At 43.8% G+C, this 72,089-nt stretch overlaps 1 protein-coding gene across 1 annotated transcript; it reads right to left on the reverse strand.

Annotated features, from left to right (window-relative positions):
• Nucleotides 1–8,511: 8,511 nt before the first annotated feature.
• WSCD1 (WSC domain containing 1) lies at nt 8,512–51,651 on the reverse strand. The gene is made up of 9 exons (XM_081890429.1): nt 51,142–51,651; nt 36,552–37,252; nt 32,395–32,509; nt 31,074–31,261; nt 23,076–23,197; nt 17,250–17,427; nt 13,309–13,473; nt 12,303–12,503; nt 8,512–10,458 (listed from the first exon to the last, which is right to left on the reverse strand). Exons 2-9 carry the CDS (start codon nt 36,976–36,978, stop codon nt 10,106–10,108), a joined length of 1,749 nt encoding a protein of 582 aa, XP_081746555.1. The 5' UTR covers nt 36,979–37,252; nt 51,142–51,651; the 3' UTR covers nt 8,512–10,105.
• Nucleotides 51,652–72,089: the final 20,438 nt, after the last annotated feature.

Raw genomic sequence — 72,089 nt, forward strand, 5'->3', positions numbered from 1 at the left:
CAGAAGTCACTGAAACTCAGTTCTGGCACCTCTCAGAACTAGAGATATTTGACTGGATCTGAGACCTTCTTCATGCAAAGGATATGCTCTACCACTAATCCACTGACCTTCCCTATGGAAAACCAACATGTACAGCCTTTACTGAGAGTGTGTTAACACACATTGTAAACTACTGTAAATGTTCAAAAGACTACTCATGATGCTGAACCACTCACCTAGACGCCAACCACCTGAGCAATGGAACTCTTCAAAAGGAGGCATTTGAACTTGAGACCTACTTTTTCTTGCAATTGTTCCAAGCCTTCATATTTAAATCTAGGACCGTTCTGTACCGCTTTATTAATTTTCCATTAAATTCGTTTCCATCGGAATCTATTAGTCACTGTTAAGTCCGAGCTACTGCACTCCTATAGGCACATTAACCTCCACAAAATAATTAAGGGCTGGATTTTCAGCTGGAGACCTTCTGTGTCACCTCTCAGGAACCTAATATGTCTTTCAATGGCATGGAATATAATGAGATGTTCAAATATAGAAAATTGAGTTACTGCTTGTTTCAGTTATGACATTTATCCAGTCAGTGCCGTCCAACTTCTTGACTGCATTACTTATAATTTACTTTTGACCTTGGGTAGCCAAGATCAATCTTTAAGGGAGCTATCCTTTTAATCTGCTTTATTTTATTAGTCTTTAATGACTGCAGCACATTTTCAGATGTGCAAATTATATATTAGGTTTGTAATCCCCCCAATTTTTTTTTTGTCCTTCTCTGTGAAGTTACAAAGGAGGAGAATATGTTTGAAACAGAGCTCAAATGAATTTGCTTCAAACGGACAAAGAAAACCTCTTGTACAACCTTTCAGGGGAATATTCTCCAAACAAGTAGAGCCTCACCAGTGGGCAAAAGTAGTGGTCTCAGACAGCAGATGCTGAAGGAACATAAGAGCGCAACTGGATTAGTCTAGTGACCCAGCTAACCCAACATCCTGCTCTCACAGTGGACAATGAGATGCCTGTGGGAATAGGGGCTGGGCCCTTTTAGAGCCCTCCTATATTTTGGGGGGAGGCCCCCAATGTCCCAAATGCATGGAGCCAAAGCACGGAGACTAGCGTGGCATGGCTCTGGTGGCTGGTTCCTTCTCCTCCTGGAGAAGGAGGGGGAAGGAGGGCCAAAGCAGTCTCCTGCTGGTGGCAGCTTCAAGAGGAGGAGCTGCAGGCCATTGGGTCACATGGCCGCCACATTTGGCTCCACCCTGAGGCTCTTCCCAACGTCCTAATGTCATGTGCATCATGTTGGGACATCATGTGCAGGATGTCCTGACATGTGTTTGATGCCCTTGCAAGCTGGTGCCTCTTTTGGGGAAAACTACAAGCAGGACCTGAGTACAACAGCACTCGCCCCTCCTGTGCTTCTCTGACTGCGGAGGTAGAACATGGCCATCTGGGTTAGTAGCCTTATCCTCCATGAATTTAGGTAATGCTTTTCTGAGGAGAGTTGGTGGCCATCACTGCCTCTTGTGGAAGCAAATGTCATAGTTTAACTATGCACTGTTCAAAGAAGTGCTTTCTTTGGAATCTTCCAACATTCAGCTTCCGACATTCAGTTCTAGTGTTATAAGAGGAGACTAATAGAGGAGTGTTATAAGAGGAAACTTCCCTCCACCTGCTTTCTCCACACCGCACATAGGAAATGGGGTGGCAGGTCCCACTTCCTGGGTTGTTTCCTTCTGTATGCACCATGTGGCCTGTCCTGTGCCTCCTAAACTAGCCTGCTGTTGTCACATGCAACGATGCTGTCCAGTCATCATTGTTGAAGAAAGATTCAGCAACCAGACCAGCTGAATTCTCCACATGGAATGGGGCGTGCTGCCAACTTGCCCTTTGAGTTAGGTAACAAAATGGCCTGGGCCATTCCTTTCTCCAGCTGTGATTGAAATTCAAGAATATTTGTTGGATATAACATATATTATTTCATATTCCCAATGTAGGCCCCAAAGCAGCTCACTGCATAAATTGAAACAAATACAACTAATGGCACACAATAAATATGAATCTTTTAAAAATGGCACTGAAATATCATTGAAAACGCTCAAAAGGACATACAAAAAGCCTTACCACGTCAGTCAGTTAGTGTTCAAAGACCTGTTGGAATAAAATTATTTGCCTGCTGGTGAGAGGAAAGCCAGAAGGGGACCACTTGGACCACCCATGGAAGGGAGTTCCACAATCTAGGAGCAGCCACCAGGAAGGTCTTCTGCCATGACCTCACCCAATGTCCCTGTGAAGGTCCAAGAGAAAGGCTCCTCAGAAGATTTCAAAGCCCAGTCCAGCTCACGTAAGGAGATACAGTTCTTCCGATAGCCTGGACCCAAGCTGTATAGGCCTTTGTAGGTCATAACCAATGCTTTGAATTGTGCCCTGTAATTTCCCTGTTACATATATATAGTGGATATGCAAGGAGGTGGTCATTTTTCCTTCCCTTCCCATTTTGGAGGGCTACAATTAGTACTTTAGTCTGAGGTTGCCCACTACTTTTCTAAGGGTTATGTCCAAACACCTCTGTTTAAGATTAGATAACCTTTTTACTGTCTGTACTTGTTTGCAGATGTGATGATTCTACCGTAACTAAGATGAAGTTTGGTGCTAATGTAAATCTGATCCCATTTTGCTAATCAAGCAGATTTCACTATACATCTGTTGGAAAGCAAGAGAATCACATTAGGAATTATTTCATTTCCAGTCATGCTTCTTAATGGGTGCTTAGTTTTGGCCAAGTCCTATTACATCTATCCTAATGAGAGGGAATGCTAAACTCCTGCACATAAATGATGTCAAGCGATCACTGTAACAATATATACAATGAAAGTGCATTATTAAAATGAAATGTTTTATGCAACACATAAAGGCTCTGTTACAGATCCAAGATGTTTAGGTTTTGTGGGGCTGGGGTTTTTTATAGCATACATTCAGCACTTCTGTGTACTGCTATGAGTTTGTGTGGGCCAGACCTTTTTAACCCCTGGACCCAGCAAATGTTAAAATATAAGCCAGGCTAGCTCTCTGATAAGGTAACTGCCTGGGGTGATGGACCATTAAAAGATGGGACTCTATGCCAGACAGCAGATGGGTGGGGCCCCTCCGCCAACTCTCAAATACAGTCATACCTTGGTTTGTGAACAGCTTAGTTGTCAAACAAATCAGCTCCTGAATGCTGAAAACCCAGAAGCAAGTGTTCCAATTTCCAAACTTTTTTAGAAGCCAAACATTCGACGTGGCTTCTGTTTGAGTGCAGGAAGTTCCTGCAGCCAATCAGAAGCCGTACCTTGGTTTTTGAATGTTTTGGGAGTCAAGCAGACTCCTGGAATGAATTAAGTTTGAGAACCAAGGTACCACTGAACATAGAAAGATAAAGCCTGAGTTTGAAGTGTGGAATTTTGTGAGCTAGAAGCAAAACAGCAAGGAGAGGGTCAGAGAGCAATGTTTGATATCTGCTTGAATTCAAGCCTGGGCTATGGGAGAAGCAAGACCCCTCCATCGTAGGCTCAGGTTGTATATATGTATAAAGAAACCATATATCATAAAGATACCACACAAACACGGACACTGGGTAAGTGCCTGGAACCCCTGTAATCTCACACTACTCAAAGATTGGATCATGAATAACATGGATCATAAATAAAATGGATTTACGTAGCAAAGAGTGAGATGGTGAGTTGCTACAAATTAATGTACAGGCTACCCACATTTACACTGACTGGGCCAATAGCTTCAACCCTTCCAATGGTAGTGCCAGGAAGAGATGGAGAGTGGAGTCTTTGCTGTATGTGGAGTGTGTGGGTGCTAGGGAAGCAGAAGGGCTACAATGGAAACCTAGATGTACTAAGGAGAAGTTTGAATGGAAATGGCATTGTGAGGATACAAAGACAGTGAGACTGGGGAAATAGAAAAGGTAGACATTGTGGTGAGTGATCAGACAGTAGCTGCCTGTCCTGAGGAAAGCAGAATAGAAGGAAATGGTTCTCTGAGTTTCCCTATGAAATTGAAATACTTTATTGTCACTTGTACAACTTGTATACAGTGAGATTACACGAGCACCCCCACTCAGCTCTCTTAGTTTTAATTCCCCCTCGTTTACTGATGCACACCCACCAAACCCGAAAGTCAGTTGCCCTGTTGTTATCTTTATTCAGCAGCCTAACAGCCCACAGATAGAAGCTGTTCTTTACCCTGTTGGTGCGACTAATCATGCTACTATATCTTCTGCCTGAGGGCAGGAGATCAAGAAAGTGCCAGCCAGGGTGTGAATCATCCCTGAGAATTTTCCACACTCTCCTGAGGCAACGTTCTTCCTCTATTTCATCCAGCGGATTCACGGGACAGCCCATAATATCTTGTGCTGTATTCACCACCCTCTGTAGGCACTTCCTATCAGTTGATGTCAAACCAGCATACCACACCGTGATGCAGTATGAAAGTATGAACTGCAAGGGCAAGGTAGCAGGTGTTTGGTGGGACTTTGATGACTGGTCTGTTCCATGGCAGAGAGGCTTCCAACAAGCTTGCATTCTGTTAGCCAATCTGTTTCCTTGAAAAGAAGAAAAAAAATGCTTGCTTGTGGCTTCCTACAAGGGTCATGACTTCCTGACTAACCCAAAACAAAATAACAAACATGGCTGAGAGACAGGGAGATGAGACAAGGAGAAGAGATCTAGGGAAGAGTAGAGGAGATGCATTGAATTTTTTAGCTTTCAAAAATGAGGGGTTCTAAAACGTTGCAACATGACTTGAGAATTCAAAATACTTCACCTGCTAAAATGACATGCCCTAATGTAGCAGCCTCCTGGGGTATCCATAAAAGCTGGATTTTTTTTTTTGAGTCTGAGGGATGTCCATTTGCAGTGGTTCTCAAACTGTGGGTCCCCAGATGTTGTTGGACTACACCTCCCATCATCCCTGACCAGTGGTCATGGTGTCTAGGAATGATGGGATTTGTAGTCCAACAACATCTGGGAACCCACAGGTTGAGAAACACTGATTTATAGGAAAGAGAGTTCACAATGTGTGGTGTGCCATATGCAAAAGGTGATTATATTTAGGAGTTTATTGGACAGAGAGGAGATTAAATAGTAATTAACTCAAGTACTGGATCAAGACTATGCAGAACAATATAGGTTTCCCACTGCGGAGTTTACAGGATAGTCATGACAGGTCTTTGGCCAATCAAAGGCAACAACCAATTCACAAAGGTGTCCCTCTTGGGGAAAGGCAATGGTCCTTTCCCAGGGAATGCAAATTAAGATTCCATCTAATTACTTTGCTTGCTGAAAGGAAACCTTCAGGATATATTAATGGCAAAAAATGGAGATGCGCCTTCATTAGATATGGAGAAGTTTCTGGGAACAAATTAGGTTTCTGCATATTTTGTCACCAAAGCTATTGCTCAAACTAGCCTAGAGACATCAGCCAGCTTAAGCCAGTGTTTGCTGTCTCTATTCCTTTGCAATGGCACCACACTCCTTCCACAGAGAAAAGCCAAATCGCCAGCTGATCTGAGCTTCCCAGTAATAAATAGGCTTTTGGTCTAATCCAACAGGGCTCTTCTCACATTCTTAGTCTTAGTCATATGTCTCACAGCTTATCAGGTGTATAACTGGTTCCATCCATCATATCTGAATAGCATTTGGTATAATCCAATCCTTCCTTTGCAGCCTATATCCGAAAAGTTCACAGCACATTCCTTCTTTCTCAGAGCATTATTCCTCTCCTAGAAATCACCTGTTTCTCACCTTGCTTGTCTCGTTGGTTCTTCGTAGCAAATTGCAAAAGCTATCTTAATTGGTGCTGCCAATAAAAGCAGAGCCATAAGATGTTTTCCAGAAACTTCATATGAGTCTCTGTTGTGTCTGAAATGCAACTCAGCTTCCTCATCACCTTGGCTGTTCTGTCACCTATCTCTAATTTTCCACAAATATATGAATTTGTTGGTTTTTGTTTAATCACTTGACAAGTATTATCAGTAATCAACTAAATTCTGCATCAGAAATAAATATGGGTGAACATAACATTGAAATGTATGGATTTACAAACCCCTATACGGGACTGTAAAGAGAACGTACTAGAGGAAATGTACAACCTAGCAGTCAGTTTCTTAATGGAATCGATGTGTACATACCTGTTCATATTTTGGGTTAATTAATGATACTCTTCTCAACATTCTTCAGTAAAGTGGGGGAGGACTAATTCTGTGCCGACTTTTTCAAAACAATGCTTATAGTTCCACCACACCACCAGTCAGTATAATGAATAAAGCATACATTTAGGATCTAAGGTTGCTTTCAAAGTCAGAACCTGGATGTAAAACATGACAGAAATGACAGGCGAAGCTGTTCCTCTCTGCTGTTCTCTCTGGGTTGCAGAAAATGATTTCAGATGTTATGTGCTATTGATATTTCTTTTCGAAATCCAGAACTTAATTTAGGAGAGATAGGAATGAAAAAGAACCATAAAACAGGCACAGTGGAACCCATTTAAATGAATGGGAAGGGAAGGAAATGTCTAAGGAAACAAATGCTCTCCACAGCAGACTGTTAAGGCAGCGGGGACTTAACTGTCTCTAAAATGTAAGTGACATTATCATTTATTCCGATCTTTATAGAACAAAGAATTCTGAAGAATAGACTTGCACAATATTCCAGCTAGAGTGGAAAGAATTGTACTTTACAAAGGAACACACCAGTTGTAATCCTATCAAATCATTCACCGGTTTGATTGTATGGACTGAACAGTTTTACTGTAGTGTCATTGTGATGAAGACCTGTGAGTCTACTGTGTTACTGTTACATTAATGGGTGAAAAGGAGAAGGAGGTTTTATTGTACAGTACAAGTTTTCAAGGATTCTAGCATTATAAACACAATGTAGCTGAAATCCAGAAGTCTCCCCCATTATCAGAGCATAGAGACCTTCTGTACTTGTTGACTCCCCAGAAAAGGTGTCAGAGAATGAAAACAAAAACAGGAGGAGAAATTGCCAGTGCTTATTCATTCATATCTGAAACTGAAATCAATTCAGTGAATGTGATTGGTTTCAGTCTGCAAATGATAGCTAATTGATTATGCCCCCCCACACACATCACATTGCAACAAACAGTGTGGAATTATGTAATGGCAATAACATTACACCAGAGTGTTACAAATAATGTAGTTTTGGGGACAGGCAGACTGCAGCAGCATGGAAACAGTGCTGCATGTGATGGATAGAAAACAGTGCCTTCTTACATCCCTGCTCTCCGGGCATCTTTGAAGGATTGTGCTAATGCAAAGTTATGCTGGCCAAAGACACCTCATACCTTTCATTGGGAGGAACGCATGCTATCATGAGCCAATGTATGACGAAGTAAGCTTACATAAGCCATTTTCTAACTGGGGTATGTTCTGGTTAGGATGTTAGGAGAATACAATGAACATGTGTTAAGTGTTGGTTTCTCCAGGATTATGAGGACTTTGATACTGCAGCCATTTGCTCAAGTTCTGAAGACCTTGTTCATTATCTCACTGGCATTGGCAGCTATGTGCAGATTCTATGGCCACATTCACACCATACCACTTCTTGTTACACCTTTGCCTTCTGTCTCTCTCAGAAGATGGCTGCCAGGACCATACAATTAAAGCACTCATACCACTTGGACAGTCATGGCTTTCCCCAAAACATAATGGGAACGGTAGTGCTGAGAGTTGTTAGGGGACCCAATATTCCCTTCACAGAGCTGAAGTTTCAAGAGTTCCCTGAAAAGAGGGGTTAGTTATTAAACCTCTCTGGGAATTGTAGGTCTGAGAGGGAAACAAGGGACTCCCAACAACTCCCTGCCTCTTCAAATCTTTGGGATAATGGTGGAATTGAGTGTGGAAGTGCCTCAAAGAAAGCCCTGTTTGGATGTAGTATTCTCATTGACCATGGGACGCTGACTGATTGTTGTGGAAGAAGATGGAAATGGGTTACAAAGGGGAATAGATAGGCTATCCTGGCCAGGACCCTGTGCAGGAGCACTCCGCATTGCAATTTTCTTTGCAAGCTGTAGGTCCCACTTATAACATTCTGCTATGCAACATCTCCTGGCTGTGACATGCCTACTAGCAATGATGGTCAATTAATGGGAAACTTCAGAACTGAACATCACTTCAGACTAATTTGGATGATTTGTCATCCAGAATAAGTCATGCACACCCAAGCGTGTTTGTGTACAAAGTGTGGGTGTGCACAAAGTGAAAATGGTGCGCTTATTTGGACAGAGGTCAAGCCAAGCTTCTGGCCCTCCTGGGGGGGGGGCTTCCTGGAGGCATCTGAGCAACAGGATTTCCAAATTGATGGACCCTTGAGAGTCTGCTGACATGAGAGATGTGTCCCTGGGTAACAAACCTGCCAAATTACAGACAAGTAGGATCATATGAATTTTCAATAATGCTCTTATTAATCGGATGTGGGTGAGACAAAAAGGCATCCATATTCCTCCATGTGGTTTTTGCTTATATTTATTTATCCCTCCTCCAAACCACTGTGGTTGAAAGTTAGACATGTCGGTCTCCCACTCACCCCCACATTACCCTCATGTATTTTATGTTTCACTTGTGATGGAAAACATCATGCTGGCATTTCCCTCTTGGTTAGCAAGTAAGACAATATTGGATGCACTTTAAGCAGTGTCACAAGGCACACTGTGTGGTCCCTGATCTGTCCTGTCATAGGAGCTCCATTTCACTCTTTTGATGCCCCACCCCCCATCACTGGATGTACAGTGGCATAACAATGTTGTTGCTGTTGCAATCATAGTGTGGGAAGGAACCTAAAAGATAATGCAGTCTAAACTCTCTGCCAATCCAGGGAATCCGTTGCACTAGTTACCTAGATGGGCAGCCACCCAATCTCTGCTTTAAAACCTTTGGTTGAATGAGAGTCCACCCTTTTCTGATTGCATAGTTGCCTCTTGTTTCATGCCAGAGCTCATCAAAGGCATGCTGGTAAGAGATTGTCAGGGCTGGAGCAAGCTGGAGCTATAGTAAAGATTTCCACAAATCTGACGAAACTGAATTTAGTTTTGGATTTTCCCATTTCTCTTTAGAAATTAAAATTTGAGAGACACTCCACCCAAGTTAAAAAATTAATGCAACATGACCACTGTCAAATTCTAGAATTCTACACCTTTCCTCTCTAAAATCCTTAACCCAACAAGATGCATAATTTGAAATTCAAATGAATCCTAGTTTAAAGAATATGGGTTGCATCCAATGACTGAGTCTTATTCCAAGTAGACCCATTGATTATTATTTTTTAATGACTTTGGCCCATTAACATCAATGGGTTTCCTCTGAGTAGAATTTTGTTGGAGATAGATATCTATTCAGCCATCTCCAGTGGGAAAGCAAGAGGAATAATTGCTCCCAATTTAATTTCATTGGAAATCTTCATTAGAAATCTTGAGGGGGGGAATGTCCCCATTTGAGACTGCCTAGATTACAACCTTCTAGACATGTCCTTTTCATGGAGGATAAAGACCCAGTTTTTAAAATTCATAAATAAAGGAAGAAGGCAGAGAAAACAATTCTCCCCCCCCCCCGAACTACTTAGCTAAAAATATTTATCAGGGTGAGTTTAAAACATAGAAAGCAAGGTGGTAACCTGCACATTTGAATTGCCAAAATTGTTATAAAAGTTATAGTTACTCTTGAGAAATACTGATAGTAGGCTGTTAGGGGGGTACAAAGGAACTGTCTGCCTCCCCCACCCCACCCCACCCCACCTCACACACATTTCCCATAATTAGCAGTGCACACAAGTGTTAAAATTTGTAGCCATTTATAGAGAAAAGGACACACAGAGGCAGAGACGCTAATGTCTTTTGCCTTGGTTTATAACCCAATTTCCATCCTTCATTGCTCGCCTTTCGTAGCACTTAGTACCCCTGAAGAGCGTCCAAGTCTCAAGAATTTGCATTCATCAGCAGACCCTGTGCAAATCTTGCCTTTTTACTGCTATAAAATTCTGGCCTTTTTAAAAAATTCATTATTAGGATTTCTCTCTTTTTTTTAATGTAGCTAGCTGGTCATATGACATCATCTGGGCAAATACTCTTTTGGAAGCCCGATAAAGTTTCTCTCTCTCAGGGCTTTGTCCACCATCATAATGTATTTATTGATCATGTTTTTCATCTCCTCTGTGAATGGGTCAAATCCCTTCTGCCTGGCTCCTGACCGCTTGAAGTTCCCATCTCGGTTGTTCTCAACACAGAGCAAGCGGTCCTCCGTCACTGTGATGTTCAGGAATCTGACCATTTCTTTCAGATTAGGGAGCAGGGCCTGTTTCAAGTCTTCGTAGTGGATGACGAGGAGACGCTTGCCATATTTGAGCCAGTCCAACACATGGGAAGCCCACCAGGAAGCATAGCTGTTTACAAAATCGGGCCACTCTGCAAAGTGAAAGACAAAATAAAGGATATTGACTTATCTGTTTTCAAACCCAAATAGAAAAAGGATGGCAAAGGAAGGCTGCTTTAAAATGATATCAGAAGCAGATACCCCCTTTCTGTTAGTGCTATTTGTGTTTGGCAAAATTGAGGGGAAGGTTGCTTTGAAATTATTGAGGGAGAGGAGGCGAAGAGTCTTTTTTTCTTGGAAAGCTCTCTTCTGAAAAGTATTAGTTCACTTAGGCCTAATCTGCACATTTAATGCTTAATACATTATACCACTGGGACATGAGTGGCGCTGTGGGTTGAACCACAGAGCCTAGGGCTTGCCAATCAGAAGGTCAGCGGTTCGAATCCCTGTGATGGGGTGAGCTCCCGTTGCTCGGTCCCTCCTCCTGCCCACCTAGCAGTTCAAAAGCATGTCAAAGTGCAAGTAGATAAATAGGTACCGCTCCGGCGGGAAGGTAAACGGCGTTTCCATGCGCTGCTCTGGTTTTCCAGAAGCGGCTTCATCATGCTGGCCACATGACCTGGAAGCTGTACACCGGCTCCCTCAGCCAATCAAGTGAGATGAGCGCTGCAACCCCAGAGTCGGTCACGACTGGACCTAATGGTCAGGGGTTCCTTTACCTTTATCTTTACATTATACCACTATCACACCACTTTAAACGGTCATGGCTTCCCCCAAAGAATGTTGGGAATTGTAGTTCATTAAGCTCTGCCCTTCACAGAACTACAATTCCTAGTGTTTCCTGGCAAGAAGGATTGGTTAAACCATTTGGGGAATTGCAGCTCTGTCTCCTAACAACTCTCAGCAGTTCCAAAGGATTCTTTGGGGGAAGCCGTGACTCTTAGAGGGATATTGTAACACTTTAGGTGTATGGCATAGCTGTCAACTTTTCCCTTTTCTTGCGAGGAATCCTATACAGAATAAGGGAATTTCCCTTTAAAAAAGGGAAATGTTGACAGCTATGGTGTATGGTTCAGATGTAGCCCTGATCCTTACAAGTGGTGATGCCAGAGACAGAACAAGAAACTTTTCTGCTTGAAAAAAACAGTGGTAGATGTTCCTCCAACATGATTAAATGTTCATTTGGGACCACGGTATCTAAAGAACCACTTCACCCCATGTATCATTGCCCAGCAACTATACCTCTCACTACTGAGCATCCCACATGTGCTGAGCTTGTACTAGAAACTGAGCTTTTAGTGCAGCAGCTCCAACTCTATGGAATCAATTGCTAGCTGAAATGAAACACGCACCTGAAATCATGGTGTTTAGATACCTACTGAAGATGCTTTGGTTTAAGAATTCTTTCCCTGAGAAACCTAGTCATTTATGACAAAAAAAAAAATCCTTCCAGTAGCACCTTAAAGACCAACTAAGTTAGTTCTTGGTATGAGCTTTCGTGTGCATGCACACTTCTTCAGATACTTCGTGTGCATGCACACGAAAGCTCATACCAAGAACTAACTTAGTTGGTCTTTAAGGTGCTACTGGAAGGAATTTTTTTTGTTTTGACTATGGCAGACCAACACGGCTACCTATCTGTAACTAGTCATTTATGGAGCATCAGTTATATACCTACATAAACTGTTTTATTGTTTTTTTTAGAATTAGTGTCCTTGAAATGATGTTCCTTCCAACTCTGTACAATTCACTGACTATGTTACTGTTTGTTTGTTTTAGAACTGGGTGTTTTTTCTCTCTTATATGCTACTTTGATGGCTTTATGCTTTGAAACAGTCTATTATTTTGACAAATAAAGAAAAGAGGAGTGCAGCATGTTTCCTTAAATCTCTCTCTGACATGAAGTCAGAAAGTAATGACTTAAGAGTTCACTTACCTTTGCTTTTCCAGTTGCGATCTGTGGCATACCCAAGATGGCCGGCACACTTCCGGTTGAATTCTGCCACCAGCGACTTGTATGGATTCCGTATCAATAAGATGGCCGAATCAAACATTTCAATTTCTTTTTGGCCACTCTCGTGAGTTTTGACACAAATAGTTCTCCTGCTTCTCCAGTGATCCTTTTCCCCTTTAAAACCTGTGTGTATGTATATAAAGTGTGTGTTTGTGTGGATAGATAAATAGATAGATAGAAACATATAGATAGATATGATCTAAACACAATAATATATATCTTAAACACTGTAAGCAGGCCAACCATTACAGTTTTGTCATGGTCCTACCAGCAATTCCCTCTTTGGTACACTTCCACTATTTCCTTGTTTGGGACCCTTCTCTCCCCAACTTGCTCATGAGCTCCTGTCTGTCTTTTTGTATCCTTGGTACACTCCCCTTTTCCCTCCCCCCCTTCTCCCTCACCTTCTGGTAACCTCTACACACAGAGCCAGTGTGGTGTAGTGGTTAAGAGCAGTAGACTCATAATCTGGTGAACCGAGTTCGCTTCCCCACTCCTCCACATGCAGCTGCTGGGTGACCTTGGGCTAGTCACACTTCTCTGAAGTCTCTCAGCCCCACTCAGCTCACAGAGTGTTTGTTGTGGGGGAGGAAGGGAAAGGAGAACACTAGCTGCTTTGAGACTCCTTCGGGTAGTGATAAAGCGGGATACCAAATCCAAACTACTACTACTACTACTACTATTCTTCTTCTTCTTCTTCTTCTTCTTCTTCTTCTTCTTCTTCTTCTTCTTCTTCTTCTTCTTCTTCTTCTTCCTACCCACCCCTATCATGAATCCTACTACTACATTGCTCTGATCTAACCCTTTCCTCCCCCTGTTCAGTGAACCCACTTTTAGACAAAAACACTCAGGGCCCAAAGCTGGCAGTGTGCTTGTTCTTAAAAACAAACAAACAAACAAACAAGACAGGCACAGCTCAATAGCCTACCTTTATTATATAGGGTTCCATCAAAATAGTAGCTCCCAGTGTAGAATCCTGTAGCGTGTTCTATCAAATGACGAGCCCAGGTGTTGCCAGCTCCAGGGAAGCTTGACAATGCCACAAAAGCTTTGGATTTGGTGGGGAGAAACATCCGGTCAGTGCAGCGGGTGTCTACAACCAGATACAGATGGTATTTCATTGTTAGCAAAGTAATCTCCCCCCACCCAACAAATACACACACAAAATGACAACAATTGACAACAATTATTTTTCACATGGTTGCACTTTGATAAATTCAATATTTAAATTCTAAAAAAGCAAGCTATATATTCTAAGATAAACTCTTGTGTGGCCATTAATATCTCATACCTGACCCCTCTTTTGTTTGATTCTTGCAGATGCAGATGCCAATTTAAGTATGCATATCAGCAACAATAACTTACCCTGAAGAAGCCACAATCCCCCCCCCCGTGGGTGGGAAATCAATTAATTGCCCCATAAGTTGAGCATAATAGCAATAACCAAGCACAGCCACATGCTTTAGTTCCCTAAACACACACACACAGAGAGAGAGAAGGCTAGATAATATTTCAGTTTTTACATTCTACTGCTACATCCTTGAAATTTTAGAGTAAAGCTGGCAAAAATAAAAATGAACATCTGTAAATTAGAGACACCTTCCAATAAACATGGACCCCTTTCTTTAACTATGTTGATGGCCCAAATCAGGACCTTGTTACATCAACAACTCAATATTCTCAGTGGAGGGGTTACATCAAGTAATATGTTTGAATGTTGAAAGTATGTGTATGTCTAGCGACAGTACACTTATCTGTACTGTTGGATAAGTGTTTTATAGTTGCATTTGTATTTGTTTAAAAAACAATAAAAACTGTGGGGGGGCGTACATGTGTGTGTGTGTAATGCAAGACTCATAGTCAAAGAGAAGTGATGAGTCACTAAGGAAAAACACACAAAGAGACATAAGGCCAGGAAGGTAGGCATATCACTCCCTCCATGCTTTGATAGCTGCATTCAACTCCTGGTATTTTACAGCAAAACACAAATAAAAACCAGTTAAGCTTGATAAACAACAGACACACTAAGCCATGGGTAGGCAAACTAAGGCCCAGGGGCCAGATCTGGTCCAATTGCCTTCTAAATCTGGCCCATGGAGAGTCTGGGAATCAGCGTGTTTTTACATGAGTAGTACGTGTCCTTTTATTTAAAATGCATCTCTGGGTTATTTGTGGGGCATAGGAATTTGTTCATTTCCCCCCTGAAAAAATATAGTCCAGCCCCCCACAAGGTCTGAGGGAAAGTAGACCAGCCCCCTGCTGAAAATGTTTCCTGCCCCCTGCCCCAAACAAATGCAGTTTCACAGAAGCAGGAATAGAAGTTGCACTAAAGGAGAGGGGAGAACAGCAGCTATTTAGGACCAAAAGGATTCTTATCACCCAGCATCCAAAGAAATCATTTTTTAATTACAGTTCTGACTTCACTCATTGGCTAAAGACAATGAAAGGTTGGAGTAGCAGAGTAGTAGGTTGGTTTCATCTCTGAAAGTTGCATAGGACATTTGGCTTCATATCTTTTCTTCTAGGAAGACTAGAAACTTGCTCGTTTTTGAAAAAGAGAGAGAGAGAGAGAGAGAGAGAGAGAGAGAGAGAGAGAGAGAGAGAGAGAGAGAGAGATTTCAGAGTACCTTTTGTACTCATCTCTTGACATTCCTGGTCAGATTGGCTTGTCACTTTCTTAGTTTTACCTTCCACTACAGTAGATAACTATTGAATTAACATATTTGCCCTGCAAGCCTTTTTAAAAAAACAACCACAACAATATATGTGGCTTGGCTCTTTTGCATTAAGTCTTTTCTCTGTGAGTTTATTTTATTTTATTTAGCAAAGGATCAACTATCTGCTTGGGGTGTGTTGTGGTTAAGACTGCACAGCTTGATCTATTGAGGCTGGTGGTCTTGCTTTTGGAACAGGGGGTTGGATGGCATAATAATTTCATCCCCTCCAGCCCTAGAATTCCAGCTAAGCTTTTCTATCACCATAAAACAAAGGATTTTCTGCCTACCAGCAAGATAGATTTGGACACGCTTAATGTTTGTCTCTTAATTATCTACTTAAGACTTGTCTGTGCTAGCGGTTTCTCCAGGAAAAGATCCAAATCAGACATGTTTGAATATATACTCCCTGACTCTTATTTCTCAATGCTGGTCTTGCCTATCTGTATTGCATTTTTTTTCTCCCTTAAGGGAAGATCAATATTGCAAGTGCAGTGGATATATTCTGCATTACCACAAGATGAGAGAGAAAGAGAGAGATGGATTTCCCTGTGCCATATCATCCCAGTCAAAATCAATGTCAGTTCATTGTGAATAGTTAAGGGAAGTGTAGAACAGCTTTAATACATTTCAGTAGTCTTATTGACTCTCTTTTGGTCTCCCTTGAAATTTTTCCAATATTTCTCCTCAGGATGAGCCCCTAAGGTTTATCTACACATACGTCTCCTGATTTCTGGACATGGTTTAAAAGTACAGGCCTCCTCAGAGGATGATCCATGGATTTTGAGGTCCTGGCTCCCGAACCAGCCCCCAGAACACCTCACTGTTCCAGAACCTCTGGAACAGCAACAGCCAGCACTTTCTGGCCTGAGGAGGTTGCCTCCAGCTCTAAGGACTCCAGCCCAGAAGATCTAGTAGAACCAGCCTCCCCCATGCTGTTGTTGAAGCAGACAATGAGCCCAGGTTGTATGCAATGCTAGTCCTCCTCAGGGTAGAACCATTGAAATGAATACACATGACTCACTTAGATCCATGACTTTAATGGATCTAAGCTCAATACAACCCCCTGTAAAGAGGCTTCTCCTCTCTTGAAGGGAGACTGCTAAGGTCCAGTCTGGGCTTATTGTTGTTTAATACACACTTTACATCAGTTTGTGCATTTTTTAAAGAGTCATTTTTTATTGGTTTTGTATATATAGAAAAACAGATACAAACAAAAAGACCACTAGTCAGAAAACACACACAAAAACAAAGGGACGTTGGCAATTTCGGTGTGCAGAAGAGGAAATGTAATAATACAGATGAGCCTGTGTGTGTGTGTGTGGTTTCATTCACAAGTTCCATACAGAAAGAAAGGCAGTAAGTAAGTGCTGCTACAAGTAGTTTTAATTAATACTGGATATAAGATCCTACCATATTGCCTCGGATTTGTCTGTCTTTGATACACCATTGATGACTGTGGCCTTCCCTGTAAATTTCTCTAATATAACAATTTTCCAGATGTCAGTCCAGCATGAGGCAAGCTGAGCCTTTGGTAATAATTTTGAATTTGGTCTCTGCATTTTTGTATACATTACTTAGTTGGAGAATGGCATTGAAAAATCTGGAGAAGAGTAAATTTCAAAAAGATGAGTGCATTTCAGAGAGTTTGCCATTTCAGAAAATAAGAATTGGGTAGGTTTACCTTTAAATGCAAATTGAATTGAATTTCTTCCCCATTCTTAAAAGCTAGATGGAATCTACACACATATAAAAAAAATGCTGTGAAAATGATTTTTTTTAAAAAAAAGTTTTGAAAAATACATTGAATTTTGCATAGCTCACTGTCGCCATCTAGTGTCCTATTTGCATATTGCACTTTACAGCGCATTTAAAACATTTTATTTGGAGCTGCTTAGCTGAGTCCGTAGACTCAGGACACTGTCAGACACACCATCCTAGGCAATGGTGGCCGTTTGTAAGTCTGCTCACCCTCATCCAATGTCCTGGAACAGCTTGCAGTGTTCACTGCTGATTTCTCCTGTTATGCATTCATAAAATTGTGGCACTACTTAACCCAACAGCAAGTGTCTTGTCTCATTGCTTGGGGTGTAAGATGCACAGCACCTCCCTGCACATAGTTATTGATATTATATATATTCGACCTCTCTCTTACCTTGGACAGGAGTTTGATAGACAAAGAGATAGTCCCCCCTCTTTGACTCTTCAGCCGTGCTGCTGCCATTTTGCAACCTGCTACAGAATAAGCTGTCTGAGCTGTTGCGTAACGGGAAATGAATTGTTGGGAAGCCGCAGCGGCAGTGGGGTCCTCTGATGGCTGCCAAAGGGAATTCCTAGAAAATAAAATAAAAGGCTGGAATTTAAAAAAAGGCTAGCAAACATTAGAAAGCATCACCTGGAACTGAAACGAATGTGAAGGGAAATCCTAAAGTTCAATTTTCCTCTTCTGAATTGCCCTGTCTCAGATAAATATTTTCCTTTTCCAAACCATTTTTTCTTCACATTTCCTATTGTGGATGCTGTCAGAATTTAGAGGGTTGATCAGGCTGACTACTTAGCCAATGAATTGTGTGAGTTAGACTGGATTGATCAGTGCATACATTGCACAGTAAGAAAACAGTGAGTTGTGTTCAAGTAGGCTCTATTCCAAATAGACCCACTGAAGGGAAGGAATCTAAGTGTGTCAGGTCTATTAACTTCAGTGGGTCTACTCTGAGTAGAACTAGCATTGGAGTTCCCAACACAAATCAATTCTGGCCAGATATGGTTTGGGTTGGCATGGGTTGGCACAGGTCAGCCCAGGAGTGGGGGCCCAGAACAGATTTAGGGAGATGTTTTCGACAGCTCTTTAAATAGCCTCAGATTCCACCCCTCCTCATAGCATCATCATAGTCTCCATTCTCTGCACGGTCACAAAAGCGCTGCATCCTAGCCACTTTGTGCAACGTGACAGAGTAGGCAATACAGTCAATGAAATGAAATAAACAATGCTTTTCAACATGAATCCCAGCTCTGTCTGATTCTGCAAAAGGTGACAAAATGCCTTCTCTCAAATTCTGATCATGCTCAAAGGCCAGACCACAATCAGGACCATGTGCCTGTTCAAGCCTAGGTAAAGGAAACCCCACCAGCAAAAGAGATGCAAACTCTGCACATGGAACAATGAGGCCCAATTAAACCATGTTACATAACTCTTGATAAAACTAAAGATGTTCATGGGCACGCACACACACCTCCATTAAACCTGTTCATCTTTACAGTGGGGGTGGGATAATTGTGGTAGGTCTTTCCCCAAGCAATGCACAAAAAGTGTCTGATCAAAGCAGCAGGACACCTAGATGTGTCCTACGCAAAATTTCCCTGTGTTGTTCTCATGCAGCGAACACAGGCTCTGTTGGACAAATGTAATGATCCACTCCTAATGAGGTAATTTATGGAGAGTCCCTAAGGCTCTCTTCCAGTGTTCTGGCGGCATGACGAGGCATTAAATAGTTGTCAACATAATTGGGTTCAAACCATCCCATTCTGACTTCCCCTTTAGGTTAAATGTGGCAGGGAGAAAAAATGGTGGCTCTTTTAAACTATTTTTGTGGATGCTACAAGGAGATTCAGTTTGTTTGGATTTAAAAATCTCTTTTCAAAAAAAGAAAAATAAAAAGCAAGGAACAGGTGGTGATCGAAATCGTAGACACATTTACCAGGGAGGAAGAACCATTGCTCACAGTGGGGCTTCCTTCCGAGTAAATTTGTAGGGGATAGGCTGTGAGTCATTCTCTAAAAAATAGAACTTGTTACAGGTGTGTGGTGTAGAGGGAGACTTTGTGTCATGTTCCCATATAGGGTACAAACTGGTAGGGGACTATGAACCTTGGGGTCATGGTGGATAGCTTGATGAAGGTGCTGACTCAGTGTGTGGCAGCTCTGAAAATAATAATTAAAAAAGATGAATTCTGTTTCAGGGTTCATTAGAACAGGGATTGAAAAGAAAACTGCCAATATCATAATGCAGCTTTACAAATCTATGTTGACACAGCTCTTGAAATATTGTGCGAGATTCTGGTCACCTCAACTCAAAAATAATGCTGCAGAGCTGTGAAAGCTTCAGAAAAGGGCAGCCAAAATGATCAAGGAGTTTGGGAGCTCCTGTCTGAAGAAAGTTCCACCATTTGGAGCCTTTTTTAGTTTAGAAAAGAAAAGGCAAATAAGAACGGACAGGATATAGGTTGGAACAGATAAACCTCAGGTCCCTCCCAACTCAGGTCCCTCCCAACAATCATAATTCTATGGTTCTATGAGGAAGTGGATAGAGAGAGGTGTGGGTTTTTTTCTCGCTTTCACATAACACTAGAAGTTGGGCTCATCCAAAGAAGGAGAGTGTTGGAAGATTCAGGACAGACAGAAGAAAGCCTTCTTCATGCAACACAGAGTTAAACTTGGGGATTTCGTCCTACAAGAGGGAATGGTGACCATTAGCTTGGATATGCCGCCTTGAGTCCTTGTCAGGGGAAAAGGTGGGGTAGAAGTAATGGTGGTTGTGGTAGTAGCTTTTTTTCCAGTAGGAACTTACTGGAACTCAGTCCCAGCACCTCTCAGGTGTGTGTCATTGCCATTATAAGAGAGCAAGGGAGGCATTCATTTTCTTAGAAAATTAGCACTGAGTATGGAGGTTGTTCCCTGGTACTCTAGGGGCACTGGCAGTCCAGTATCCAGTGTGTAGAGAAGTGAGAAGTTTGGATTTGATATCCCGCTTTATCACTACCCGAAGGAGTCTCAAAGCGGCTAACATTCTCCTTTACCTTCCTCCCCAACAAACACTCTGTGAGGCGAGTGGGGCTGAGAGACTTCAGAGAAGTGTGACTGACCCAAGGTCACCCAGCAGCTGCATGTGGAGGAGCGGAGATGCGAACCCGGTTCCCCAGATTACGAGTCTATCGCTCTTAACCACTACACGGCACTGGCTCTCAGGAAGGTGTTCATGCTGGATTCTGGCACTTCATTTTCTAGAAAAATAGCACTGGACGAAGCACTCAACATCTGTACCAGGAGTGGGGAATCAGTGGCTCTCCTTGGCAGCTATTGCCTGTTGTTGTTGTTTTTAAAAAAAGGGGAGCACCTTAAACAATTTGTTGTGGGTGTGTATTCTGAAGATAACCATATTTCAATTTGCATTTGAATCCAGGAGGTGTAGCTCAGGCATGTTCAAGCATTCCTAGCTGTGGCTGGTCCACAATGAGGCACTGCTACAGAAAAGGCCTTGATCCCTAGAAGGCACTATCACCTAGAGAAGAGCCTCTGAAGATGCAAAAAGACTAGGCAGGTCCATAGGGCATTAGGGCATTTATTAGATAGGTGCTTTATACTTATAGCCCAGGTCATAAGCGTAAAAAGTTGTAGTGGTCAACAGAGCACCTTGAATGGTGGAAGTCAAGCGTCATGCCCCCTGTATCCTAGTATGCTCCTGAGGAGGATTCAGTTTAGGGTGAATCACAGGACACTTCACTCAGGCAGAAACCTACAGCAATCCCTTCTACCCCTTGGCAGCCTGGGGATGCAACTCATACATGAGAGCTTAACCTGCTCCACAGCCACAGAGAAACATGTGACTACAGAACCAGATGCAGGTCATTTAAGGATTGTAGACAGGGATGCAGGCCACCTTTTGAAGATTCAGGTGAGACTTCCTTTGCTGAGACAACATATTTCTGTAGCTCAGCTAGCAGAGCCCACTTGGAGCTAACCATGGTCCTGATTGCTGCACACCAGCACTGCCATGAACTGAACTGAATTCCCTTAACAATAATTGTCCTATCTGGACTTATTTTGAGTGGATCTGACTTACTTCCACCTGAATTAGGCAGTTAGGCCGTCACGGCATTTAAATGCAAGGGAAAATAAATCCAAATGAGTATACAGATTGAGATTTCAGTCACCAAATTAGAGAATAAAACATCTCAGACACCAATTTAGAGAATGAAACATAACAAAAGCATACTTTCTCTGCCTGGAATGTCGTTGACTTTAATTTGTTGGCATTTGCAATAATCAAAAGAAGCTTGCTCACTCAACTTACTGTAATGTTTTCTTTCTTTAAGCATATTAAACTGTCACATCTCTGCACATTTTACCCAATGATTTGAGAATTTTTGATGATAATGCTGCTTTATTTACAATATTATGATTTGAGCAGCCTGGCTTTGCTTTGGAAAATGCAGAGCAATTTTCAGCTCCGGAAAGGATTTCTAACAGCTCATTTCCACAAAACAAATAACACCAAGCATCTTCTTCTGATTTATAAGTAAAGGCATTGAAGGAGAATGTTGGAGAAATTATGATCAAATGGGAACATTTGTGGGAACTAGGATAACATCTGAAGCATACCATGTTGGCTATCTTTGCTCTATTTTATTGGCTGTCAGAATACAGCCCTCTGTTCAAAGGATTCCTCTAGTTGAAGGGCTCTCCTGCCCACATCTGAATTAAATAGGAGTCTCAAGAAAGGATAAAAGAGGGGCAGGGCTTGAAAACTAAAACTCTGGATGACCCCACTCATTGGTTTCATCAACATGAGGGACGAAACTGCGCCCTGAGGAACCCTGCATTGAAGGCTCCATGGGGCCGAAGAACACTCTCCAAGCATTACCCTTTGGAAACGGCCTTCCAAGTAGGACCAGAACTACTGCAAAGTGGTGTCACCCACCCCTAATTCAGAGAGCCACTCCAGAAGGATACCACAGTTGATGATACTGAAAGCCACTGAGAGGTCAGGGGAAATTAACAAGGACACTTTTCCCCTTCTCTCTTCCAACAGAAGTCATCAGACAGGGGAACCAAAACATTTTCAGTGCCAGGCCTAAACCTTGATTTAAATGGATCTACAAAATCAGTTTCCTCCGAAAGTGCCTGGCTCTGGTACTGCAACCACCTGCTCAATAAACTTGCCCAAGAAGGGAAGATTAGCAACTGGCTGGTAGTTGCATAGATTTTCCAAATATTGGGAGGGTTTCTTGAGGAGTGGTTTCAACACTGCCTCCTTCAAGCAGGCAGCGACCACTGTCTCTCGCAGGGAGGTATTAATCACCTCCCTGGCCCAGCCAGCTGTCCCCTCCCTGTTAGTTTTTAGCAGCCAAGGGGGGCAAGGGTCCAGAGCACAAGTGGTCACTCTGACCAATCTAAGAACTTTGTCCACTTCCTCGAGCCTTACTAACTGAAGCACATCAAACACAACTGGACTAGGCAGCGCTCTGGAAACCTCTGTAACCGTGGAGTCAATGTCCCCGGCAGATGCAAGTGATTTCTTTCCCTCAAAATGCTTTGAAAACTATTGGCTAGCCATGTCAAAGATTGAAAATTGTGTTTCCAAAATGGGTAAACACTCAACAGAGTTCCATCTATAGCAGCATTTTCCATTTTTACCCACGGTGCGCACTCATTTTCTACAATGAGAGAAACCATCTGCCCAAGCTGGCAAGCATCATAATAGTATTCAAGGCTTGGGATTCCCCCCTCCCACATTCTCCAATAAGCATCTATACAATACCCCCCCCCCCCAAGCACTGGACAGGTTGATATAAAAATGGAACAGCTCAGCTTCCATTGCCAAAGAGCTAGGTGGCCTGCGGGAATGCAATGGTTGGGAAAGATCCATCATTTTCAGCCCCTTCTCTGCACTCACAAGGTCTAGAAACTTGTACTGAAAATATAAGCTGAAATACCTCTGGATGCTGAAACTTTTGAAAGCTGCCAGAATTCAAAGTTGTTAGGTGTCACTGAGGAAAAGCAGCACAGAAATCTGATTTGCTTTGAAATGTGCATCATCAGCTATGGTTCTAAAATGCAATTATACATGCATTTCCCACCCCAGAACCTCGGAGCGCTCTCTCTCCCTCTCTCTTTTCCTAGTATCAGGCTCCAGAGGCGCTAGGAAACTGATCAAAATCAGATGAAGGGATGGGGAGAAGAAAAGAAAGGGAACTGTCCTTACTTTCTTGGAGCAAAATTCGGAGCACATCTCCACTGTCAAATTGGCGTGTATCAAAGAGACCGGCAAGGTGTTTGTTAAATTCTCTGGTGCTCTGAAACACCCTCGATAGATAATACTCTGCCCTGCAGGGATAAGAAATAGTTATCTCTCAAGAAACAACAACCGTAGCAGCCTCTTCCTATCACTGGGAAGAATATTAGTTTCAGAATATATATTCTCATTCACTATTTGGATGCAATAATTGGCATTGAGATGGAAAGTGAGAAAATTTGCTCTGCTGAAATGAACACACAGCTTCTAGTGGAGTCCTGGCTGTTAAAGTGTGCCTTCGCACAGAAGAGTTGAAATTAAATCCCCCCTCCCCCAAGGAGGCCTCTGCTATTGTTTTCATGCCTTGGTTTTCTTTTGAAGATTCCCTCCCACCCCTCCTGACTTTCCCCTGCAAGGCTTTGAAAGCTCTGATAAAAATCTACAAAGCTTTTCATGAGCTGCACCAGGAACAAAATGGAATTTCAATGAGTTGTTGAAACACCTTCAGGGAGCCCCATTCCGGGGTTGTGCGGGTGTGTTTGGTTACTACTCCATCCACAGCACCTTCTCATATTCATTCTTTTCCAAGACAGAGAGATTATATGCAACCTTCAGGAGCTAAAATAGATTTCTGCTGCGGCAGCCAAAGAGACAGGAACATGTGGGCCGAATCGTGGATTCATGGGGTTGTAAAGAACTGGAAGCAACTCAGAGGTCATCTGACCAAAGCAACGCTGCCTTTTAAATTTAAATGTCACATTCGTATAGTTTGCATGGTTATGTTATATTAATTTTGCTATTCATGAACGGCAGCCTCAGAGCCAAAATAAACTCAGAAATAACATAAATAATAATGAGGTCCCTCACAGAGCAACTGTATATTCCTCTAAGGGATGTAATAAGGCGTAACTTAGCATTCATAGATCATAGAACTGTAGAGCTGGAAGGGACCACAAGGGTCATCTAGTCCAGCCCCCTACATTGAAGAATCTTTTGCCCAACATGGGGTTCAAACCCCTGACCCTGAGATTAAGAGTCTCATACTCTACCAACTGAGGTATCAGATGACCATAATCCCACACTGTGTTTGTCGCATGCAGCATTGCTTCCAGTCTGCTACAGCTCCTATTCTGCCCAAAACTATGTTATTTGCCTGGCTGCCCACTGTAGCAAATTTATGTAATTGATGCAGTTTGCAAAAGTAATTATGTAACTTACATAAATTGCATGGTCAATACATCATTCGACCCCATTCATTTCAATGCAAAGGAAACACAGTGATAATCAGTCACATATTGTATGAAGACCGAAAGCAACAGCAACCAAGAATACTGATCATATTTGTTAGATGGACTATGCACAGCACATAGTTTAACTACGGGACTCTCTCCCACAGGAGGCAGTGATGGTCACTGGCATTGGTGGCTTTAAAAGAGGATTAAAGAAACTCATGGATGAGAGAGATATCAATGGCTACTAGCTCAAAATGGATATGTTCTGTCTCCACAGCAATGCTTCTGAATACAAGTTGCTGGAAACCACAGGAGGGGAGAGTGTTCTTGTGCTTGAATCCTGCTTGCTGGTTTCCTACAGGCAATTGTTCAGCTACTGTGATGGCAAGATGGTCCATTGATCTGATCCAGAGGGCAGTGGTGTAGCGTGGGTTGCTAGCACCTGGGGCCACACAGAGAGGGTGGGAGGAAGACAGGGGGGGAGGAAGGAAAGAAAATGGAGAATGCATGCGCATTCAGCTGCCTAATGGTGTCCAGGTGATCCAGGAGATCGTAGCTGCAGAGATCAAAAAGAAGAGTCGTTCCATTGCCTGGAGAGGTCACTTCCTGGTTTGCATGGAGAAATCGTTTTCAATGGAGCCCAACGACAGAAGCACGCAGCTGTACTAAGACAGCACCAGGTGTTGAAATTTTGCACCCCCTAAACAATGTTGCATCCAGGGCAACCTCACCTGTACCCCCCCTGCTACACCACTGCCAGAGGGCTCTTCTTGTGTTCTTATGGATAGATTTGTGTTTCTGGCATGGTCCCAAGCCAGGTCCCAAGATATATGGGCTTTATATGCAGTGCTTTCAGGACCACTGGCACATGCTTCCATCAGGCTGCCCCATTTATCAGCCTATCAGTTGCATTTTGGGACATCTTCAAGGGCAGCCCCATATTACAGTAGTCCAAAGGAGAAGTTGCCAGAACATGGACAACTTAGCCTTGGGCAGTTAAAATGGATTAAGCAGTGCTGTCACCCTAGCACAACAAATTAGCTTCTTCTTTTTTAAAAAGAAATCGTCTTTTGTGGTTAGGAAAATAATGGGGCAATTCATTGGGATTAACAAATGAGTAACAGGGAAATGTGGAAACACCCTGAAAGCAAATAGGGATGACTACTGGACACATAACAAATCACACAAACAAATCAGAATGAATGCTCCATAAAGGCTGGATGCAATTTTATCTCCCATGTCAGCTTTGGGCAAATAGAAAAGGATGAATGTTCAATAAACAAACCATATGGAGTCTCACAGATCTGATGTCTGAGGCCCTGACCACATTCTGAACCATGCCTCGACCCCCCCAATTCTCCACCCTTGTCTCTGGACCTCAAGAACAAAGGTGGTTGCTGAGCACCCCCAAACTGATATGCATTGGGTCACCAGAGAGCTTTATTTCTGGGGGTTTTCATGGGAGAAAAGGTACAGCCTTCCTTCCACCTCTCCTCCCTCAGGAGGAGGAATAAATCAGATGAGGCTCAGCCATGATCCAGCAAGTGACTAGGTAAAGAAGAGGATGACAGTGAGGATTGAAATCTCAATCCATCCTGGGCGCTTGCTCGGATAATCATTGGCAGCGCCTTGGTCAAAATCTCCATCTCTTAACTGAAACAGTTAAAAAGATTTGGTTTCAGAGGAGAAAGTGGGGGAGTTCTAGTCCACAATTAAAGAAATCTTAGTCAAGCGATTGTATGCATTTAAATTGATTAATTCAATTAAGTTGTTGATTAGATCTGCATAGGAGTGAAACAGTTGTCCAGATGGGGGAGGGAAGAAGCAGTGGCATAGCGTGGGTTGTCAGCACCCGGGGCAAGGCAAGTAATTTGTGCCCCCTAATCCGTGGATTTGCGCCCCCTAACCCCCCAGATGTTGCGGCCGGTGTGGCCGGCCCCCCGTGCACCCCCACGCTATGCCACTGGGCATGATTTGCTTGTTCTTAGGTGATGTCTGCATGTGCACAGTAAATACTATCCTGGAAAAGGGGTTCCCTGCTGTACAAGAGAGAAAGAATAATAGAATCAAAGAATTGTAGAGCTGGAAGGGACCTGGAGGGTCATCTAGTCTAACCCCTGTAATGTAGGAATCTCAATTAAAGCATCTATGACAGATGGCAATCCAACCTCTGCTTAAAAGCTTCCAGTGAAGGAGAGTCTACCATCTTCCAAGTAAGTCCATTCCACAGCCATACAGCTCTTATCATCAGAAAGCTCTTCTTGATGTTTAGTCGGGATCTCCTTGATTGTAACCTGAATCAGGTCCTACCATCCAGAGCAGCAGAATACAAGCTTGCTCCATCTTCCATGTGACAGTCCTTGAGATATATGAAGATGGCTGTCATATCTCCTCCCAATCTCCTCTTTTCCAGGCTAAATATACCCAACTTCCTCAACCATTTCTCATAAGGCTTGGTTTCCAGACCCTTCATCATACTGATCACCCTTCTCTCAACAACATTCTAGCTTCTCAACATTCTTCTTAAATTGTGGCATGCAGAACTGGACACAGTTCTGGTCTTACCAAGGCAGAACAGAATGAGACTATGACTTCCCTTGACATGTACACTGTACTTCTGTTACAGTCTAGAATTGCATGAGCTATTTGGCTGGGTGGGGGGCTGCTGCATCACACCATTGATTCATGTTAAGCTTGTGGCCTACTAAGACCCCTAGATCCCTTTTCACATGTACTACTGGCAGGCCAGCTATGCCCCATTTTAAATTCGTGCAGCTGGTCATTCCTGCCAAAGGGAGGGGAGGGGCTTATCAAGGGTGGGCATTCAGAGGTAGTATTGTCATCTTCCAATGTGAGAAGAAAAGAGAGTTTTGAATTATGGTTTCACTCTGAGTGAGAATTCCAAGAGATAATATGCCAGCCTCTGAAGCGCGGTGAATTTTGATATGTTGATATTTTGTTATTTATCTTCTATTGTCATCACTTGCGGCTGATGCTTCTGCTGCCTGATGGAATATATGGTTATATTAAGCACCTGCTGAATGCACATTGTACATTGCAGTTGAAATATTGATTGGGTGGTTTAGCTGGCTAGGGTATTACAATATGTATCATTGCTGCTCCTTGAGCTGGTGGATTTACTGGGTTTTGCCAGCCAGGTATTGGGCCTCCTTTTCCTTGCCTGCAGAAGGGGAGTGGAATACAGGCACCCCTATAATAGGGATAATGGAGAGAGAAGTCTATGGTGGTAAAGGTAGGGTGAGCTAGGTAAGAGGAAGTGGTGAGATTTCTTATATCTATTCCATCTTCTCATCTCAACAATTTCTAGATAGTGCTTGTCACCAGCCACCCAGCATGGTGGCATTTATTTTTAAATCCATCTTGGTCCATAAGAAGACAACACTCATTCATAGAACAATACTCCCCCCGCAAAAAATATATATATACTTGAAATGGTTTATTTAAATATTTAACCAGATAGCACTGAGTTCAGCAATGACGCAAATTCCAAGATTTGTGTGAGTCTCTGCAGAGTGCATAATAGTATTTTTTTAAAACAATAATAATAATAAACAACCTGTTTTTTAAAAGCAATGAAACACCATCTTTGGTGGTAGGAGTTAAAATTCTAATGTTCCTTTCCAACAGATAGCATCCATGGGGAGTTGTAAGTTTGAGAAGAGTCTATATGACTCAGTGGCTGAGATGTGCTGTATAAATCGAAGGCGTTTTTATTCCCAATTGCATCTCACATGAAGTCTGAAGGAATGTAAGAAAAGAGATGAAAGGAACCTTTCAAAAATTGGTTGAATTCTAAGTTCTCATCCAAGAAGCAATGTCCGTGCTGGGTGGCAGCAGGGACAGGAGAACCAGTCATAGTCAGGATGAGATCCATTCTAGTCTGGAAGCTTCTCAGGATGTGCCAATGACCAATTCGAGCTGGAAGACTTACTTGGAATGCTTAACCACCCAGACAAAACGATCCCATACGGATTGTGAAGCTAGGGTTGGGGAAGAAGTTAAATTCAGTTCACATTTAAAGGTGAGTTTATCTAATTTGCACTTTCCAGTGTAGCTCAATTGGCAGAGCATGTGGCATTTAAGCCCATGGTTGTGGGTTTAAGCCCCAAGTTGAGCTGCATTGCCAAATTTGGAGGAGTGCAGATTATGAAGGACAGGGGTGTGAGAGGTGTGGGATGATTTGAGAAGTGCAAATCAGGTGGTTTCACATTAAAATGCAAGCAAGGTTGATTTTCTCCCCAAACCCTTTGGAATTCCTTTGTCCTATTTGGTGATGGTATCCATATAATCAAAGGCAAAGGACATGTAAAAAGTTAAAAGTATTGGGAAATGATTTATAATGAATTGGAAAAAAAAATGTTTAAAACTACTTTCCCCCTCAAAAAACCCAGAGTCGTTTTTTGTTGGGAATAACACATACTGAGATCCCTAGGTGTCAGAAAAGGTTATTTATGTATGCAACAACTGCAGCCCCTGTTTTGTTAGCCCCCAAATGGAAAGTGAGTGAGGCCCCAACTAAAGAGGATTGGCAACTTAAATTGACAGAATATGCAGAACTTGCAGATTTAACACATAGAATAAGAGAACAAGAAGAACATACATTGAAAGAAGATTGGAAAACATTTATTGAATATATGGAAAATAACTGTATACACAGCTGAAAATGCTGGCAGCACTAAGATAAATTGAACAAATAATTTTTGATGGATGTAAAAATGGAAAACTGATTTGAACAGTTATAGCAAAATATGGTTATGATATGTACAATGAACCATGGAAGGAGGAGAAGGGAAGTCACTGGATATATCTAAGTTTGTAAAATGTTTATTTGGAAATGTAAAATTGAAAACTTAGTGAAATTATTCTTTAAAAAAGAAGATGGAGAGTGTCATGAGAACTAGGGATGGCTTCTGACCCCCTCAATGTGAATCAGCACCCCCCATTGTTCCCTCTACCCCCATTATGGTCTTTCCATTCAGCTCCACTGATTTGCTTTGCTTCACTCTTGCTGCTTATAAAGAGTCCCTGTAACCATGGGAACCAAAGAAATGAAGCGCTGGATTACTGACACTCCAGCAAGATTTCGATCTACAAACAAAGTCCACCTCTTGCATTTGAGGCAGAGGCAGGAATACGAGAATGAAAGCTCACAAGAAGGCATGCCAGCTCCTGCTTTGATCTTAAGCTGAGAACCAATTCCTTCACCAGTGGGAAGAGGTGGAAAAATATAGAGGTGCCCAAAAAAATCACCATGAACTTATCATGAACCGGTTTTGCAAGGGCAGTGACACTTTGCAAATGAGCGGTCAGTAAGATTGCAGTTCCACATCTCCTGGAATTCTTTTCAAATGCATATGAGCTGGGGCCTCTACATTCAGAAAGAACGTCCCTTTTGTTACCAAAGGCAAAGGACTGGGGCCAGCAGCAGAGAGTGCCTGTTTCTATCTCAGCATCCAACTGTGATTTTGAGGATGCTCATTTCTGCCCATCGTATCATCGTACTTTAAGGGCAAGTCATAGACTATGGACACAGGCCTAGTTCTCAGACAGAACTGCATAGGTGTCAACTGTTGCTTTTGAACCAGAGACTAGAAATGTTTTCTGGTCTGTCCCAGGTAGATTGTTGTCCTGATTCACTATCCTAACATTGTCCCTGTTTTTGTTTTTCCATGATATCATCTTAAAAAGATAGTTTGAAATCTTAATACTATTCCTAAGAATCAGCTGGATCAAGCCAATGGTGCATCGTCCAGCACTGGGTTCTCATGATGGCCAACCTGGTTCGTGTTGGAAACCCACAAGCAGGACCTGAGCACAAGAGCACTCTCTGCTCTGCAGGTAGAACATAGCCATCATGGATGGTAGCCAATGATAGCCTTATTTTCCTCCATGATTTTGTCTAATCCTCTTTTAAAGCCACCCAAACACCAAGTCCCTCTGAACTTGGGGCATTCTACCACAGTTAAAGCAAAGGGGATTCTCTGCAGAGCAACTATCTGGCCCCACTTGGCTCTGCCAGTGGAGAATTTGCTCATATAGGTACACAGCACACAGATAGCAAAACAACCCTGGGGAAGAAAACAGTTGTATCTCCCCTTTCATATCACTGCTTGTGTGCTCAGAGAGGGTAGGAAAATGAGCAGCAATGGTAGGAGATGCAAACACAGGGCCAGGGGTTTCCAGAGACTGGCTGTGGACGTGTAAGAGTGTGGATCTTGAACAGCACTGAATTCTTCCTTCCTCTAATGCTGGACCGGCCACCAGACTCATGAAAAATGTCAGCTCTCTGGTGGAAGGAGGCCTGTGGAGCATGGAACAAATATAATGGGAATCTCTCCCATGTGTGGAGGCTGATTCATTATGGCAAGTGGGGCAATGCCTTAGCCAGCCTCCACCTGCCTGCCTTTTTACTTGCAGCCAGACCAGCGGTTGGCAGTGGCTGTCACCCTCCTCCTCCTTCTTGTAGGACTTGGCAGGGAGGAGGATGGAGCTAAACTAGAATTTCTCAGCTCTGCCTGTCATTGGATCTGTCTCCCCCTGCTGTTGGTCTCCCTGCCTTCTGGGCACCAGTCACTACTGCCTGCGATGGAAGGAGAATCCCCATGTCATCCCTGATCCATGCTGTCATTGTAATGGAAGACACGAGGGGAGCAGGCATTCTGCTGCCCACCCCTGCTGGTAGCAAATACTCACTTAGGAGCCTTACATCACTTACGTCGTTTTGGTCCAGCCCATGGCTGCTCCTCCACACGATAAACAGATAGCCTGTTGATGCCTCCACAGATGGTTCCTTTCTCTCCTTTGCATTCATTGTTGCACTCCTCCTGCTTTGCCAAAGTCGTGGGCAACTTGTTTCCACAATAGCATTCGGCTCCATACTCCAAGCCAGCATAGGTGTAAGCCCTAGATGGGACAAAACGAACCCCCTCACTGTAAAATCCAGCAGTTTTGTAGCAAACTTCGACTCAGCACATCATGGCATTTAATTTATATCAGAGCTGTACATAGTGTATGCAGTGCTGTCCTTAAAGACGAGGTGCTCTGGATAGCTCGGTTGGTTAGAACTTGGTGCTGATAACACCAAGGTTGCAGGTTTGATCCTTGTGTGGGACAGCTGCATATTCCTGAATTTCAGGGAGGGGATTGGGCTAGATGTTCCTCGGGGCACTTTCCAACTCTACAATTCTATGATTTTATGGTTTGGAAGCTTCAACTGGCACAGAATGTGGCTGAAAATGTCCTGATTGGTTCAGCCAGCTGGAACTTTGTAGCATTTGTTTCGAAGAGTCTGCATGCTATGGAGGATAGTTCAGTGTTATAGTGATGACCTCTAAAGCCCTACAAGACTTAAGACCCAGTTATCTAAATGAATACCTCTACCAGGATTGTCCTGCTGAGGCTTGAAGACAAAATATGAGCTCTGCTCATCAGACCAGTGGGCTCATCTAGTGCAGCATTCTGTTCTCAGTCACCAACCAGAGAAGTCCGTGAGCACAACAATGCTCTCCCCACCTGCTTTTCAGAGGCACATTGGCTAGCACCCATCTCTGAGTGATGCTCATGGCTGAAAAACTCAAGAAAGAGTCTTGGTTACAGCAGAAGCAGCACCACCACCCCTTCCACCTCCCAGTTGCAGAAAGCCTTTCTCTTTAGGACATGGCTTAGTTTTGGTGCCAGCTAAAAACTTGCCATTTCCTCCAGGCTACTGACAGAGAGGGGTGTTGATTTTGGAGGCCAGGAGTGTCAATATTGAGAAGGAAATTTTATCCTCTTTTAATATTTTGTTGATCTATTCTTGTGTTTTGATGTTTGATTTTGTGGTACTGCATAACCTGCCCTGGGATCACTTGTCCATGAAAGGTGGGAGGAACAACAATGAAACAAAGCAACAGATGAATAAACAAAATAATATATGTATCGTAAGTTCCTTTCTTAAGCGAATGGAATTTGAAGTTCCCTTCAATTCTGGTAAATAGATGTAAACGCACCAAAGACACAAATATATTTACATAAAGAAAGATGTACATATATTTTACCTCTCAGAGCATGCTTCCTGGCAGTGAGAAATAGTCATTTTTCTCAAGTCATAAAACACAGCACCTTTCAGAGTCCTCTCCCTGGAATCATCACCGAAGCATCCAATGTAAGTGCCTTGAGTAGATGAAAATAGCACAGTGTTTGAAATAATATTGTAGACTGGAACATTTGATTGCAAATGCAAGGGTTTCCCCCACCCTCACTGCCAGATATGTATATCCTGTCCCAGCTCCTGTGGTCTTAGTTCCCCGAGAAGATGGAATGACTTTTAGACCACTCCATGGTGCTGGAATCTAATCCACTGCTCTGTTTTCACAGATGTTGACCAGATGCCCAAATGGGACACCTACAAGCAGAACCTGAGTATGACCAGGACCTGTGAATCCCAGTAACTAGGATTCAAGGGCATATGGCATCTGACAGTGGTGGTAGAACATAGCAGTCATGGCTACTGGCCATTTAATTGGTCTAATTCAGTGGTTCTCAACCTGTGGGTCCCCAGATGTTGTTGGACTACAACTCCCATCATCTCTGAGCTCTGGCCTTGCTAGCTAGGAGTGATGGGAGTTGTAGTCCAACAACATCTGGGAACCCACAGGTTGGGAAAGGCTGGTCTAATCCCTTCTAAAATTGGTCTAATCCCCTTTAAATGCCATCTAAGTTGGTGGCCATCATCACATCTTGTTGTAGCTAATTACATAGTGCTTCGTGAAGTCTTTTTGTCTGTGCTGAATTGGATGTCCACTAACATTATGAGAGAGGGGGAAAGAACTCTTCAATCCACTTTCTCCACATCGTGCCTGTCAGGACTGCCTCTCGGTCCCAGCTCACAGAGGACCGACGCCCATTGGATGTTATATACAAAAGTCTTTATTGAAGTTTAGTTTCCATTTCCAAGCTTTGGGCGCGCAGACCCATGTCTTGACGCTAGATCGGCTAAGTCCCCTCTGACTCACTGCTGACCCCACACCAGTTTAAGATTCTAGCCCGGCTCCACCTCCTGCGCTGCTCTTTCCTTCGCTGGGTCCTTCTGCCCTCTGGTGTTACTTCCTTCCTGGATTCCTCTGACGCTGACCCCCCTGAATCTCGCCCTTCCTTCCGGCGGGCTTTAGGACCTGGCTCCTTGTCAGGACTCCCTGCTGTGCCGCTCGCCTCTACATTTGAACTTGGCGCGCGCGCCCAGCTGGTAACCTTCCTTCTGACCGTTTCCCCGCTTCCTGATGTGGGCGTTGCCAAACCTGACTTCTCTCCTCCCGCTGGTGGTGAGAGCATTGGTCCCGACTCCTGGGACTCCCCCTCCCCACTGCGCTCTGGTGGGGAAGCTGGTCCTGATCTCCAACTGCTGCTCAGGGACTCCCCGCTGGCCCCTCCCTCCTGGGGCTTCCCCCCTGGAACCCCCCTCGCTCTGGCCATGGGCGCTCCCTTCTGTGAGTCCTCCGATTCGCTAGAGAGACTTGTGGAGTGACTCTGGCCGCTGTCACTGCCTGCTCCCCCTTCGTACTACTCCTCCTCACTCTCCATTTGCTCCCCCTCCTGTGTCTCTCTTTCTGAACCCCTGACAGTGCCTAATTTTTATGCACCTTTGTCTCCTCTTGCTCATCTTTGTCTTTAAACTTTTTAAAAGGGGGGTGGTGGTGCTGGAGCCATGAAGCTAAGAGTAATTGAAGGGTTGGGTTGAGGAGTAGTAACTTTTGTCCTGTTCAGACAACATATTCCTGATGACTGAATGTGTTATTTGGGATGGCGTAAACCATTCTTTTCTTCTTCTTTTTTGCTCCCTAGCCAAATGTGCTCATTCACATTCTAAGCAGGATCTACTCACTAATAAATAGCACAAAGATAGGCTCTCTCCTTATGGTTGGGGGACCAGATTTGCACAGGTGTCCCAAGTATACAATTCAGTAAATATATTGAATGATGGTGTTCCACAGATTGATTCAGAATAAGCAGATAATTGTATGGTTCCAGGTTTGTGCGCACACATGCGCGAACATGCACGCACGCACACACACATTATATATATACGGGGAAAAAGCAGAGCTCTGGAAATAAGATGTTGAGACAAGGAGCAATTTGCAAATGTGCAATTAGGAAGTTCGTACACCGCGAACAGACGCCCACAATAACCCAGTTAGAAGGTGCAGGCAGGAGGAAGCTATAGACAGCTTGTCTATGTTTCTCTGGGTTGTGTTTCACAGGACTAATTTTTCCCCTTTCAGATAAACTGAGCCTCCCCTGGTATCCCCCTCAAGGAGCTACAATTCCCAGAGTTCTCTGGGATGAGGGATTGCAGCCCTGTAAAGGAAACAGGGACGCGGGTGGCGCTGTGGGTTAAACCTCAGCGCCTAGGACTTGCCGATCACATGGTCGGCAGTTCAAATCCCCATGGCGGGGTACGCTCCAGTCGCTCGGTCCCAGCACCTGCCAACCTAGCAGTTCGAAAGCACCCCCGGGTGCAAGTAGATAAATAGGGACCGCTTACCAGTGGGAAGGTAAGCGGTGTGCTGCGCTGGCTCGCCAGATGCAGCTTGTCACGCTGGCCACGTGACCCGGACAGCGGACAGCGCGGACAGCGGACAGCGCTGGCTCCCGGCCTATAGAGTGAGATGAGCGCACAACCCTAGAGTCTGGCAAGACTGGCCCGTATGGGCAAGGGTACCTTTACCTTTACTTTAAAGGAAACAAAGGTCACCTGACAACTTTCAGCACCTTTAACAAGCTACGCTTCCTAGAATGATCTCAGGGGGAGCCATGACTGTTCCAAGTGGTACGATACTGCTTTAAATGTATACAGCTGTTGGGGCCTGAGACTGTGGAGGAAAGGCACCAACTTGCACCAAAGATTGAGGGGGCCTGGTCATGTATGCGATTTCACACCTGTTACACAGGCTGGGCATGCTTTGTAATGTCATACATGCGTCACACGATGTTACATGTTGTTTTGGGAGGAGCCAGGGGACAGAGTCATAAGCACAGGGCACAGCGGCTCCTTCTCCTCTCTCTCTCGGCAGCCTTTAATGACAGGAAGAGGAGGAGTCTGCCATGGAAGCCATGCTCAGCTCTGCGCTTGGCCTCCTCCACCCCCTGATGGTAGGAAACATTGTGAGGGCCTGCCCCCCAAAAAAAACATTATTGGAGGGGCAAAAACACTCAGCCCCACTAGATTTGACACCTCTGCAGCAGTCTCATCTGATATGAAAGGAGGCTGGTCCGTTAGGGTGAATGAGGCATTGCCCACCAATCTCAGTCTGCCCCACACCTGCCTGGCAGTTTTAATAGCAACCAGTCACAAGGTGGCTCTGCTTGGCGATTGACCATGCTGGCTAGGGTTGATGGGAGTTGGAGTTCTAGCAGGGCAAAAGGATCACCACTGATGATTTAGATCAGGCATAGGCAAACTTGGCCCTCCAGATGTTTTGGGACTACAGCTCCCATCATCCAAAGCTAATAGGACCAGTGGTCAGGGATGATGGGAATTGTAGTCCCAAAATATCTGGAGGGCTGAGTTTGCCTATGCCTGATTTAGATCATGCATTTCCCAATTTCCACTTCTCTATTATTCACTGCTGGTTAGTCAGTTACTGCATTCACTAACCTCTGCTTGTCCTAAGCCAATCTCCACCTTCCTACCTTCTTACTTGCAAACATGACAAGGGATAGCACTGCCCTCCAGCCTCCTCTTCCTCAATCCCAGTGTTGCCTTCATAGAACTCAGCAGGGAGGAGGCTGGGGGCAAAACTGGAGTTAGAGGTCTCTGCCTGTCATTGGCTTTTGCTTCACCTCTTATTAGTGGCATAGCGTAGGTTGCCAGTGGCTGGGGCCATGCGGAGGCAGGGTTGGAGGGAAAGAAACAGACAGAGTACACATGCACATTCAACTGCCTAACATTGTCTGTGTTAACCAGGAGATTGCAGCCGCAGAAATAAGAAGAGCCATTCAGCTGTCTGGAGAGGTCACTTGCTGGTTTGCATGGAGAAACCATTTTCAATAGAGCCCAGCAACAGAAGCACGCAGCTGTACTAAGGCAGCACCAGGTGTGGAAATTTTGTACCCCCTAACAACCACCCTTCTATCTCCTATTTGGGTGCCCTGACTTTTGCCCCCACCACTCCAAATGAGCATCAGCCACCACTGACATGTTTAGAAAGCCACTTACCTTTGCTTTCGGATGTGTGTTTCAGCCTCTTCATTCCCACAGACTGCATTGGTTCTTGCTCGTTTACAAACCGGAGAAACCATCTCCTTCGTAATTGCCTCAGTTCAGAGTTTCTAGACATCAGCCACCGTGGCCCATACTTCTGGTCCGGTGTTGGTCCATGGAATGTATCCATGTTCACTAGAAGTTTAGGAGTCAAATGAGTGTTTTGCACAGGTCTCGTATCTGCGCTCCCAGCACCTACCAAAGAGTCCACAACTGGCAGGGCCTGGTTCCCAGAGGCCCCACGGAAACCTTGCTGGAGTACAAAGCGGGATCGCTGCAGTAGCAGGAGGCTACCAGCCATCAGATAAGCTGCAGTGAGGAAGAAAAGCAGAAACTGGGTCCTCCGAAGAAACTTCTGTGGTCTGAAAAAAGGTTTGGCCATACCCTTGCTGTGAACCTGGGCTCCTCACGCCTTTAGCACACCGCTAGGCTTCTCACTCATTCCTCCCACAGGTCCATCTCATTATCTTGGAACCTTTCCTCTCTCAAAAATGTTTTCTTCCACTATCACGGTTGGATGGAGATCCATATTCCTCTGTATTCAGGATGCTTTGATGCTTTAAGGATCCTTGAACTACTGTTGCTGACCATCACAAGCAACACGTCACATTTCACAGCCCTTGTTGCAGCGCTTCACATTTCAGAGTCCCCCAGATCTGCAATATTAAAGCAAAATCTGTTCAGTTCCGAAGCGCAGTGATTTGTTCTCATGGCGTGCGCCCTTCCTCTGAGTGAAACACTCCCCCATCTGTTGTTTATCATTCTACACTTTAAAGACAATAATCCCGCAAGAATGGCTGATTGGGGGTTGCAAAGCAGCCGAACACAGATCTTCAGGTGCATCAACACACTGTTTCTCTTTTGCTTCAAATTAAAAGGGAGGTTCTAATTTGGAAAGTTTGGGGAATAGACGAAATGTACACTCCTAGAAACACACCTGGGACTCTTTAATTGCAGTTGCCAGGGATCAACCCAAGGCCCTGAAGCAGATGTAGCCAGTGGGGTGCCCTCCAGGTGTTGAACTTCAACTCCTACCAGTCCCAGAAAGCATGGCTAATGGCCAGGAATGAGGGGAACAGCTACTTCTCAAGGGCACCATATTGGCTATCCCCGCTGTAAACATGTGAAAGCATGTTCTCTACCATTGGCAAACTAGTCCAGTTCCCTGCCTGTTGCAGGATGCAGCAACACACTGTGATTAAATACGTCTAGCAAAGGAGAACCCACTGCGGGCTGGTGTGGAGGACTCCCTGGTCCTGAATGGGGTAACTGTGCCCCTGAAGGACCAGGTGCGCAGCCTGGGAGTCATTTTGGACTCACAGCTATCCATGGAGGCGCAGTCAATTCTGTATCCAGGGCAGCTGTCTACCAACTCCACCTGGTACGCAGGCTGAGACCCTACCTGCCCGCGGACTGTCTCGCCAGAGTGATGCATGCTTTAGTTATCTCCCGCTTGGACTACTGCAATGTGCTCTACGTGGGGCTACCTTTGAAGGTGACCCGGAAACTACAACTAATCCAGAATGCAGCAGCTAGACTGGTGACTGGGGGCGGCCGCTGGGACCACATAACACCGGTCTTGAAAGACCTACATTGGCTCCCAGTACATTTCTGAGCACAATTCAAAGTGATGGTGTTGACCTTTAAAGCCCTAAACGGCCTCGGCCCAGTATACCTGAAGGAGCATCTCCACCCCCATCGTTCTGCCCGGACGCTGAGATCCAGCTCCGAGGGCCTTCTGGCAGTTCTCTCATTGCAAGAAGCAAAGCTACAGGAAACCAGGCAGAGGGCCTTCTCGGGAGCGGCGCCTGCCCTGTGGAATGCCCTCCCATCAGATGTCAAAGCGATAAACAACTACCTGACATTCAGAAGACATCTTAAGGCAGCCCTGTTCAGGGAAGTTTTTAATGTGTGATTTTAGTGTATTTTTGGTTTCTGTGGAAGCCGCCCAGAGGGGCTGGGGTAACCCAGCCAGATGGGCGGGGTACAAATAATAAATTATTATTATTATTATTCTGAGGCTGTCAGCTCCACTGACACTCAAGTTTTACCACTGGAGGCTTCTCCTAATATTTAGCCAAAATCTGCTTACCTCCTATTTCTATCCAAAGTTCTTAGGTCCTACATTGGTAAGGCCACAAAGGGCATATGCTGGTAATGGTTTGAGGCTGGACCAGGGAAGGCTTGGATCTGAAGGATGCAATGCCTTCTCAGACCTCAAACATGCCTGCAAACCAGGCAGGGAAACATGCCAGCTCTGGAGCTGGCATAGTTCCATCCCATTAATTTCTCTCCCACTGGGAATAATGGGAAGAAACTGTAAAAGTAAAAAAAAAAAAAAAGGAGGGAGGGAGGAAGGCTCACTTCCACCCTGTTGGTGCAAGCAGATTGGAGGAGGCAGTTTAATCATCATTAATCCCCTCACACACACAAATGCGCATCCTCAGGGCTGCATCCTAAATCTCCCTTCCAAAATAGCTGAGAAGACAGCACTGAAGTGAATTAATGTAAATGGCGGACCGAGCGCTACATGGTACCTTAGTGGTCATGTGCATGCATTTCTACTAGGGATGGCATAGAATTCCAGTAAAAATGCAAAAAGGAGTAGAAATTGAAGCAGTTTGTGTGCTCAGGAACGGAAACCAGTCAAGCGAATATGATTACTATTCACTGGCAACGTTGCTTTGAAGTCTGCAAACAATGCATGATTACTGACTGTTTTTTACATTGTTTTGACATTTCCTTTACATTGAATTGTATGCAAGTTACATAAGTTGCTTGAGTAGCTACATTAAGTTGGGAGACTTAGCTTAAATAGTGGGCAGCAAAATTAATAACGTAGCATTTGGCAGAAACTGAACTCCAGTGAAACAGAAAACAGGACTGGTTGCGATGAATACAGGTAGGAATGGAAATCACAAGCTTCTTACACCCCCAATTTCTATGCATGCACATTGGAGGGAAGATGAACTTGCTTCTACCTGCAAGTTGCCTGATGTGTCGGGGATGAGTTCATTGACATTGTGGAGACGAGAGAAAGCTGAACCCTGAAAAATGACAATGCTAGCATCTTACGCTAGCAGCAGTTGAATATGTCATTTTCAAATAGCAAGGGGAAAAGTGGGGGGGGTCAAAATCTGGGCAGTAATTTCCCGAAGACAGGAAATCAACGAAAACAGCTGGAGAATATGTAGACTTAATAAGCACATTTTAGAGCAGGTGGGGGGAATCTGGAGGACCAAGGGTTCCCCACATCTTATCTTTTATCTTTTTTAGGAGGGACGGTGTAATGTTTTGTCCTTAAGCCTAAGAGCAGCTCTGCTTGGTCAGTTGATGATGGAAAAGTGGGTGATAAGAGGAAAACATCACTACTTAAACCAGGGGTGGCTAATCTGTTGCCCCCCCTGATGTTGGTGATCTTTGATTCCCATCAGTCCTAGGCAGCATGGCCAGTGGTCAGGGATGAGGGGACCTTCAATCCAACAACATCAGGAGGGTCAGAGGTCAGCCCCTAAAGGAAAATGGAAGGCTTGCTATTCTAGGATACTGCTTGAGGTTTGAGCAAATAGCTCTTTGCATATATTTGAGCAGGTGGAAATTTTTTAACAGGCATCCACGCAGTGTAATTAAAAACATGCCACCCCCACCCCCAAGCCTGAGGTTTGTCAGACATCTCTAGTCAGCACTAAGACCTCACTGGGCTCTTTGTTATTGTGAGTCACATAGTGGCAGGATTGTTCTTGAAAGAGAAAAACACTTTTTGTGCTCCTGGTAACCTTTAACCTCTTCTATAACAAACGAAAGCTGTCTCCTGGCCAAGCGTCTGCTCTGGTGTTTCCAAGGAGCACTGCTTGTGCAAAAGCAGAGCAAAGCAAAGAGAAAACCAGACTGTTCTTGTTTCATTTGCATAATGGTCATTTCCTTGGCTGGACAAGTTGCTTTGGAGACTGAGTTTCTTCAGTTGCTGTCCAGCCTTGACCACCCCAGCAATTGCTGTCTCTAAGTACTTTGCCTGAAGACATGGGGCAAGGGGGTCCTTGCTGCTGGAACCGTAGAGCTGTAGAGTTGGAAGGGACCCCAAGTGTCATCTAGTCCAACCCCCTGCAACGCAGAAGTGGAGTTTCCACTTCTCTTGGTGTGGGCTCATCCTTGACACATCAGGCAACTTGCAGGCAGCAGCAGCTGCTGCAAAGACCAAAATCTCCAATGAAGTAACAGACAGGTCTGCTTCACCAGCTGTTTTTGGGCTACAGTTCCCAGTATCCCTGACCACTGGTCCTGCTAGCTAGGGATAATGGGAGTTGTAGTTCAAAAACAGATGGAGCCCCAAGTATGGGAAACCCTGATATAATGCATGTTATCTTTCACCTTTGGTGGACGTGCCCAAGGATTAAGGCTTTCTGGGAAATGATATATAATTAAATGAAAAAGGTATTTAAATAAACCTTCCTGAAGAAACCAGAGGCCTTTCTCCTGGGCATGGTCGGCCAATTGGTGCCAAAGAAGGACAGAACATTCTTTATGTATGCTACAACAGCAGCAAGAATACTCATTGCAAAGTATTGGAAGACACAAGATCTACCCACTCTGGAAGAATGGCAGATGAAGGTGATAGATTATATGGGACTGGCAGAAATGACTGGCAGAATCCGAGACCAGGGAAGAGAGACGGCAGAAGAAGATTGGAAGAAAATTAAGGACTATCTTGGGAAATATTGTAAAATCAATGAATGTTAGAATGATGTTGGTTTAGAAATTAAGTGGTTTTCAGCTGTAATGATTAAGAAAATTGGAGGGGGGAAAAGAAAGAAAGGTTGAAAATTAAATGAAAATCAGGGGTGAGGATTTGCTGAATCAATAATTAGGATTGGAATAAAAAAAAGGGAGGTATGAGGAGGTCTGGGAAGTAAGTTATAAGAAAATAAGTGAATGAAATTTTATTTGTTTTTAAATTGTTTTCAGTTTTGTATTTTTCTATTTTTGTTATTTTTCTGTTTGTGTTTTGTTTTTATTATTCTTTTTTGTATAACCTTTGAAATGTTAATAAATATATTTTTTAATATATATATATAATGCATGTTATAAAATAGATGTGGGGAACCACTAGCTCTCCACATATTGCCAAACTACAACTCCTATCAGCCCAGAAAGCTTGACTGGTGGACAGTGGTGCTTTTTTCTGATAATACTCACCATTATGCACTACCGGCACCTCCCTGCCTAGCAGAGGATCTATTGCATGGACCCAGAATATCTCCTAAAATGGTAATCTTTGTCATTAAAATAAATGAAAACCTTTAGGCTAATATCTTAAAACATTATCAACAATTTATTTGGGAGAGAGGGGTGTAACAACCCTGTGGACCCATTTAATTTTGCTTTTCTACTTTGTCAGCTCTCTTTGAGAACAAATGTATTCAAGCTTGGAAATAATTTCAGGACCTAACCAAAATAGATTTTGGCTTCCAGCCTGCCTTCTGGATATAGACATCCATTTTTCCCCTGCAGCTTTATTAGGGGAGGAAAGTCAGTATTAATATAATAACTTGTACATGCAGATCACTCAGCGTGAAGCCAAAGCAAACTGGGGAAAACATGCTCACATACAAATCCGAGCATTTTGTTTGTTTATCTAGATGCTTTGGCTTACCCTTTCTTCAGAAGGATGTGCAGCCGTCACAACATGATAAAGCTATGATTGCTTAGCTGTGGCTCCTGCACTGCCGGGGGTGTGATCCCTCCCACCATTACAATTCTGTGATTCTATGATCATCACCATAATTGTGAAGGACCACCAGGGACAGTCCCACTTCCCTCTGTACATCCCTCCATATGGATGCAGGATTAGAGCCCTGGCTAGCAGGTCTTCCTGGTGGATAAATGCTGAGAGGGAAGCTTGCAGCCAGACAAGACCTGCCATTTCTCCTTCCTGCAGTGGGGCCTGATAAAACAGATGAGAAACTGCAGGGCAGAGACACAGCAGTTGGCAGTGAAGCTTCAGAGTTTCTTATACCTGAGGAGGAAGGGAAGCAAAGCAAAGAGGCATTGAAAGCCTGGCTGGAGTTCTATCTGAGATGAAGCCCAGAAGGTGGCAGGGAATGGGAAGGCTTCACCCTTCCTGAACCAATAGAGAGCCACTACCAGCCAGAGGAGACAGTGCTTGACTTGATGGACAACTGCCAATGTTAAAATGATATCAGGTGGAAAGACAGGAAATTACAAGGGTGCAATAACGCCTGCTTTCCCTGACCTTTTGCCTTCTTGGCTAGAAAACAGGGTTTTCACCCTGACCTTTTGACCTTTCGCAATTTGTTTGCTAGACATATTGCTTTGCTGGAGCATGGCGGGGAACACAGACGTAATCAAGTATTGGGGGGAGACATTCGAGGGAAGCACCTGGTGACACGTGTATTTGCTAATGCTGGAAATGTGCTTAGATGGAAATAGGTTAAGTTCAGGGTGGTTTCACTACTGTTTCCAATTGTTGACTTCTGCTAATAAAAGGAGCCTCTGTAGAGCTAGCCGGCAGCTTGCTTGGAGCATGCTTGCCAGCTTGCTCCTGCACAGCTCACCTGCATTACCAACTCCTGTCTCATGCCTTCACTTCAGTGTGTGTGTGTGTTTACATTTCTGAGTTGAAGCACTATAGGAACAAGGCATCCTGAGTCAGAGAGGCAATGCTGTATCCCAAAAGTCTCAGATCCCAGGCTATTGCCTAGGGCCTCCCAAAAAAGAGGTAGGAGAAAAACTGCTGCAGACATCCTTTGTTCTAAAAGTGAAACCAAACTGACTACAGTGATACCTTGGTTTATGAACTTAATTCGTTCTTGAGGTCTGTTCTTAAACTGAAGCCGTTCTTAAACCGAAGTGCTTTCCCAAAGAGGCCTCCTGCTGCCGGTGCTCTTCCTCAATTTGGTCTCCATTCATAGACCGAGATAAAGTTAGCTAACTGGAACACTACTTCCAGTTTTGCGGAGTTCTTATGCCAAACAGTTCATAAATGGGGCTGTTCTTAAACCGAGGTACCACTGTATAAGGGGAACACTCTGGAGTAGCTTATGGGAAATGTGAGGAAGGCAGAGTTTGCTTTGAAGAGCAGGCCTAGCTTTTAAGAATTTACCTGGGCTTCCCAATCACGGTGCTTTGGGTGAGGACTGTTGAGTGAAATAGTTTTTGTCTCATGCAATTGTTGCTCCATTGCAAATTCTGTCTCTCTGGAACAGGGTGGTTCTTTCCTCCTACCTCTCACCCTTTCCAATAATTTCCTGTTTATATTAAGCACCCAATCCTATTTCAAACAACAAGAAGAAAACAAAAGAATTAAAGACTCTCTATTTGTCTGTGCTTTGGCAGATTTCTGACCCAGGGGCACCTCTCTCATGTCAGCAGTTTTCATACTGACTGCCCACCAAACAATGGGAGAGGCCAAGTGATCTGCCCTGGAAGGGTCAAGTCTATAGCCTTGTTGAAGAAAGCATTGCAATTGTCATTCTGGAAGTTGGCAGGCTCCATCCCTCAGAAGCGTCAACCATGCATGCAAATTGCATCCAGTTCCGATAGAAAATGGGAAAGTTTAGACTTTTTAAAAAATGTATAAAAATAAAAGTTCAAGGTGCCTGCACACTCACACAAAACCCTGAAAGCTATCAGCCAGTAATTTTGGCATGTTCCATCCATTCTGGAGGAGCTCCTGTGCCTGCAAATTTCACCCACTTCTGTCAAGAGGAAACCAAGGTAGATGTTTTTAGATTCCCCCTCATAGTGAACGGTGGGATTACAGATATTTGTTTTTCACTAAGGTGATTTTGGACCTGACTCATGAGTCAAGTCAGACAGATCACAGATTTGGAACAAATCAGTCTGCTTCTCAAAAGCTATGGCTACAGATCTAAACCCAATCTTTAGGGTGGTGTGTACTGCTGCTTTAACAAAAAAAAAACCCTCTGCCTGAGACTGTGGAGATTTTCTGCTAGTTGGAATAAGATCAAGGGTAGCCAGAAGTTTAACCATAATCCACTAATAGATTTCTGGGGGATTTGTAGTAGATCATCAATATTTCCTGACTCCCAATTGTCTAATAATAGGAATATCTAAAAAGACAGGGTTGTATCCAATGTTCTTAGGCCTAATTTCATGTGGGTGACAAGGAGGGCACATGTTCACACAAAGTGTCATCATTATTGCCATGCTGCAAAGAGGTATTGTAGGGTACCTGAACATCGTGAGGACAATCTGAGAAAAAGACATGATTATACTTAGGTGTTAGAAGAAGAAGAAGAAGAGTAGTAGTAGTAGTAGTAGTAGTAGTAGTAGTTTGGATTTGATATCCCGCCTTTCACTCCCTTTAAGGAGTCTCAAAGCGGCTAACATTCTCCTTTCCCTTCCTCCCCCACAACAAACACTCTGTGAGGTGAGTGGGGCTGAGAGACTTCAAAGAAGTGTGACTGGCCCAAGGTCACCCAGAAGCTGCATGTGGAGGAGCGGAGACGCGAACCTGGTTACCCAGATTACGAGACTACCGCTCTTAACCACTACACCACACTGGCTCTCTCACAAGAGCCCTGCTGGATCAAAGGCCCACCTAGCACAGCATCCTGTTCTCACCATGGCCAACCAGAAACCCCTATGGGAAGCCCACAAGTAGGACCTATGTGCAACAGCAATTCTCCCCACTTGTGATTCCCAGCAACTAGAACATAGAACATACACGTCATGCTAGTAACCACTGATAGCCTCCTCCTCCTTCATTAATTAGTCTACAATTCTTTTAATGCCATGAATTATTCTAATGCTCTTCTAATGCCATCAGTGTTGGTGGGCATTACTATATCTTGTGGGCATTACTAACCCTTTGTTCTCCTGGTGGAAATACTACACATAACCCTATCAGAGTTTCCCATCAAGTCTGTTTGGGTCTTCAAATCTACAGCAGCAAAGAGATGTCTTCCAACATTTCAGATACTACAAAAGTCCATGTGTGACTGTATGCATGCGTTTATTAAAGTCTAATTATATATTTATCTTGCCTGTTCACAATGAAGGCACTTAAGGTGGACAATGTCAACATACGTTAAAAAGAGAGGAAGAGAGTGCAGTGTTATCACATAAGGAGCTGCTGCCTGATCCTGATGGCAAGCTGTGCGCAAGTTGATGCCTTGGTTCGCATTTCTATGGATGCACACTAGTCTACTGCCAAGCTACATTCGCCTCCCGCTTAGAGATGGAACATGAAAATGGCAATGTTTACATTCCTTTGAGTCCATTTGTAGGCAGAACATCCACTTTGCACACAGAAGCTCTTGGGTCCAATTCATGGCATCTCCAGGAGAGACTCCCTATCTGAAACCTTGGGAAGTCACTGCCAGTCAATGTGGATAATACTGAGACAGATGGACCAATGGTCTAGCTCAGTATAAGGAAGCTTCCTGTGTATCTCAAATAAACTATTGTAGCACTGGTGCAGAAGGTGCAGAAAGGGCAACCAAAGCAAGTGTCCCCCCCAAAATTGTACATTTCTTGCCCTGCCCAATTTTTCCTGCAGCCCCACCCACCAATGGCAAAAGGGAATGTGGCCCTTGGACAAATAGGGAGGTTCTCCACCTCTGTCCTATTCCATTCCCCCAACCGAAATTCGTCGCCACTCCAGCAAAAAGTGTTATTAGACCTACATAGGAGAAAAAGACAAGAGTCTTGATTTTGGGTTGTTTTCCCCCACTTTTCCAGGTCTAATAACAGAGTGGGAGGAAAGATCCCAGAGTAATATACTTTTCCTCACTGCTCTGATCAAAACTGGAGCCTCCTGTGGTGCCTTCAAAGTTGAAAGAAAGGACCAGAGTTCTCATCATGGATAGAATCATAGCATTGGAAGAGATTTTAGAAAACATTTAGTCAAACCCCTTTCCTCAGTGCAAGTTCCATAATGCAGGTTGCATCTATGACACCCCTGATAGGTTGCCATGCACCCAGTGAAGGGAAACCCACTACCCCTTGGGGCATTCTATTCCAGTGTTGAGCTGAAAAAGAAAGCTACTTTGAAGAATTCCCTTTGACTATTCCCCACTATTTCTTTTCTCTGCGGCAGCTGTCATTTGCCCCCAACTATGACTTGGAGCAAGGCTAAAGGTCTGGGACACTGCAGACAGTACAAAATATTGGCTAGGTTGCTGGTACAGAAGTTGCTACTGCTTGGAGTGGTCACCAAAAGTGTATTTGGGGAGACTTGGGGTACTCAAAAGAACCTTTGCTACTTCTGCCTTTGGTACTGGTGACCCCCTTCCCCTCAGCTCCAAACAAACTGTTAGAAAATTTTCTCCTCCACCTGGAGAAATTTGGGACACGGTGTCCTTCAGTTCCTCTGTCCACAGATCATATGGAAAATATCAAAAGGCCAGCTGTATATGGCTTAGGTCTGTTCTATTGTTCTTGTTCTGGGAAACTTTTCTTCTGTTTCAACTTTTAAATGCATGCTGAAAACTTTCCTCTTTCACTAGGGCTTATGCAGGCAATTAAAAACACATCTTTCTGCAATAGTCTGTTTCAAGTTTTTAAATATGATTTTTACAGTATGGTTTTATGTCTTTTTTGTTGTAAACAGCTTTGATTTTATGAAATAGCAGTCTATAAATAAATAGCATTTTGCTGAAATTTGCAATTTCCACAAATTATCGTCTTATTAATTTTGTTTCTTGCTTACTACATGAAATACCTCAATGTGACTTACAGCTGTAAAAATATATCCATGCAAATACTCAAAGAAAACACCAGTAAGAATAAAACAATGCTACTTCTTAAAAGTTATTATCCTGCCATATTATAAGAAGGATAAATCCCAAACCCATCGAGATTTTTCCCCCCACATGATGTTTATCTACCAACATGCAAAAACAGTACTTGGATTACGTTAAAAAGAATCACCATTCAAAAGTAATATAGAGACTATCCTAAGCACAGTGAAATCAAAATGATTTGTTGTTGTTTTATTCATGAGTAGGGATGGGGGATAAATTCAATTCAGTTTGCATTTTAAAGCCAAATCTATCAAATTTCCACCTTCTGAAACAGTATGAAAACCGAAACATAGCCATCCTTTGAGATTCACACTTTTCTGAATGCTGTGATGCAGTTTTCCAATCTAACAATGTTTACAAAAATGCATATCTTAGGGGGGAAGGATACTAGTAAAAATAGCATACATGAATTCATATTAAGGAAAACTGCTTGCGAAAATGTGTACATTAATCAAAACTGCACACCCAAAAAAGTGTGTGTTAGAAGAAATTCACACTATAATGCTAAAAAAAAATAATCATGAGGATTTAAACAAGCAAAAAGATCACAAATTGCTGCAGAAATGTGGGGAACTGACTTTCAGATTGGAAAAATGATAGAAGTGAAACTGACGGATCCTTTTATCCCTTACAGATCAACAGTGTAGAGCATGGAATTGGAGAGCCAGTGAAAGACACAAAAGCGAATCTGAACACACTGTTGCCAACATTCCGCATTAGCACTGCTCAGATAGACTGCTCCTATGAAAGCTTGCATGTAAAAGTTGTTTGCCGCTGCCCAGTGTCATATTACCAATAGGAAGATGGGGAGCTGCCTTCTACCAAGTCAGACTATTGGTCCACCTAGCTGTGTGTTGTCTACACTGACTGACAGTGGCTCTCCAGAGTTTCAGGTAGGACCTGCTGGATTAGATGAAAGGCCTGTTATGTACTGAGGACTCCAGGTATATTTCACCTGTCTAGCCCAGCAACTTATTTCCCTCTGTGGTCAATCACATGCTTCTGGGAAGGCTTTGAACAGGGTATAAAGGAAAAGGACTCTCCTTTTTATTTGTTCCTCAGAATCTGGTGCTCTTAAGGTACACAGCCCCTGAATATGGGAGTTCTATTCTTAACTGTCAGGGTTAATCAGAACTGAGCTCTGTTAGGTGATGTAAACAGTTCGTCTAGTCCACCTTGAGGTCCATGGTGGTCTACCAAATGCTTTCTGGAAGCCCTCCAGTCCTGTTGCCTATTAGTTGCGAAGGCTATGCGGAATGTCTATATCCTGAAGTGATATGCCACTGAATACCATTTGACGGTGGGTATCAGCACTGTTCTGAATTTGCTCCTTGTGGCATCCAGTGCTGAAGTTAGTAATCGTAGCTACCAACTTCCTCCCTGATCTCGGACAAGGTTTCACAAGCTTCTCAGCTCACTGACTCCCTTTATGAGCTTGTAAAGTGGTAATTGACCACAGCCCAAATTCTTAGGAATGTAAATTGAATAAAGCCAAGTAATATCACCAGTCACTACCACCAGGAAGGAAAATAAGGAATGCTGTTGTATTTTGGAATCACCTTATTAAATACAGAAGTTCCTCATGGGCAAGGGAGAGACACTCTGTACATGCCTGTGCCTTTTATATCCTACTTCTAGTTCCTACATTTTTCACACCATATCTCATAAGCTTCATTTCCACTCTGGGCCCTTTTCCAACCTCTTTCAGTACTTAGGACTTTTATTTACACACACTTCTGAACAATCTAGTCAGCCCCCAAGAGGTCAGTACCAACCACTTTGAGAAACCCTGATCTAAGAACATAAATAAGAGCCTTCTGAATCAGGCCAATGGCCCATCTAGTCCTTCTAGTCCTATTCTCACAGTGGCCAACCACATGTCTCTACTGGGAAGCCCCCAAGCAAGACCCAGCCGCAAGGACACTCTTGTCTCCTGTGGTTTCAAGTAACTAATATTCAGAAGCACACAGCCTCCCACTGTGGAGGCACATCGTAGTCTTTATGGCTAGTAGATCTAGAGAACCTGTTTCGCTGTGCTCCAGAACAGGTGTTTCTTCCAATCTGCCCTATACAAAGCAGATCTGGCCATTTCTGGTAACTGTTGTGCTAAGTCCTGGCCTGGGGGGATTGCAACTGCAGCAAGGCCCACAACAGACAACAAGGTGGCAAAAGGCTATCAGGTCTTAGTCATTCTGAGCAAGATGCTTGAAGCAGCAGTGCAGGAGAACTGGAAGGAACACTGGGGGTGAGGGAGAGTGCCTGGGTGCCTATGGAGGTGGCAGAGGGCAGGAGATGGATCATGGTGCCTTCAGAGACTGGAATGTTCATAGGAGGCTGTAGACAGCTTCAGGGAGAAATAGGGCAACAAGTTCTTTTTCCACCCAGATACTTAAGCCTTTTAAAAGCTCCATGTTCAAGGACCAGTCAAACCATCTTTCCCAGCAGGGAGAGCAGTTCTAATGACAGGAGAGCACTTCGGCTCAGGTATCAAAACGAACTAAGGGTGTCCATGGTCTGCTTACTAAATCTGAGGTTAAACATCCGTTTGCTAGGCTCTTCTGGGAAAGCCAAAGTTTAATTGCAAAGATCATTTTGAGGAAGGAAACACAATCCTCTTTCCAGACCAATGTTGCTACTCAGGGGAAATAAGGATGTCTGAAATCGAGAGGGGGGAGCGAATCCCTTTGAGTTGAAGAAACTGGAGACTTAAAAACTGCTTCCTTCCTTTTTTAGCGGAATGAACTGAGATGAAATGATATGCCTGTTTTCATGAACCTTGCCATCAACACTTTTTTTCTAGGTCAGTGGCAAAACTGCCAAATTATAGGGTAAAATGAAAACACACTGTTATGAGAGAGAGAGAGCCACAGGGGAGAGGAGTTGTGCTATGGCAAATGTATACATACAGTGCAAAAGGATTATGGCTTCTGTCTTTATTTTATTTTTAAGGGAGGTTAAGGGAAGGGTGAGAAAGAGGAAATCCGATAAAACTTAAGATCTTGAAAAATCCAAGGGGAAGAAATCCTATTTGCAACCATGTTCCTCACTTTGATCTCCCAGAACTGTAGGTCAAGCTGCTTTCTTTGTCATCATTTCTGCAAACCAATATGGTTCTGGCATGACAGCCAGAAGTAAGTTTTTCTCTAAGGGGCAACGTGTGAGATGACGCTCTGCATAATGGTAGTTTCAGAAAGGCTTCTTCTTTCGGCAAGGAATAATATCATCCCAAATGTATATTTTGAGAGGCCCTATGGCTGAGGGTTTGGGAGACACTACAGAGCTGCAATAGCAACCAAGCAAAAATGGAGATAGATGTTATTTATAAAGTGCTGCAAAAATGTATGTGCTTGCATTTGGGGTAGGGGGTTTTCAGAGAAACACTGGCCTCTACTTGTGATCTTCAGAACACAGGGGTAACAGTCTCTCTTGCATATATGATCTCCCTTTTCAAGTATACCAAATCCAGGCTTCACAGTGCCTCAGCCTCCTAGCACAATCTTCACAACAGAATCCTGCTACACACACACACACACACACACACACACACACACACCCCACATGCTTGAGATAGCACGGATCATTTTCATCAACCCCACAGATACCTGCCTCCGTAATGCATGTAATTGCTAATGGCTCAAGAACAATGGTGGAAGAAGGAAAAGAAAGAAAGAAAGTTGTTCATTTCTGACTTAGGCAGTGATGGATGGATATTTGCAAACACTTTCCAACGTGCCAATAAGAAGGGAAGGAAAACTCACCTCACATACATAGTTGCACATGTAATCAGAACTCCAATTTGAGAGAGGCAAAGTCCTCCGCAAATCCAGCGAAATATTACCAGAAAACTGTATTGCAGCTCTATGAAGCAGATCAATCCGTCTCCCAGCGCCCTGCTCCGTTAATCCTCCTTCTACCACCCAGATTTCAGTATACAGAAGCTGTAATCCTCCTGCATCCTCCTTCTCGCAGCTCTGCTCGTCTCTAAGCTCAGCACTTGAATACCTCCAGCTGTTTATATCAGTAACTAACTGAGCCCTAAGAGAGCAGACCCACTTCGCACATGCTCACTGCGGACCGGGCTTCGCCACTGCACAAGCCGGAGCTCTCCAGGGTCCTAAGTGACTCACCCAGCCACTGTTCAGTACAGCAGCACAGGATGCAAAATATCACTTGTGTTGACTTTGGTACTCGGGGAAATAAGAGAGCTGCCTTGTCTGTTTTCATTGCAAGCTACAGGAAAGAGAAGGACACACACACGGTAGGAAATGGCATCCATATCAGCAGCTTGGATCTGTGTGATGGCATATAAAGGTTTTCCCCCTCCCCAAACATCCCCAGGAAGCTGTTAACATTTCTACTGCTTATGACCGCAATTTCTCCACAATCGTTCTGCCTCTCTTCGTGGGTTTTTGCAAAGCTGCTGAAGATGACAGTTGCATAAGCAATGCCTTAATGCTATTACTATGCTGAATGTAAATCAAATCATATAAATCTGCATGAATTTTATTTGTTGTTGTTGTTATTATTTTTATCATTGTAATACAGCTTCATCTGATTCAACAGCTACAGCCATATCTAGATTGGAATGAGTTGGCCACTATATTCCATACTTTGGTAACCTTCAGACTGGATTGCTGCAATGTGCTCTGTGAGGGGCTGCCCTTGGTCCAGGTCTTGAAGTTTGAGCTGGTGCTGAATGCTGCTGAGGAGAGCAGTGGCTGGCAGAATGTGACAACTCTGCTAAAAACTCTGCAATGACTGTCCATAGTCTCCTGGGTTCAGGTTCAAAGGCTGGAATGACTTGGGCCCAGGATACCTTAAGGATCACCTGAACTCTTATATCCCAGCTTGATCATTTATACTATCTGGAGGAGCACTGCTTGGTGTCCCCTGTGTTACCAAGGCCCCAAAGACCTCAACTAGGAGTCAAGCATTTAGTGTCACTGGTCCCACTGGTCACTGTGGAAAACCCTTCCAGCAGAAGTTCAGCAGGCAACCTCCTCTTTGACATCCAGGTGTCTCTTGAAGACCTTTTCTGCAGACATTTGTCGCAGTTTAACTTTTGATCAACTAGTCATCTCAATGATTATCTTTTTTTCAAAATGATTGGGGGGAGGGTAGTCAGTGTATAACACCATGATATCTTAGTGATAGAGCAGTATGGAAATGCATTTTTAATAAATAAAATAAATATACATTGTGTAATGAATAAATGCAAATACACACACACACACACGTGTGTGTGCATAAATAAATATACATAGTTTATATTTATTACTTGCAAAATAGTTATGTACATAAAAACTGTTAAAACAATTGCACACATAAAAACAATTTCAAAAAGCCAAATATATAAATAAATATATATCCAATTTTTTAGACTGTTTTTATGTATGTTGTTGTTTGGTATATGGTAATATTGTAGATCACCTCAGCATGCCTCATGGGAAATGAGTCATAAATGAAATAAAAGCTAATAATTTAGTCTTAGCTATCTGTGTGTTCTTGCAAACACCTGCTTCCACCATTTGGTCTAAGATTGTAAACAACTGCTTAGAAAATTTACCAAGAGACATGGAGAGATTTTGGATGTGATAGCAAGTCTCGCTCAACAGAGATGCAGTATAATGATGCAATCGGGATGTTATTTTCTTTTTTAAAGTAAAATAAAATGGTGCTGATTTTTCTTTAATCAGTTTCTTTTAACTGACTATATATAATTTTAAAAGAAGAGTTAAAAATGTAACAGTTCATTCATGATGTCTATACTCTGCCTCCCAGGTTGAAGGCAGTGATGCTTTAGAAAACCGCTTGCTGGAAACTGCAGTAGAAGAGAGTGCTCTCTTCTGCTCATGTTCTGCTTTGGGGCTTCTCATGGGGTCATCTTGTTGGCCTTCACCAGAACAGTCTGCTGGACTGTATGAGCCATTGACTTGATCCAGCAGACTCTTCTTATGCAAATATGGTGCCTCTGGACACGAGTGTACCTGGCAGAACCTCCTATTGTGCCCACAAAAGGTCTCAGAAAATAACTCCTCAAAACCCCACAAGACATGAGAGACTTTGTTCTCCTTGCTCAGTTCCTCTTTGCACTGTCTTGACCTCTCCTACGTTAAACATGTCCTGCTTAAAACATGTCCACATTGCAGTGGATGCCAGATTTGGGAATCCACCCTCCCACCCATTTTGGACAGTTCTGTGAGCAAGTGTGGGGTCTCCCTCACATCCCGTTCATAGGGTGGACTGATGATGGGCACCCTCATACTATTCTGTGGCCCTATATCTTATTCTGCTCTTTTGCATGTGGAAGCCATTTGCATCATTTCACACACAGATCATAGCTGTCAACGTTTCCCTTTTTTTTAAGGGAAATTCCCTTATTCCGAATAGGATTCCTCACAAGAAAAGGGAAAAGTTGACAATTATGACACAGATGCACCACGGCAGCCATTTTGTATTGTCCCACACCCCTACAGCAGCCATTTTAAGTTATGCCATACAGCCACATTTCGTTACTGACACCCATGGTGCTTTCTCAAATCTCCAGATGTGTCTATTTGCCACAAAAGTTTGGTGACCTCTAGTTTACAGGGTCCCAGGCAGTTTTCCATCCAGGTTAAGAATCAAATCCAGCCCTGCTTAGCTTCAACATGGTGGGGGTACCATGCACCCTCAGACTTTGCCCTATTATCTTTAAGGTGCATGTAGAAAGTTTATACCGAGCCAGACCAATGGGCCATTTTTCTCAAGAGCTCAGTACTGTTTACATTGATTGGTAACAGCTCTTTGGAGTTTCAGACATGGGCCATTTGCAGCCCACATGGAAATACAAAGGGTTGTGCTTTCTCTCTCTCTCCATATTTTAAAACATCCTGCTCATATTCTATCCCTAACAGCATCTAATGTAGGTGTGGTAGTAACTTGAGAGAGAACCTCCACAGTGGCTGCACCCAGATTTTGGCACTCCCTGTGTTGAAAGGCAGGAGGATAAAATGACGGTGACTTTTAAAATCCACTAATCCCTGCCAAAATGACCTGGCTTCTCTGTTTCAGAGCAGCTGTTCCAACCATGTCTCTCAAGCATCTTTCAGATGAATAAGCAGCTAAGATATCCCATGACGGATTCTTGTCTACTAGGGTTAGAGACTTCTGCCAGTTTACACCTTCTCCTTCTACAGATGGGGGAGGGGGGAGTGTTAATAGTCATTCTCCACAGGTGTGCCTTGCCTACATGTTGAGTACATCAAACCTACCACAGTCACACTAGATCAGTGTATTCTCTTACATTCCCACAGCGCCCCCTTTAATTTTATTTTGCAGGGATAAAAAAAGACGCCTTACGAATTTTGACATCAATTTATCAGCAGCTAAGGAGTATGTTTCTAAGCAGCTAAGGGACGCGGGTGGCGCTGTGGGTTAAAGCCTCAGCGCCTAGGGCTTGCCGATCGAAAGGTTGGCGGTTCGAATCCCTGCTGCGGGGTGCGCTCCCGCTGCTCGGTCCCAGCGCCTGCCAACCTAGCAGTTCGAAAGCACCCTCGGGTGCAAGTAGATAAATAGGGACCGCTTTCTAGCGGGAAGGTAAACGGCGTTTCCGTGTGCAGCTCTGGCTCGCCAGAGCAGCGATGTCACGCTGGCCACGTGACCCGGAAGTGTCTTCGGACAGCGCTGGCCCCTGGCCTCTTGAGTGAGATGGGCGCACAACCCCAGAGTCTGGCAAGACTGGCCCGTACGGGCAGGGGTATACCTTTACCTTTAAGGAGTATGTTTCAGTGCGATTTTTCTAGAAAAAGTGGTGCCGGAACTCACTATGAACATCTCCCTCATTCTCTTATAATGGCAATGGCTGTTGGCTTAAAATATATATATATCTGACAGATCAGAGGGAGCCAAGAGTAGAAAAAGAGAGAGAGGAAACCCCACCAACATTAGAATATACAGTCGTACTTTGAAGTTGAATGGAATCTGTTCCGGAAGTCTGTTTGACTTCCAAAATGTTTGGAAACTGAAGCTCCTGCAGTCAATAGGAAGCTGCAGAAGCCCCATTGGACATTTGGCTTCCAAAAATAGTCACAAATCGGAACACTCACTTCCGGGTTTGCGGAGTTCAGGAGCCAAAAGGTTCAAGAACCAAGCTGTTTGAAAACCTAGGTACAACTGTATATAATAAAAGAAGGACAATTTTGTTCAACAACTTAAGTGGGTTGCAAAGATGAAGGTGCTATTAGATAGCCTAGGTGGTTAGCAGAGGCACCAAGTCATTCCAAAGATTGGGGGGGGGGGTCCGGTGCAAGCCGTGTGTGTGTCATCATGCACATTAAGGTGGGCGTTATAATTACCAAATGGCTATAGCCGACAGAAGAGGGAGGAAACAACAGCACTAGCATCTAAGAAAAGCCTTTGCCCATCTCCCTTTAGGCAGAGCATAGTTAAGATGGTTACAGCATTAAATCAGGGTTGGGTTCCCTGCCCTCCTTCCCCCCCCCCCCATGCTGTGCTGACTCAGTCATTCATTATTGGGAACTGACAGCAGCAATTAGCAAGCGGCCAACATGGAGAGCAACGGCGATCACACCGATCCAGACTCCAAATTAGAGCAATGACAGTGTGCTTTGTTCCTTCATGGGTCAGTTCTTGTCGTTAGCATTCCCCACCTCCCTGGCATCAGAAGGAGAAATAGTAAAGACACTGCAATTAGTCTATCTCGGTCAATTTCAACTCCATTAGCATAATGTTTCAGGGCAGAAGACAGTCAAGCCAATTAAGAGTGACCACCACCACTCCAGTGGGGGGGGGGGGAGTTTTCCTCTAAAGGACGCAACCAACAAAATTAAGAGAACTGTCAGGCTGCCTCATCCAAACATGAGAGGAGTGGAACTGTAGATTATTCGCAACAGAAACATGAAAGATTTGGAAACCATGTGGCGGTGCATTGCTTCATTGCGACAAAAAGCTGAAAGAGGTGATTGAGTACAGTGGTACCTTGGGTTAAGAACTTAATTCATTCTGGAGGTCTGTTCTTAACCTGAAACTGTTCTAGACCTGAGACACCTCTTTAGCTAATGGGGCCTCCTGCTGCCGCTGTGTCGCCGCTGCACAATTTCTGTTCTTATCCTGAGGCAAAGTTCTTAACCTGAGGTACTATTTCTGGGTTAGCGGAGTCTGTAACCTGAAGCATCTGTAACCTGAAGCATCTGTAACCCGAGGTACCACTGTAATTGTGTGCCAAGACCCAATCACTCTCTATATAGTGAAATAACCATACAAGACAACAGAATATAGGTTTTGGGCTCAAATAGGCCATGACTTTATTAGATAAAGATGTGAACCGTTTGGCATAGGCACTGGGTGAAGCCATCTAATTAACTCCAACATGTCTGCTGGGAGTGAAAGGTAAAGGGACCCCGATCATTAGGACTCAGGGGTTGCGGTGCTCATCTCGCTTTACTGGCCAAGGGAGCCGGCGTACAGCTTCCGGGTCATGTGGCCAGCATGACTAAGCCGCTTCTGGCAAACCAGAGCAGCATACGGAAACGCCGTTTACCTTCCCGCCAGAGCGGTACCTATTTATCTACTTGCACTTTGATGTTCTTTTGAACTGCTAGGTTGGCAGGAGCAGGGACCGAGCAACGGGAGCTCACCCCATCATGGGGATTCGAAATCCCCAGGAGTGTATCTAAGGGTAAACCACAACATGAGGGGCCCTGTGACTTGCATCAAATAGAGGTCCCCACTGGAGGAGTTCTAAGGCCCTAACCCCATGAGGGCATCAGACAGAAACAACTCCTCACGGATCCCTTTAACCTGACCATTTAAGATAAGCGGGCTTCCATGGAAAAACATATAAGACAGAGCCAACCTGAAGCAAAATATCAGAATGGCAAGATAATAACCCACTTTGCAGGTACATATCTTGCATTTTTGAAACTCGGGCATCATTTTGTGTGTAAAGTGTTTGTTCTGTGTGCTTTAAATAAGTTGCAGAACACACAATATGCTATGTGTAGCGGGTAAATTATTTTGCAACATGATGCACCTGAATGTCATCTAAAAATAAGCATTATCTGTTAAAAAGCCCTTACCTACATATTAACATCTATAGTCTGAAGCAGGGGTGTTCATGGGATTTGGCCAAAACCTGAAGTCTGAAGCACATTGGTCTGATTCAGTGGATGGCGGCAGACAGACCCACCTCCTGGAATCTCCTCAAGGAACAGCACTGATAACATGGGTAAAAAGAGGAGTAGAAACGCCAAAAGACTGACGATGCTCTTGAGCGACAATTTATCAACTCCCAAAGGAAAAAGGGAGCTTGTTTGTTTTGGAAAGGATTTTTGATTCCCAGGCGGGGCCAGTGACAGGGCACGTTTTTCCAAGCCCAGATGCGAATATACTCTCGCCTCTGAAAAGAAGCTTAAAAGAAGGAGAGATACAAAATGATTCTGAAAGAACAACTGTTCCTTTTACAGTCATTAGTTTGGGAAGCTTCATTGAAAAGCAAGGCATTTTTGAAATGTCACGGCCAGTTACCAAGCAACAACTGCAATATCCCTGCTGCATTCACAAGAACACACTTTGAAATTTTGGAGCTGGCACGAACAGAAGGGAGCTGCAGGAAGAAAAGCGTTGTACCACCCTCCAAAAAGAGTTGGAATGGCAAAGAATAACAAATGAAGAAAACCCTGACATGTGTTGTCCTTCCAATAGCTCTCTGCACTTCTCTTTAGTTCCTTTCGAATTGCAACTGTTCTTAATTTTGAGTTTTTAAGGCTTCTCCAGATACAACTGCCCTTCTTCTCCTACTCCTCTTTATTATAGTTCTTTGTATTTGACAGGGACTCTTCCAAAACAGAGTTGGACAAATGATCTGCTGCTGATTCATTTCACTTTGACACTTTAAATTCATTCTGTCACATTTCTGAATTAATCTGCAATTAAAAAGAAAGAAAATTGCATTTAAATGCATGGTGTATCTGATCAAAACACACATGTTAACATGATTTTTTTATGCCCCCTTTTAAAAACCATTAACTCCATTAGAACATTTCGAAAGTGTGGAATATGAAGGATAGTTAAATTCCAAACCACACATCAGTTAGCACACTTGAGAGCCAGTGTGATGCAGTGGTTAGGGTTGGACCAGGGTTCAAATTCCCACAAAGCCATGAAGCTGACTGGGTGTCCTTGGGCCAGTCACTGCCTCTCAACCTAACTGACCACACAAGGGTGTTGTGGGGTTTAAATGGCAATGGGGAGATGCAATGAGGTCAAGTGGTGGACCTGTAAAAGGGTAAAAGAGTATTGGGAAATAATTTATAATGAATTGGAAAAAAATGTTTAAAAGTACCTTTCCCCCCTCAAAAAAATCAGAGTCCTTTTTGTTGGGGATAATTCAGATGGGAATTCCCAGGTGTAAAAAAGGGTCATTTATGTTTGCCACTACGGTGGCCCGTGTTTTGTGAAGAAGAAGAAGAAGAAGAAGAAGAAGAAGAAGAAGAAGAAGAAGAAGAAGAAGAAGAAGAAGAAGAAGAAGAAGAAGAAGAAGAAGAAGAAATAGAAGAAGAGGAGGAGTTTGGACTTGATATCCCATTTTATCACTACCCTAAGGATTCTCAAAGTGGCTAACAATCTCCTTTCCCTTCCTCCCCCACAACAAACACTCTGTGAGGTGAATGGGGCTGAGAGACTTCAGAGAAGTGTGACTGGCCCAAGGTCACCCAGCAGCTGCATGTGGAGGAGCGGAGACGCAAACCCGGTCCACCACTCTTAACCACTACACCACGCTGGCTCAAAAATGGAAAACAAGCGAGGTCCCAACCAAAGACAAATGGCAACTTAAACTGATGGAATATGTGCAGCTTGCAGATCTAACTTATAGAATAAGAGAGCAAGAAGAACATTCGCTTAAAGAAGATTGGAAAATGTTTGTTGAATAAATGGGGGGAAATTGTGTACACTTGAAAATGTTGGCAGCATTGAGATAAATTCAACAGTGTAAATAAGTTTTGATGGAAGTAACAGTGGAATACTGAATGTGTCTTTCTACTCAGATTTTGCGATATTGGGACAAGGCTAGTCAGCACGGCCAGGGTGCCTGTTGTTGTGTCAAAAGTATTCCATTAATGACAGCAACAAAATATTTCAGTTCAACATGCTGTGTTTTAATGGTGTTCCATGTTAACTCACTCTCCAGAATGCCAGGGATGTACAGCTGTTGAGGGCCACACCCTTAACAGACACCATCGTCATCGTCATCATGTTATTATTTGTACCCTGCCCATCTGTGAGTTGCCCGAATCATTCTGGGTGGCTTCCAACAAAAGCAACTGTATATTTTTATTACAAAAAAAATATATCATCCTATTTTTCCCATAATAACTCTCAAATTACAAGTGTTCTTAAAATCCTGCCAAGGTATTGTTCAACAAGCCTACTTGTTATAACTATAAACTGCGGAACCTATGCAATGCAGCTGGCTTAGTATTGGGCCGCAGCTGTGACTCCATAATACATGGCCTGTTCTCTTCAAAAGGATTTATATCTCACACTAAATACCCATTTCCTGGTATTGTACAGTATTGTTCTCAGTGTTTGCATGAAGGAAGTTACACGGAACATAGTGGGACCTCCTCCCCAGCAAACACGCCTAAAAGTGAGCAGTGGAGGCTTGTCACCTATATGCTAAATTTATTCTTCTTTGTTTTGCTGAAACAGTCCGTGCTGTGACGGGGATCCAGATGAGGCAAGGCAAGGGGACAGTTTTCCAACATCAAAAAGATACCAGTAACACTAGTCAGAACGTCTGTTTACATGGCAACTCAATTAAAAATAGGAACAATCTTTCAATATGCACCACAATCCCTTCAGCTGCAAAGGTAGCATCTGAGGCACAGGAGATTAAAAACAGATATTTCACATCTATTAAACATCCATCACCATTGTTTCTTCAGCTAAATTGTGAGAGCAGGCATGCCACCATTCCTTTGCTTTCACATTAATTTTCAGGACATTGAAGGTGAGAAAATATGCTTGCAACGAGCCCAGCAAAGGGAAGAGGGTAGTTAACAGGAAGCTGGCCAGGCCGGGAAATGAATGAGAACAACCTACATCATTTTATTTTATTTTTAAAAAACACAATTAACACCTTTTCCTGGTATGCCAGAGAACCGTTTGATTTCCGTCCTTCCTTGGTGTTGAATTCAGTGGAGGATACCGTCCTATAATTTTGAAGGAGAAAGTTCTTCCATGAACTTCTGTCAGTGCAGAATTCTGCAGCACAGTTGCTGAAAGGAAGTGAGACCCATCAGCCTTTTCTCAGTTCTTGAGAGAGCAGACCTTCCATGTGTCCCTATTTTCCAGGGACAGTCTAGGATTTACAGAAGCTGTCCCACTTTCTGATTTGATCCCAGAATGTCCCACTTTCCTTAGGACATCTCTATTTTCATCGGAGAAATGTTGGCGGGTATATAAAGATATCCCTGTTTTCATCAGAGGGTATGGAATTATGTGACCCTGGAGCCAGGGAGTTAAGTAATCTTTCGAAGACATCTGAATGTAGCCCTGTATAGGGACTTTTTAAAAACTATGATTTTATATAATTTGGAAGCCACCTAGAGTGGCTGGGGCAACCCAGTCAGATGCTCAGGGTAATAATAATAATAATAATAATAATAATAATAATAATAATAAAGGTAAAGGGACCCCTGACCATTAGGTCCAGTCGTGACCGACTCTGGGGTTGCGGCACTCATCTCGCTTTATTGGCCAAGGGAGCCGGCATACAGCTTCCGGGTCATGTGGCCAGCATGACTAAGCTGCTTCTGGCTAACCAGAGCAGAGCACAGAAATGCCGTTTACCTTCCTACTGGAGTGGTACCTATTTATCTACTTGCACTTTGACTTGCTTTCAAACTGTTAGGTTGGCAGGAGCAGGGACCGAGCAACAGGAGCTCACCCCATCGCAGGGATTTGAACCGCCGACCTTCTGATCGGCAAGTCCTAGGCTCTGTGGTTTAACCTACAGCGCCACCTGCGTTCCTTAATAATAGGAATAGGACGTACCTATTTTCACTGGCAAAATGTTGGAGGGTATGAGAGAGCAGGGGAATAATCAATACAGGGCACAGGTGTTGGGTGAAATCAGGCCCAGCCTTTACTGACTGCAGCAGAAAATGGCATAGCTGTCTTGGGCCAAAGATTGGGAGGTTAGTGTTGTGTTGTGCATGTGAAATCACACATGCATTGTCAGGAGAAGACACAATGTCTAGAGGAGGCCTTGCCCAGCTCCACACAGCTTCAGTGGCCACCGTGCCTCCTCTCTTGTGCTCAGACAGAACCTACTTTGATGCTGAATCATGCTAATTTTGGCAGTTTGGCCTCCTCCGCCCTCAATATTGGGAGGGCTGAGCCCCCTGCCAAGGAATATTGAGGGGACTGGTGACGCCTTTGCCTCCTAGAGTCAGCACACCTGGAAAGCAGGGTTGGCAGAAGGCAAGGATAATTTTGGCATTCCGCTTAGCCCCTTCTGGTGGAATGGCGCTTCGTTGGGTTAGGGAAGCTCCTAGCCCTATTCCATGGGAATGGTCTAGCATTGAACCCTGGCATGGTGCAAGCCATGCTGCTAGGGGTGGGTGAGGGGAAAACCCAACCAGCAGGCCAATTGTGGTTGAGAATGAACAGGAATTAATTTCTGGCCCTGTCAACCAGTGACCTTGATGACCCAGAGAGGCTCTGACACTGAGGGTAGGTGGGTGGGAAGCTCACAAGGCAAACTGGCCCCAAACACTTGCAGCTGAAACGTTTTAAAGGCCTTGATCCCTCCCTCTTCTCATAAGATCTCATGGGTGGATCCCTATCCCATGAGATTTTGCAAGAACATTATGGGAGAGACATGTATGAGGGGGAAAATGTTTATGTTAGTCAAAACTGCATGTAAAATAAATGTGCTTATCAGGATAAATTTGCGCTGACTTCCCTTCAACTGAATTTATAATTGGACGACTGAGCGACTAAAATTGACGATATATCCATTCCAAGCATGGGCATATTCTTTATAATAATAATAATAAATTTTATTTATATCCCGCCCTCCCCAGCCGAAGCCGGGCTCAGGGCGGCTAACAACAATAAAACAGTAGAAAAGAGAGACAGCTCCTCCCTTTACCCAGCATCTTTCCCCCCAGGATCAAGTTAATCAGAAGTGCCAAATGCTTGGTAATCAGCAATGTCAAGAGGAATCAAATTTATGAATCGGTGAGTCTTCAGAAGGAGAAGAAGAACCAGGCTTTTAGTGTTCTGGCACCTGCCCTTTGGAATATCCGCCCCATGAATATCAGAGTGGCACCATCTCTGTTGTCTTTTTGGCACATGCTGAAGACTGTCCTCTTCCAACAAGCCTTTTAAAGTAGTTACCTTTCCCAGTCTGCATCTGTATTGGAATTGTTTTAAAGACGTTTTGATTTTTAAAGATGATTTGTGAATTGTGAATTGAATTAATTAGATCAGTGATCTGCAAATGTTTTCGGGCCACTGCCTCCTTGGTTCCACAAATTCATCTCCAGTATCCACTGCCCAATAAAAGAATATTCATAGCAGTTTGCATGACCCACTAAGGAAGAGAGCAATGGCATTCAAAACAGTAACAATTAATTGCACGTTTATTCAAAACACACTCTGGTACTCCTTGCCATCTGAAATTCCTTGACTGGTTTTTGCCCCAAGTAGAGTCTTGCCAGCCTAAGACCAACTGATGAAGCACCTTTTCCCTTTTCTTGCGAGGAATCCTATTTGGAATAAGGGAATTTCCCTTTTTAAAAAAGGGAAACGTTGACAGCTATGACACTAACATCACTGACTTGCAACATCCCATAGAATTGTAGAGTCGGAAGGGACTACAAGGGTCATCTAGTCCAACCCCATGAAATGCAGGAATCTTTTGCCCAACGTGGGGCTCAAACCCATGGCCCTCAGATTAAGAACCTCATGCTATACCAACTGAGCTCTTTGCATGGTTAAGCAGCGGCAATGGGGGGAATGGGGGTTCTTGTGCCTTTAACGGCTGTTTGACAGGCAAACTTTCAACAAGTCAAGTCTTTTCTAATATGGAAATACAACTATAATGAAAGCCTCACCCGTTGACACTCAGTCTGTCAGGCAACCTGTGCATGGCCCTTTGTTTATTTTGGGGGTCTCCACCTCACCTGTGAGGCATTAAAAATGTAGTATAAACACTGACAATTGGGAAACACTTGCCTGAGAGTGCTCCAGTTGGAGAACAGCCTTTACCAAAGGTGCCATGGGCTTTGAAGACACTTGAACTCAGGACGAAAGAGAGAAAGGGAGAAACCTGCTAAGAGGAAGGCGCGCTTGGCAAATCCACACCGTGATCCACTCCCACCCGGAAACCAATGTTCCCACTGTGGAAGGACGTGTGGTTCCAGAATTGGCCTCCACAGTCACTTACGGACTCATTGTTAAAACCATGTTTATGGAAGACAATCTTACTCGGCTATGAATGATAGAAGAAGATGAAGATGAAGATGAAGACGAAGACAAAGAAGAAGAAGAAGAAGAAGAAGAAGAAGAAGAAGAAGAAGAAGAAGAAGAAGAGGCATAAGCAAATAAGGTTGCAAAAAAGAGGACACATTTGCTATGACAATTCTACCCATGAAAAAGAGGGTGTGTCCTGGAAAAAGAGAACATAAGGCAACCCAAGGGAAACAGGGGAGTATACATATAGTGTGCTAGGACCCAGAAAATCCTGTTGCCTGCCCCCTAACCTGCCCTCCCTCTATCACGGTGCCTGCTAGCCTCATCGTAGGCTGAAGTGTTCCACACCAGCAGAAAGGGAAAAAAATTCCCCCAACCCTTGCAATTTTATGGAGAGCCAAGTGTATATAATTAAATGGCCTACTAGAGGCTTTTCCACCCTCTGAGGATTTCATATGCTGAGTTGGAAAAATGATGTATTTACAGTGCTTTTAGCTCGAGTTGGATCTACGAGCTGTTGTGAGATGTAAATGAGGGGGGGTGTCTTTTGGACATTTCCCAATATTGTGAACATTTTCATAACCAAAAGCCTTTCTACTGTGATTCTGCATTTTCTTGCCCAATGACCAGCAAAGAGAGGGATGCATTTGGCTTCGTAATATCTATTTTTAAGAAAAGAGATTTTTTTAAAAAGGCCTGCCCAGATTTATGTCCCTACCATTGGCTTTTTGAAATACAGCATTAATAGTATCTCTTTATATCTTGCTCTCCAGAACGAATAAAGAGCCTGCATCACAAGGCTTTAAATCCACTAAAGGGCAATTTTATAGAGCTCCTTGGAATCGGGGCTGATGTCCATTGAGATACAAGGCAGGGAGCCCAAACAGTAGCTGGAGGCCATTTTTTTTGTTAATGAGACCTGGTATGGAAATGTGAAGAACTTGAATTTAAGATTGGGGAAAATGAGAAATGAAGAGAAGCCTAAGTGGATATTTTGACCCACCCCTATCATCAGCACAGGACACTTGGTTCACACATACACCCCAGCACAACTTCCATACATTTGAAAATCTTATTTTCCCTCCCATCCTCATCTGCTGTTAGATGTACACCAGTAGACACCTGAGGCTAAAGCTCACATCAAAGCGTTGTGCCCAGAATTAACCTCAAATTAAACATGTTAAAAATGGTTGTTTGGGGGTTGGTCACATTACTCGATTGCTCCGGAGGCATCAGGAGCCTTCACAATAACGGCCTTAGCATCTTCCTTCCATCTCAAAAGCTTTGTGGAATGTGAGTTCATTAAAGTGTGACCTGCATCCAGAAGGAGCAGCGTTTAGTCTCAGAAAATCTCAGCCTATTTACTGGTGGATCGTTATGCTCACGAGAGCAGAATTGTTTAATGTCCCCGATTAAGAAAATGGTTTAGGTGCATTTCATGCGAGAATGGTTTTTTTCCCCCTTTCTTTTTAGCCATCACAGAGGTATTTTGAATAGCTAGGATCTGTGGTCCTTTTTCCGCCTGGTTCTCATTTGCTGAAACATACACAGAAATTGAACTGCCTGGCAAGAAGACTCTCAGGAATGTTAATCTTTGCATCTGCAGTTCTTTGCAAAGCATTCAGAGATCAAGTGTTAAGTAGACCTCTCTTGGGCCACTTTGACAAATGCTGCTAATGCCTCTGTTTAATACACATTAGAAGTGTGTGGGAGTAGTGGGGGGTGGTAGTGGTGTATATAGCAAGATGGTTTCACCTGGGAGGCCTGATGGGAATGTTCTGATGGAGAGACGTTGTATTAGAATCATAGAATTGTAGAGTTGAAAGGGACAATGAGGGTCATCTCAACCCCCTGCAATGCAGAGATCTTCTGGTTAATGTGAGGCTCGAATGCTGAGATTAAGAGTCTCATGTTCTACAGACTCAGCTATCCCAGAAGTCTACTCTTACTCTTAGAGAGATGAAAATACATACAACTCTCTCTCTCTCTCCTGTATTTTTCTGTGTATAAGACGACCCCTATTAATGAAATGGGGGGGGGGAGATTGCCCAGAGTTGTTGAGCTATTTATGGGGGGGGGGAGTGTCGACAATTGCTTACCTGCCTGACCGCCACTGCCAATCACACAGCTTGCCAAAGCTACCAGTCGTCTGCCCGCTCACCGACAGCAGCCACCAATCGCCATTGTACATCTCCATTGTTATTACAATCCTACTAATGACTTTAGCTGTTTATAATGGTTTTTAAGATAAATTATAAATTTTCCCCATTCCTTATTAAAACTTTGGTCTTCCTGATTTCTGATTCTTCCACTCATTTTAGCCATTTCGGTACCTGGTACCTGTACCTGTTTGTTTGTTTGTTTGTTTGTTTGTTTGTTTGTTTGTTTGCTACCGCATCATTTTTAAAAAGTATGAAAGCGGTTTACAGCAACAGAACATAAAACTATACAATGAAAACCATAAAAAATGTTAGAAACAGACACTGGACTAATCTACACTGGTCAGTTATAACGTTAAAAATGTGTTATAAAAATGTGACACCAGAGGGTGCTGTAAAGCAGCAATCCACCATCAATGATAAATTGCATTGAGAGCTATATTATTTTTTAAGCGTTTTTACAGATCAGTGTCGATCCAGCCATCAATTAACCATTGTGGAAGGATGTATTGTGAATTGCTTGCATAGACCTGGCAGAATAGCAGTGCATTCAGCAGGTATTTAAAAGTTAGTGCAGAAGGTGCTTGCTGAATCTCTACTGGCAGTGCATCCCATAATACTGGACTGATGAGTGTAAAAGCTCAGTTTCTTGTCCTTGTCAGATGACCCTCACCAACTTAGGGAAGAACCAATGATGCTCCAGCAGATGCTCTTGGTGGTCAAGCTGAGGTATTCTGGACCCACGTTTTTCAGGGCTTTGTAACAGAAGACAATTACTCACAAATAATCACATGCAATTGCATGTGGGCGGGTGGCCACTCACCCTCGGGACGCTCACACTGCCCCCCGGGACACTCGCTCCACCCCCTGGGACATTCACCCCACCCCCCTGGGACGCCGGGTGCCAGAGCAGCTAGCTCTGCCTCTGCAAGGACCAACTCCTTCCATATGAACCTACCTGGACCCTGAGATCATCTTCTGAGGTACTCCTTCATGTGCCTCCTCCTCGAGAGGTCTGAAGGGTAGCAACCCTAGAACAGGGCCTTCTTTGCAGTGGCTCCCCATCTGTGGAATGCTCTCCCCAGAGAAGTTCTCCTGGCGCCTTCATTGTACACCTTTAGCTGCCAGTCAAAAACGTTCCTTTTTAACCAGGCCTTTGGTTGATCTGATTTACATCCTATGCCCTTTTAAAATTTGTGGATGGGTGGGGGGCTATTGGGTTGTTGTTTTTATTTTTATTATGTATTTTGTGGTTTTATATCTTGATTTTATTCAGTCAGTGAACTGCCCTGAGACCCCTGGGTATAGCATGGTATATAAATTTAATAAATAACAAGAAGAGGAAGAGGAGGAGGAGGAACTGTCTCAGCCCCTAGGAGCTGGTGCTTTATGCAGCACTATATGGGACACTGGCCTGATTCAGCAGAGCTTTTCTTCTGCCCTTATGCTCTTTTCTTGAGAGGTAGACAGCAGGAAGGGTTGCAGGTGGACTCAGGGACTGGTTGATGACCAAGACATCAACCCACAGGTCCCCAGTCACAGCTTCAACAATGCTACAGTATTGCATGCTCTCCGAGATCAGTCACTGGGGATATACATATTACAGGTGCAAGATTAAAACACACACACACCTGCTCTGTTAAAGGAAAAAAGAATCACACCAACCATCAATTTATGCCGAAGGCAGTCTTTCCTTTCCGAAAGCTCAACGTCTCCTCTCCCCAGAACCTGCTGTTCCATTGCAGTTTCTCTTTGCAGTTTTCCAGAACATTTCTCTCTGTCTCTAATGATGTTGCATACGACATATCCATTTACTTTTGTGGTTTGCTACCATTTCTAAGGCTTTAAGGAGGTGCCTTTAAACTGAACCACATCAAGCCCAGTTCTAACAACCATGGCGGCTAGCAGTCAACCAGAGTATATCAAGCCATTTACCCAGTTTGGATTTCTTTAGATCATGTTTTTAACTATAAATTGTGGGGACTAATCCTGGGATATAATCCTTCTGGCGAATATAAAGGAGCAACAGGAGCATTTTCTGCCCGCCCCACTGGGATGGCTGAAAAGAAAAGAAAAAAGGCCTTTACACAGGAAAGTTACATGAAGAGACAACAGCTGCAGTTCCCAGAGTTCCCCAGGAAAGAAGTACTGATTGTCAAACTGCTCCAGAAATTATAATTCAGTGGGGGGGGAATAGGGGGTCTCCTCACAACTCCCAGCCCCCTGAACAAACTACAGTTCCCAATATTATTTAGCAGAAACGATGACTGTTATAGTGCTTTGAATGTGTTAATAGAAACAATTGGAGTTGGCTTTTACCGCCCAGCTCTCCATCAAGGGACGCAGTCACTCTTAAGTCCATGAATGGTCGGAGAAGAATGGATGGAGGCAGGATCCAGTGAGAGCAAGGCAGATCTTTGTTTTCCTGTTGCAACAGAAGCCATTCTGTTTGGTGGGATGTGAGGACACAGACCACAGGTGTGCAAGGTTTTTAAAGACTTAAGGAATTGCCCAGCCCCTTAGCCAAAAACCACCCCAAAGCCTCACCCGCACATCGCAGAAAGAGGCAGTCTACAACAGAAATTTGAGAGTATGGCTTGTCAAGTTACCTGATAATGTTTGCTGATTGCATTTCCTGGCCAGTTTGGGCAATTTTTTTGAGATGGTAAAATACTTTAGTTCTTGAATCCAGGTTACAGGTCTACGCTATTCATAGACAAAATATGTGCTTAAGGCAGGATTTGAAGGATTTGTAAGTGAAAAGAACCATTGGGAGAGGTTTTTCCAATATATTTCCTTCTGCAGAGGAATATTTAGAGTCATTAAGAATCAAGATGGCTTCAGGATTGATCTCCTGGACTGATCTTTCAGACATATACTTATGCAGTGCTATTTTTCTAGAAAAAGAGGTGCCAGAACTCACCATGAACACCTCCTTTGTTCTCTTAGAATGGTAATGGTGCCTACCTGAAAAGTGCTGGAACTGAGTTCTGATGGGGGAAAAGCCCTGTACTTATATATGTGTATTTACCGTGTGCACTTATAAACATTCAATTTAATTATAGCATCTTAGAATTCCTATAACATATGTTTAATGCAGGTGTGGCCATTGAAAGGGGTATTTTCTAGATGAAAGCCAGCCTGGCAATTAATCCATTGGTTCCCTTTGAATTTTTAAGTGACACGGGTTAAGTTTGGATTTTAAGCCCCACTGGGCTTCAGTTTCACCTGGGTGTGCAGGAATGGTGTTTGTATATGTTTGTTTTGTTTTTTTTAGGTTTGCAAATGTATGGACAGTGGTGGTGGGTGAGTAAATAATTCAGGGCCTCCTCTGATTTTACAGCTTGTACATTATAACTGCAATTAGCTTAGGTCCTGTTGGGAGCCTCATGTTCACCAGCACACTTCTGATCTTTGACCTCAGCAAATTCAATCCACCTTTAACAATCCTTTTGCTTGGGCGGCGCAAAGAGAGGCCCTCAACGACAGTCGAGAAATCAATAGAAAGCTAAATGCCGTACAGTGAGTGAAACTTTGTTGGGGTAATAACAGCAGAGGAATAAAAATTTGTCTAAATGAGCCAGCCAATACTGTTTTCCATTCCGAACAGCTTTCCCTGATGAAGCCTGACAACCTTTTCAAGAAGAGTTAGTTTGAGCTAACTGCACCACAGTGAGTAATGGAAAGGAGATTATTCCAGCTACAGTGTGAAAACCTGTTGGACTATATAAACCGAAATGTGTCGATACAGATTTGGTCTCCTAACGCGCTGGGCCTGGTCGTGGTCCAAGCAAGCACACACTTTGATATAAACTCCAGAGTAGGTTGCTGCCATCCTGGGCCAGCATTACCTGCAAGCAGTGGAGGCTGATATCTTAGGGCAGATGTGCTGCTGCCCCACCAGGGGCACTCTGTCACCAGCCTGTTGACACCTGATTGCCTTACTAGCAGCTACTTAGGGAGCAACACTGTCATTTGCTGCCTCTGGCTCCACCTGCTGTTGGCCTCCCTTCCTTCTGCCCTACCAGATCCCAGTGGGCACCACCCACCATGACTTGTAATGATAATTTTATTATTTATATCTCGCCCATCTGACTGGGTTGCCCTAGCCACTCTGGGAGAATTCCAGCATATATCAAAACATAATGCAATCATACCTCATGTTACATCTGCTTCATGTTACATTCTTTCAAGATACGTCCCGCAGCGACCCAGAAGTACCAGAAAGGGTTACTTCCAGGTTTCGACGCTCGCACATGCACAGAAGTGCAAAATGACGTCATGCGCATGCACAGAAGTGGCGAATTACAACCCACGCGTGCACAGACGCACTGCTGTGGATTGCACTCTTTTCATGTTGCGAACAGGCCTCTGGAATGGATCCCGTTCGCAACCAGAGGTACCACTGTAAATTAAACAGGGAAGTTTTTAATGTTTGATGTTGTATGCATTTTTAATACTCTGTTGGGAGCCGCTCAGAGTGGCTGGGGCAACCCAGCCAGATGGGTGGGATATAAATAATAAATTATTATTCTTCTTATAACATTAAAAACTTCCCTATGAATGGATGCCTTCATATGTCTTCTAAAGGTTGTATAGTTACTAATCTCCTTGACATCTGATAGGAGGGCATTCCACAGGGTGGGTACCACCACCGAGAAGGCCCTCTGCCTGGTTCCCTGTAATTTCACCTCTCGTAGTGACGGAACCACCAGAAGGTCCTTGGAACTTGGACCTCAGTGTTCAGGCTGAACAGTGGGGGTGGAGACACTCCTTCAGGTGTACAGGGTTGAGGCCGCTAAAGAGACCCCTATTCCCTTCATGGAGCGACAATTCCCAGAGTAGTTTAACAATAAGGGAAGTCTGGTTATTTGTGAGGGGAATAGTGGCCTCCACTCAACTCTCAGCATCCTTAACAAACTACAGCTCCCAGGATTCTTTGGGGGAAGCCATCACTGTTTAAAGAGGTATCATACTCCTTTAAATGTATAGTGCAGATGGGACCTTACTATTTGGACATTGGGCACCTACCTGCTATTGGTATTTTGCAGGAGGGATTTGAGCAACTGGGAAATTTAGATTTGTGTAGTTAATGTGAACTTAAGCACTTTGCCTCTCTAGGACCACTAATCCACTTTTAAAAAAGAAACGCTCCCTCTCCCCACAGTATTCCCTTGTGTCGTGGTAGTTAGGAAGTTAGACAAGAGTTTAATGGCCTCTCTTGAGCAACAGAATACAGGACCTTCTTCACTCTGCCCAGATACAATGGTGTCCAGTGCTACCTAGTGATTAGACTAGAGAATGTCACTATTCACACACATTGCATTGAACAACTCCCTGAAAGTCGGAATGAGCACTGAGCTTGAACATTTGTCCACAATGTGCTAGGTTTATCTTTGCAGGGAGATAGTGCTGCTTGAACACGAGGGAACATTAACAAAAAAAAATCTGCTTCTTGAGGCTTGAAGCTGCCAAATTCACCACCTCAGTTTAACCCATTTTGTAACCATAATTATAATTTTGACCTTGACTTAAGAGGGCTTGGATAGTTGGTCCTGGTAACTTTTCTGTTCTGTTAGGGAAACGACCCACCACAAAAACCTTCAGCAACCAAATAAAGTATTATTTGGACATAGTAGGACTGAACTGTAGTTTGCTCATTAAGGCCTGCGCTTTGGAAGAGAAACCCATAAACAATTCTGTTCTCCGCCCCCCCCCGCCCCCGTGCATTACAATTTGAATGTCATATTTGCGTAGCCAGCAAGTTGTTTGAAGAGCATGGCCGAGCCGGCACTGGAAACTCCCCCAAGACCACTGAGAATGTGCTTTTCTAGCGCTGAATTCAGAGAAGACATTTTACAAAGGGCAGCAATTAGCTGCTCCCATTCTCAAGCTGCTATTCACCAGGGGGCCAATTAAAATGGCATGGTGCTTGTTTGTCATAATTCAAAGCATCTTCCTCTTCCAACTTGGGCATTGTGAGTGCTTGCATCAAGTTTTCTTAAACACACTGCACAACCAGGAGGGGAAGGGGCGGGGATGGCTGACTCTGTCCATTTCTA

This window comes from Podarcis melisellensis (genome assembly GCF_964234715.1).
Source record: "Podarcis melisellensis genome assembly, chromosome: 15".
Classification (NCBI taxonomy): Eukaryota; Metazoa; Chordata; class Lepidosauria; order Squamata; family Lacertidae; genus Podarcis; species Podarcis melisellensis.

Bases quoted from the DNA above. Each gene is read 5' to 3' on its own strand.
- WSCD1 (XM_081890429.1), bottom strand. From the start codon at position 36,978: ATGGCCAAACCTTTTTTCAGACCACAGAAGTTTCTTCGGAGGACCCAG. The intron at 17,428-23,075 runs GTAAGGACAGTT...TTTATTTTCTAG, and splicing joins CCGAATTTTGCTCCAAGAAA to GAATTCCCTTTGGCAGCCAT. The intron at 10,459-12,302 runs GTAAGTGAACTC...TTCACTTTGCAG, and splicing joins TCGCAACTGGAAAAGCAAAG to AGTGGCCCGATTTTGTAAAC.